The sequence below is a fragment of the Triticum dicoccoides genome, chromosome 5A (genome assembly GCF_002162155.2).
Source record: "Triticum dicoccoides isolate Atlit2015 ecotype Zavitan chromosome 5A, WEW_v2.0, whole genome shotgun sequence".
NCBI classification, from domain to species: Eukaryota; Viridiplantae; Streptophyta; class Magnoliopsida; order Poales; family Poaceae; genus Triticum; species Triticum dicoccoides.
The window spans coordinates 605,191,874-605,263,962 of NC_041388.1; positions in this window are offsets into that span (position 1 = coordinate 605,191,874).

Here is a 72,089-nt window from a genome sequence, read left to right on the forward strand (position 1 = left end):
GCATATGAGATGTTCGGAGAGCTGAAAATGGTTTTCCAAGCTCATGCCCGGGTCGAGAGAGATGAAGTATCCGAAAAGTTCTTCACTTGTAAGATGGAGGAAAATAGTTCTGTCAGTGAGCACATACTCAAAATGTCTGGGTTGCATAACCGCTTGACTCAGCTGGGATTTAATCTCCCGGATGACGCGGTCATATACAGAATCTTTCAGTCGCTTCCACCGAGCTACAGGAGCTTTGTGATGAACTTCAACATGCAGGGGATGGAAAAGACCATTCCTGAGGTATATTCAATGCTGAAATCAGCAGAGGTGGAAATCAAAAAGGAACATCAAGTGTTGATGGTGAATAAAACCACTAAGTTCAAGAAAGGCAAGGGTAAGAAGAACTTCAAGAAGGACGGCAAGGGAGTTGCCGCGCCCGGTAAGCAAGCTGCCGGGAAGAAGCCAAAGAATGGACCCAAGCCCGAGACTGAGTGTTTTTATTGCAAGGGAAGTGGTCATTGGAAGTGGGACTGCCCCAAATACTTAGCGGACAAGAAGGCCGGCAACACCAAAGGTATATGTGATATACATGTAATTGATGTGTACCTTACCGGTACTCGTAGTACCTCCTGGGTATTTGATACCGGTGCGGTTGCTCACATTTGTAACTCAAAGCAGGAGCTGCGGAATAAGCAGAGACCGGCGAAGGACGAGGTGACGATGCGCGTCGGGAATGATTCCAAAGTCGATGTGATCGCCGTCGGCACGCTACCTCTACATTTACCTACGGGATTAGTTTTAAACCTCAATAATTGTTATTTAGTGCCAACTTTGAGCATGAACATTGTATCAGGATCTCGTTTAATTCGAGATGGCTACTCATTTAAATCCGAGAATAATGGTTGTTCTATTTATATGAGAGATATGTTTTATGGTCATGCTCCAATGGTGAATGGTTTATTCTTAATGAATCTTGAGTGTAATGCTACACATATTCATAGTGTGAATACCAAAAGATGTAAGGTTGATAATGATAGTCCCACATACTTGTGGCACTGCCGCCTTGGTCACATAGGTGTCAAACGCATGAAGAAGCTCCATGCAGATGGGCTTTTGGAGTCTCTTGATTACGAATCATTTGACACATGCGAACCATGCCTCATGGGTAAAATGACCAAGACTCCGTTCTCAGGAACAATGGAACGAGAAACCGACTTATTGGAAATCATACATACTGATGTGTGCGGTCCAATGAGTGTTGAGGCTCACGGTGGCTATCGTTATGTTCTCACCCTCACTGATGACTTGAGTAGATATGGGTATGTCTACTTAATGAAACACAAGTCTGAGACCTTTAAAAAGTTCAAGGAATTTCAGAGTGAGGTTGAGTATCAACGTGACAGGAAAATCAAGTTCTTGCGATCAGATCGTGGGGGAGAATACTTGAGTCACGAATTTGGCACACACTTAAGAAAATGTGGAATAGTTTCACAACTCATGCCGCCTGGAACACCTCAGCGTAATGGTGTGTCCGAACGTCGTGATCGCACTCTATTGGATATGGTGCGATCTATGATGTCTCTTACCAATTTACCGCTGCCATTTTGGGGCTATGCTTTAGAGACTGCCGCATTCACTTTAAATAGGGCTCCGACGAAATCCGTTGAGATGACACCGTATGAATTATGGCTTGGGAAGAAACCTAAGCTGTCGTTTCTAAAAGTTTGGGGATGCGATGCTTATGTCAAGAAACTTCAACCTGAAAAGCTCGAACCCAAATCGGAAAAATGCGTCTTCATAGGATACCCTAAAGAAACTATTGGGTATACCTTCTACCTCAGATCCGAAGGCAAGATCTTTGTTGCCAAGAATGGGTCCTTTCTAGAGAAAGAGTTTCTCTCGAAAGAAATAAGTGGGAGGAAAGTAGAACTTGATGAAGTATTACCTCTTGAACCGGTAAGTAGCACAGCTCAAGAAAATGTTCCTGAGGTGCCTGCACCGACTAGAGAGGAAGTTAATGATGATGATCATGAAACTTCAGATCAAGTTGCTACTGAACTTCGTAGGTCCACAAGGACACGTTCCGCACCAGAGTGGTACGGCAACCCTGTCTTGGAAATCATGTTGTTAGACAACGGTGAACCTTCGAACTATGAAGAAGCGATGGCGGGCCCGGATTCCGACAAATGGCTGGAAGCCATGAAATCCGAGATAGGATCCATGTATGAAAACTAAGTATGGACTTTGACTTACTTGCCCGATGATCGGCGAGCCATAGAAAATAAATGGATCTTTAAGAAGAAGACAGACGTGGATGGTAACGTAACCATCTATAAAGCTCGGCTTGTCGCTAAGGGTTATCGACAAGTTCAAGGGGTTGACTATGATAAGACTTTCTCACCCGTAGAGAAGCTGAAGTCCGTCCGAATCATGTTAGCAATTGCCGCATTCTATGACTATGAGATATGGCAAATGGACGTCAAAACGGCATTCCTTAATGGTTTCCTTAAGGAAGAATTATATATGATGCAGCCAGAAGGTTTTGTCGATCCTAAAAATGCTGACAAGGTGTGCAAGCTCCAACGCTCGATTTCTGGGCTGGTGCAAGCATCTCGGAGTTGGAACATTCGTTTTGATGAGATGATCAAAGCGTTTGGGTTTACGCAGACTTATGGAGAAGCTTGCATTTACAAGAAAGTGAGTGGGAGCTCTGTAGCATTTCTCATATTGTATGTGGATGATATACTGTTGATGGTAAATGATATAGAATTCTTGGAAAGCATAAAGGCCTACTTGAACAAGTGTTTTTCAATGAAGGACCTTGGAGAAGCTGCTTATATATTAGGCATCAAGATCTATAGAGATAGATCGAGACGCCTCATTGGTCTTTCACAGAGTACATACCTTGACAAGATATTGAAGAAGTTCAAAATGGATCAGTCAAAGAAGGGGTTCTTGCCTGTATTGCAAGGTACAAGATTGAGCACGGCTCAATGCCCGACCACGGCAGAAGATAGAGAAAATATGAGTGTCGTCCCCTATGCCTCGGCCATAGGGTCTATCATGTATGCTATTCTGTGTACCAGACCTGATGTAAACCTTGCCATAAGTTTGGTAGGAAGGTACCAAAGTAATCCTGGCATGGAACACTGGACAACGGTCAAGAATATCCTGAAGTACCTGAAAAGGACTAAGGATATGTTTCTCATTTATGGAGGTGACGAAGAGCTCGTCGTAAAGGGTTACATCGATGCTAGCTTCGACACAGATCTGGATGACTCTAAGTCACAAACCGGATACGTGTATATTTTGAATGGTGGGGCAGTAAGCTGGTGCAGTTGCAAGCAGAGCATTGTGGCGGGATCTACATGTGAAGCGGAGTACATGGCAGCCTCGGAGGCAGCACAAGAAGTAGTCTGGGTGAAGGAGTTCATTACCGACCTAGGAGTCATACCCAATGCGTCAGGCCCGATGACTCTATTATGTGACAACACTGGAGCTATTGCCCTTGCCAAGGAGCCCAGGTTTCACAGGAAGACCAGGCATATCAAGCGTCGCTTCAACTCCATTCGTGAAAGTGTTCAAAATGGAGACATAGAGATTTGTAAAGTACATACAGACCTAAATGTGGCAGATCCGTTGACTAAACCTCTCCCTAGAGCAAAACATGATCAACACCAGAACTGCATGGGTGTTCGATTCAGCACAATGTAACTGGACTATTGACTCTAGTGCAAGTGGGAGACTATTGGAAATATGCCCTAGAGGCAATAATAAAATGGTTATTATTATATTTCATTGTTCATGATAATTGTCTATTGTTCATGCTATAATTCTGTTATCCGGAAATCGTAATACATGTGTGAATACATAGACCACAACACGTCCCTAGTGAGCCTCTAGTTGACTAGCTCGTTGATCAAAATATAGTCATGGTTTCCTGACTATGGACATTGGATGTCATTGATAACGGGATCACATCATTAGGAGAATGATGTGATGGACAAGACCCAATCCTAAGCATAGCTCAAAGATCGTGTAGTTCATCTGCTGTAGCTTTTCTGAATGTCAAGTATCATTTCCTTAGACCATGAGATTGTGCAACTCCCGGATACCGTAGGAGTGCCTTGGGTGTGCCAAACGTCACAACGTAACTGGGTGACTATAAAGGTACACTACAGGTATCTCCGAAAGTGTCTGTTGGGTTGGCACGAATCGAGACTGGGATTTGTCACTCCGTATGACGGGGAGGTATCTCTGGGCCCAATAGGTAATGCATCATCATAATGAGCTCAATGTGACCAAGTGATTGATCACGGGATCATGCATTACGGTACGAGTAAAGTGACTTGCCGGTAATGAGATTGAACGAGGTATTGGGATACCGACGATCGAGTCTCGGGCAAGTAACGTACCGATTGACAAAGGGAATTGTATATGGATTGATTGAATCCTCGACATCGTGGTTCATCCGATGAGATCATCATGGAGCATGTGGGAGACAACATGAGTATCCAGATCCCGGTGTTGGTTATTGATCGGAGAGGCATCTCGGTCATGTCTGCATGTCTCCCGAACCCGTAGGGTCTACACACTTAAGGTTCGGTGACGCTAGGGTTGTAGAGATATTAGTATGCAGTAACCCGAAAGTTGTTCGGAGTCCCGGATGAGATCCCGGACGTCACGAGGAGTTCCGGAATGGTCCGGAGGTAAAGATTTATATATAGGAAGTCCAGTTTCGTCCATCGGGAAGGGTTCGGGGGTCGCCGGTATTGTACCGGGACCACCGGAAGGGTCCCGGGGGTCCACAAGGTGGGGCCACCTATCCCGGAGGGCCCCATGGGCTGAATTGGGAGGAGAACCAGCCCCTAGTGGGCTGGTGCGCCCCCCTTGGGCCTCCCCTGCGCCTAGGGTTGGGAAACCCTAGGGGTGGGGGCGCCCCCCACTTGGCTTGGGGGGGGAGCCACCCCTTGGCTGCTGCCCCCTTGGAGATCCATCTCCTAGGGCCGGCGCCCCCAAGGCCCCTATATAAAGAGGGGGGAGGGAGGGCAGCCGCACCCCTTTGCTCATGGCGCCTCCCTCTCGCTCTGTAACACCTCTCCTCCCCGCTTGCGCTTGGCGAAGCCCTGCCGGGATCCTGCTGCATCCACCACCACGCCGTCGTGCTGCTGGATCTTCATCAACCTCTCCTCCCCCTTGCTGGATCAAGAAGGAGGAGACGTCTTCCCAACCTTACGTGTGTTGAACGCGGAGGTTTCATCCATTCGGCACTAGGTCATCGGTGATTTGGATCACGTCGAGTATGACTCCATCAACCCCGTTCTCTTGAACGCTTCTGCACGCGATGTACAAGGGTATGTAGATGCACTCCTCTCTCCCTCGTTGCTAGATGACTCCATAGATTGATCTTGGTGATTCGTAGAAAATTTTAAAATTCTGATACGTTCCCCAACACCAGCTTGGCCAAAACTTAAGTCATATCGATGCATATAATGGCGAAGAAAAGGTACATATGGGAAAGGACACATATGTGATGAGGTTAATGCTCAGAAAATAATAATAGCAAGCTTCTGTCCAAGAAGCCCCCAGGTGTAATGGACATACATATTTGAAGATGTATGCGTCAGGGGTGTACGGTCTAGCCGCACGAAAGCTTTAAAGCTAAAGAGAAAAAACGAAAAGAGAGGAAAAAATAATGGAAACAACAGGAAGGAGACGAACACAGGGTTCGGCGCTAGGCATAGAATCATCGGAGTCTGGCCGCGTTCTAGGGGTTCGTCTCTAAGCGATTGTCTGACGCATCACGCAAGCGGTACGCTCCTCCAGTGAGGACTTCGTCAATGATGAAGGGACCCTCCCACTTGGGCTTGAGCTTGTCCTTTTTCTTCTTCGGCAGGCGTAGAATGAGTTCGCCAACATTATAAGTCTTGGCTCGCACTTCTCTGCTTTGATACCCGCGAGCCTGCTGTTGATAAAATGCAGAACTGGCTTTTGCAATGTCGCGCTCCTCCTCCAGGGCATCTAATCTATCCTACTGATCAAGCTCGGCCTCTCTCTATTCATACATGCACACTCAAGGTGAGTCATGAATAATGTCGCAGGGTAACACTGCCTCTGTGCCTTACACCATGAAGAAAGGTGTATATCTGGTAGTACGATTGGGCGTGGTCCGCAACCCCCAGAGTACGGAGTCGAGCTCCTCAACCCAGGGCTTGTCTGATTCTTTCAAAGACCGCACTAGTCTAGGCTTGATGCCGCTCATAATAAGACTATTGGCTCATTCGACTTGACCGTTTGTTTGTGGATGATAGACAAAGGCGTAATCGAGTTTGATGCCCAGATTAGCGCACCAGGTTTTCACCTCATTGGCTGTGAAATTGGAGCCGTTATCGGTGATGATGCTGTGTGGAACGCCATAATGGTGTACAACACCGGATATAAATTCTATCACCGGCCCGGACTCGGCCGTTTAACTGGTTTGGCCTCTATCCACTTAGTGAATTTATCCACCATAACTAGCAAATATTTTTTTCTTATGGCTTCCTCCTTTAAGGGGTCCAACCATATCTAGTCTCCAGACCGCAAAAGGCCAGGTGATGGGGATTTTTTGTAGGGCGGTGGGGGTGAGGGACTCCTGGATTAGGGGGTGTCTGGGTAGCCGGACTATACCTTCAGCCGGACTCCAGGACTGTGAAGATACAAGATTGAAGACTTCGTCCCGTGTCCGGATGGGACTATCCTTGGCGTGGAAGGCAAGCTTGGCGATGCGGATATTTAGATCTCCTACCATTGTAACCGACTTTGTGTAACCCTAACCCTCTTCGGTGTCTATATAAACCGGAGGGTTTTAGTCCGTAGGACAACTTCATCATACAACAATCATACCATAGGCTAGCTTCTAGAGTTTAGCCTCCTTGATCTCGTGGTAGATCTACTCTTGTACTACCCATATCATCAATATTAATCAAGCAGGATGTAGGGTTTTACCTCCATCAAGAGGGCCCGAACCTGGGTAAAACATCGTGTTCCTTGCCTCCTGTCGGTGTCAGAACCGGCGGATCTCGGGTAGTGGGTCCCGAACTGTGCGTCTAGGACGGATGGTAACAGGAGGCAGGGAACACGATGTTTTACCCAGGTTCGGGCCCTCTTGATGGAGGTAAAACCCTACGTCCTGCTTGATTAATATTGATGATATGGGTAGTACAAGAGTAGATCTACCACGAGATCAAGGAGGCTAAACCCTAGAAGCTAGCCTACGGTATGATTGTTGTATAGGGAGTTGATTGCCTATGGACTACAACCCTCCGATTTATATAGACACCGGATAGGGTTAGGGTTACATAGAGTCGGTTACAATGGTAGGAGATCTTGAATATCCGCATTGCCAAGCTTGCCTTCCACGCCAAGGAAAGTCCCATCCGAACACGGGACGAAGTCTTCAATCTTGTATCTTCATAGTCCAGGAGTCCGGCTGAAGGTATAGTCCGGCTACCCGAACACCCCCTAATCCAGGACTCCCTCAGTAGCCCCTGAACCAGGCTTCAATGACGACTAGTCCGGCGCGCAAATTGTCTTCGGCATTGCAAGGCGGGTTCCTCCTCCAAATCCTTCATAGAAGATTGTAAACACCAAGAGTAGTGTCCGGCTCTGCAAAATAAGCTTCCACATATTGCCATAAAGAGAATAATATTAACACAAATCAAATCTACTGACGTATTCCGCAGTGCGTGATCACACTACAGCCAAGTCCTTCACTCGAATCGTTTTCACTTTTCCACCTCAGCGTGTTTTGCGAGGCGGTTTCCTTGGCACGTCTTGTCAAAGCAGAGATCGTGTACCCCCCTTTTACAGGATTCTCATCAATACGGACGTGGGTAACCCAACCACGCCACTTATCATGGCGCTTGGGAGCCAAGCAAGTTTTACTAGGCAGGTGGGGACGCACAACCGCATCCTCCCATATAAGGGGACAAGGATCCACCTTTTTACCTACGCCTTCTTCCTCCTTTGCCTATCCATCTCCTGCGCACCCGAGCTCCAGCGCCCAAGCCTGCACTTCCCACCTCAACCTTCTCCAGCAATGTCCAGAGTGGGAGGCAAGTGGATGGTCTCCTCCGTCACGGAGGATAAAGTCAAGAAGCTAAGGAAGGCCGGATACCTGTCCAAGGACATCGCGCACCGGCTTCCCAAAGAGGGGCAGCTTCTCCCCACCCCAAGGCCCCATGAGAGGGTAGTATTTCTCCCCCACTTCCTTCGCGGACTGGGTTTTCCACTCCACCCATTTGTCCAGGGGCTCATGTTCTACTACGGCTTGGATTTCCACGATCTGGCTCCGAACTTCATCCTCAACATCTCGGTGTTTATCGTCGTGTGCGAGGCTTTTCTCCGCGTCCGCCCTCATTTTGGCCTCTGGCTCAAGACCTTCAACGTCAAGCCCAAGGTTGTGCGCGGCAGCCAGGCGGAGTGCGGAGGCGCCATGGCGGGCAAGATGGCCAACGTCCTATGGTTCGAGGGTTCTTTCATGGAGACCCTAAAGGGATGGCAATCCGGGTGGTTTTATATCACCGAGCCGCGCGATCCGAAATGGACCGCAGCCCCCGAGTTCCGATCCGGACCCCCCACGCGGCTTATGTCCTGGAAAAAGACGGGCCTGTCGTGGGGTGACGAAAAAGAGGTGACCAGATTGCAAACATGCATCCAGTCCCTGGTGAACAAGCCAGTCCGGCTTGTTAATGTAATCCAGGTTATGCTCGTCCGCCGGATCCTCCCGTGCCAACAACGGGATTTTAATCTGTGGGAGTTCGACCCGGTGCAGCATCAAACTCTCAGCAGGCTCTTCGACACGACGTACGAAGACGCCTAGAAGATGCTATTCAAGGGCGCCGAGGCTCCCACATCTGCTTCCGAGGACCGCGGATACAGCTCGCAGCGTCACGCTAGCGAGGTATGCCATCTACACCTTTTACAGGATGTTAAGCTTTTTACATAGTTTGACTCTATGCGGGATCTAAACTCCGTTACCTTTGACAGGCTTGGCGAGCGATATCCGGACCAATTAAATTGTCCGGCTCCGCTGCCCGAAGACCCAGCCCCAGCTCTACTAGTGAAGCTGCTGGTTCCGGTGCCTTATGTGGTGCCGGAGAAGAAGGCCAAGAAGAAGAGGACCACGGGGACTCGAAAGAGTGCCCGCAACGTGGTGGTGTCGGACTCGTCATCTAACGAGTCCGAGACGCCCTCCTCCCGCGAAAACGAGGAGGAAGAAGAAAACTCTCCCCCCCAGCGGAGGGAGGAGAGAAGAGGAAGGCCGCCCCAACGGGGGAGGCCGAGGGGTCTAGGAAAAGGAAGACCCCTCCGTCAGACTATGCCCCCAACGCCAAAGAGGGTAAAGAGGAGTAGCCAAACAGGGCCAAGCGTCCAACGAAATTGTAAGTTCGGATATTAGAGTAACTCATGATGTGCCTTTGTTGCACAGCTTTCCCTAATGTCGAATGTAATTATGCAGTCCGCCCCGGGCCTAATTCGACGAATCGTCGAGCGGCTCCCTGGACTCATCGGATGTGAACTCAGTTCCGCCCGCTGTCTCCCCCCGCACTGCAGACGACGCCGAAGTGCATCACGACAAGCTCCGAGGCAGGAGGAGGTGGTCCCGGAGGAGCCGCAAGGCAACCTCCCGGACTCCAGGAGTGAAGGGGATAAGGCTCCCCAGGGCTCTCAGTCCGGCTTTGTGCCGGACACCATGCCGGAATCTTCCACAGTTCCGGACCGCGGTAGGCGAACTCCTTCCAAGAGGAGCAAGCCTTCTGAGCCGGCGGCCTCTGTCCAACCGGAGGTGCCGGACAATCTGCTGGAGGTGCTTGACGATGCCTCCATCGACGAGGGGCACCGTACTATTATGAGTACGGTGATCCAGAAGGTTCAGTCTGCCAAGAGCGGACTGACTGAAGCTTGCGCTAGCCTTCTAACAGGCTTCGAGGTAAGTAAAAATATGTAAAAATATTACCGCATAGACAGTAGCTCCTGATGCTCTGTTTGGCGTTCGGAAAGAAAAGCCGAATAGAGGATCTATTAAATTTCGCAGGAGTCTAAAAAAAGTGTCAATATGCGTGTGCAGGCTTCGCTGCTATCCACCGCCGCACTGACTGCGGAGGTGGGTGTCCTGAAGCAGGACCTCGAGCAGACCGAGCAAGAGCTCGGCCTTGCCAAGCGGCGGCTCGAGGAGGAAGAAGGTAAGAAATACCTTACAGAAAAAGTGCCTATAAAAAGGCTTGATTGCAAAAAGAGTAACAGGATTGTACTGCTTATTGTAGGGGCCACGACTGAGGTGGCGACCCTTAAGCAGGCGCTATTTGAGGCCGAAAAGAAAACGGCCGCGGAGCGCACCGAGCGAGACAGACTTGGGGCTCAGGTCGGCGAGGTGCAGCAAGAGCTTCAGGCTCTCATGAAAAAACATGAGAGTTTGGAGCTGGAGTCGAAGGTGCAAGCATCCGAGCTTGCAACGGCCCTAGAGGCTGCCAAGTCTGCCAAGGCCGAAGCCCAAAAGGCCCTCCAAGAGTTGGAGGAGATGAGGAAGATAGCAGCGGGTAAGGCATTCTTTATGGAAAGCAGAAATATAAAAGTGAACTACCTGTTACTTACCCGAATCCGGAGCTCTCCAGGGGCATTCGCAGATCTTCCCCGTGGCGTATCCGCCGCCGCCTCATTCTACTGAGCTGAAGTGGGTAGCTCGACGGAGAAGGTGTTCTGGTCTCAGTATTCTGAGGCCGGACACCCTGTGCCCTTGAGCGACCAGCTGAAACAGCTGGTCGAGCTCCACAAGGCGGCCGAGCAGGCCATGAAGGGCTTCATAGTTCAGCTGTGGCCCGGAGAGGCCCTGCATGGGAGCTATTGCGGGCTGGTGCAGCGGCTGGTGGAGGCCTGTCCGAGGCTTGAGGTCATCAAGCGCTCCATCTGCATCGAAGGTGCCCGTCGGGCCCTTTCCATGCAAAGGTGCACTGGGGTAAGCTGGTCGGTGAGAAGCTTGTGAAGGACGGGCCGCCGCCGGGGAAGGAGCATCGCAAGCCCGAGAACTACTACAAGGATGTTCTTGCAGGTGCCCGCCTTGTGGCGGACGAATGTACCAAGGATGTGATATTTGAATGAACTCGCTCGTGTTTATCCTGTGCACTGAAAACTTGTTCATATGCGCTAAGCAATGCTTATTGAATTTAAAATATTACTTTCTGTGCGGCCGTTTATCAAAAATTGAGAGATGGCCAGTCGTCGGCTTCTGCCCCCGTGCCACTAGTGCTGGGGTGTTCGGGATAAACCTGAGCGCTCTTTTTCCCATAGTTGGGTCCTTCGAGGGAGGCGCTCAACACAACGAACCAGGCAATCGGACTATAATGCTTGAACACTCTCACTTAGCCATAGAACTCTATAATTTTAAATTTCGGCGAAGCCCCTAGTTCAGAAGACCGAGTTCGGGGCGCTATCCACGCCTTGGCCGGACAAAGCCAGCTCCTCGCTCGAAGCGGCATAAGCCTTTAGGGACTCGAAAAACCTCTCGAACAGCGACCGGTCTCTCGCCACAGCATGACAGTCAGTTTTAGCTTTCTCCACTGAGGTGCTTAACCCAGCTGAACCGGGGCACAATCGCAGTGGTTCTCCTAGTGCTACCTTAGCCGATAGAGCGGAACGTAAGGCACCAAAACATAGGAGCCGGGCAAACCCAACTATTGACCCAAATCATGATTCGGAGCTGATGCATATAGTGCTATAAGTTCGGGGTGCCGCACTTGTGAAAGTGTACGGACTTCTCACACCATTATGAGGGGTACTGAAGCCCCTGGCGTGTTTGCCGTACCATGGTGTACGGGTGCAATCATGTCATTTAATAAACATAATTGTGAAAAGAAGATAATGCAAAAAACAGACAAGAAGCTAAGCATTGTTTATAGAGAGGCTATTTATCAAAGCCGAACGATACAAATAGTGCGGCAAGCAAAAGATATTGGACTATTTAGTATGTCCTGACTAGGGGCAGGCCGCGGAATTGTATTTAAAATAGGTATACCGCTCGTAACAGAGACCACCTAGGAGTTCCATAATGTGGCATGGCTTGTCTGCCTCCCTGGATCTTGCATCGTTTGTGCGGCAGTCGAATTGCCGAACATGTCGTTCGAAGTATGCAGTCCTGAAAGTAAGGAAAAATTAAAAAAAGAATCCGGCAGCCCCTAGTATGTTTTAAGCCGTATTTTGGGTGTGCCGTTATTGTGCCCCTTCCCCTGTGCCTATGGTATTTCAAGGGCGTAATTATGTACGCAAGGTACTGGTTTCACTATGTCGCGAAAGCTGGGGTTGGGGCCGCATTGTTACGCTTGCTCAGAGTGTGCCAGGTGGTCCTGCTGTGGGTTACTCCGGGCGCGCTTGGCAGTGTCTGGCTTTTTAATGGCCGGACTAGAGAATTGCCTGAGAAGGCTACTTTGTACCTCCGCTGCGAGAGCCGCCGTATGCTCCTCCGTACGAAGGGAGCATTCGGTGTTTCCGTTGACCGTAATTACTCCTCGAGGGCCTAGCATCTTGAGCTTGAGATATGCGTAGTGCGGCACCACATTGAACTTTGCGAATGCGGTTCGTCCGAGCAGGGCGTGATAGCCACTGCGAAACGGGACTATATCGAAGATTAACTCTTCGGTTCGGAAATTGTCCGGGGATCCGAAGACCACGTCAAGTGTTACTGAGCCTGTACAGTTGGCTTCTACACCTGGTATAACGCCTTTAAAGGTCGTTTTTGTGGGCTTAATCCTCGAGGGATCTATGCCCATTTTCCGCACTGTATCCTGATAAAGCAGGTTCAGGCTACTGCCGCCGTCCATGAGGACTCTTGTAAGATGAAATCCGTCGATGATTGGGTCGAGAACCAATGCAGCGAAGCCACCATGACGGATGCTAGTGGGATGGTCCGTTCGATCAAAGGTGATCGGGCAGGAGGACCATGGGTTGAACTTTGGGGCGACTGGCTCCATCGCGTATACGTCCCGTAGCGCACGCTTCCGCTCCCGCTTGGGAATGTGGGTTGCGTATATCATGTTCACCGTCTGCACTTGTGGGGGAAAGCCCTTCTGTCCATTGTTGTTCGGCGGCTTGGGCTCCTCATCGTCGCTGTGCAGCCCCTTGTCTCTATTTTTGGCCCTGAACTTGCCTGCCTGCTTGAACACCCAACAATCCCTGTTAGTGTGATTGGCTGGCCTTTCGGGGGTGCCATGTATCTGGCACAAGCGATCGAGTATTCGGTCCAAACTGGACGGGCCCTGAGTATTCTTTTTGAATGGCTTTTTCCACTGACCGGATTTATAGCCTTTGAATCCGGCATTGACTGCCGTGTCTTCATTGCTGTCACTACTAACGCGGCGTTTTTGCTTATTTCAATGTGTCCTACCACTTTTGTCCTTGGTATCCGAATTACCAGGGTTCTTTGATAAGTTGTTACTGCGAGCTAGCCAGCTGTCTTCTCCCGCGCAAAAGTGGGTCATGAGTGTCGTGAGGGCTGCCATGGATTTCGGCTTTTCCTGTCCCAGGTGCCGGGCAAGCCACTCGTCGCGGATGTTATGCTTGAAGGCTGCTAGGGCCTCTGCGTCCGGACAGTCGACTATCTGGTTTTTCTTTGTTAGGAACCGTGTCCAGAATTGTCTGGCCGATTCCTCTGGCTGCTGAATTATGTGGCTTAAGTCGTCGGCATCCGGTGGTCGCACGTAAGTGCCCTGGAAGTTGTCGAGGAATGCGGCTTCCAGGTCCTCCCAAGAACCGATTGAGTCTGCTGGCAAGCTGTTAAGCCAATGCCGGGCCGGTCCTTTAAGTTTGAGCGGGAGGTATTTGATGGCGTGTAGATCATCGCCGCATGCCATGTGGATGTGAAGGAGATAATCCTCGATCCATACCGCCGGATCTGTTGTGCCATCGTATGATTCGATGTTTATGGGTTTGAAACCCTCTGGGATTTTATGATCCATTACTTCATTCGTGAAGCATAGCGGGTGTGCGGCGCCTCTGTACTGGGCTATATCACGACGCAGCTCGGAAGAGCTATGTCTATTGTGTTCGGCCCGGCCGGATTTGTTGTATCCGGAGTGAAGATCATTGTCACATGCCGTAGGGCGCCTGCGCGATCCGTAGATCGATCTTGTTTGTCTTGCCTTATCCTCCAGTATGTCTCTCAGGTCGGGTGCATTTTCCCGTGCCTTAGTTGAGCGGCGTCGGGGCATGGCTTGGGTGGAGGGCTGAGAGGCCTCTCTGTCGCGACCGCGAGGTGGCCGGTCTGCCATGTCTTGCTTTGGTGATGTAGGTGCTTCCTCCTCTGATCGGGGTAGCGGCCTGCGCTTCGGGTAACTCTTGGAGGGGCGTTCGAGTTCATACTCTTCGGCCGCAAGGACTTTAGTCCATCTGTGAGCTAGCAAATCTTGGGCAGCTCTAAGCTGATGCTGCTTCTTCTTGAGGCTGCTTGCCGTGGCTAAAAGCCTGCGTTTAAAACACTCTTGTTCGGCGGGGTCTGATGGTATGACGAATTCGTCATCATCGAGGCTTGCCTCGTCTTCGGAGGGAGGCGTATAGTTATCATCCTCGACCTCTCGGTGTGCCGCTCTCTCATGAGGGCTGGCTTCTCCATCTTCCTGTGCCGAATCTTGCTGAGGTGGGTGTTCTTCGGCACTATCCGGGGTAGTATTATCCCCCATGCTGGAATCACCGTTTTTTCTTTGGCGGGATTTAGAGCGGCGCCGCTGACGCCGACGCTTTGGCTATTTCTTGGGGGTGTCATCCCCCACTGTTCCATCGCCATCTCCATCTTTTGGAGTATCCACCATATATATGTCATATGACGAGGTGGCCTTCCAGCGCCCTACAGGTGCTGGTTCCTGTTCGTCTCCTACATCGTCGTCCATGCCGCCGATGTCTTCGGAGCTGAAGTCAAGCATGTCGGTTAGATCGTCGACACTGGCTACAAAGTGGGTGGTGGGTGGGCTTTGAATTTCCTCATCGTCCGTATCCCACCCTCGCTGACCGTAGTCCGGCCAGGGCTCTCCTGATAAAGAGAGAGACTTAAGAGAATTCAGGATGTCGCCAAAAGGCGAATGCTGAAAGATGTCTGCGGCGGTGAACTCCATTATCGGCGCCCAATCGGATTCGATTGGCAGGGGTGCGGGGGGTTCGAAGTCCGGGAAGGAGTCCGGATCCTCGGAGTCACGGGTCGTGCAGAGTGCGGGGCTAGCGTTCGGCTCGATCGCTTTCAGGATCGCAGCCCCCGAGGTGACGTCCAACCGCTCATCCTTGATTGGCGCAATAGGCTCCGAGTTAGGGGTGGGAACCGATGCGTGTGCGGCCTACAGGACACTGTCCGGGGGTGGAGCTAGATCGGGCCCCTTGAGACAGTGCAGCACGCTTGGCCGTGGCTCGTGCCCGTCGAAGATCAAGTCTCCGCGGATGTCAGCCGTGTAGTTTAAGCTTCCAAACCTGACTTGATGGCCAGGGGCGTAGCTTTCGATCTGCTCTAGGTGGCCGAGCGAATTGGCCCGCAGAGCGAAGCTGCCGAAGATGAAGATCTATCCGGGGAGATAAGTCTCACCCTGGACCGCATCGTTGTTGATGATCAAAGGAGCCATCGGGCCTAAAGGCGACGACACAGAGGAACTCTCAATGAAAGCACCAATGTCGGTGTCAAAACCGGCGGATCTTGGGTAGTGGGTCCCTAACTGTGCGTCTAGGCCGGATGGTAACAGGAGGCAGGGAACATGATGTTTTACCCAGGTTCGGGACCTCTTGATGGAGGTAAAACCCTACGTCCTGCTTGATTAATATTGATGATATGGGTAGTACAAGAGTAGATCTACCATGAGATCAAGGAGGCTAAACCCTAGAAGCTAGCCTACGGTATGATTGTTGTATAGGGAGTTGATTGCCTACGGACTACAACCCTCCAGTTTATATAGACACCAGATAGGGTTAGGGTTACATAGAGTCGGTTACAATGGTAGGAGATCTTGAATATCCGCATTGCCAAGCTTGCCTTCCACGCCAAGGAAAGTCCCATCCGGACACGGGACGAAGTCTTCAATCTTGTATCTTCATAGTCCAGGAGTCCATCTGAAGGTATAGTCCGGCTACCCGAAGACCCCCTAATCCAGGACTCCCTCACCTCATGTTACCATCCGGCCTAGACGCACAGTTTGGGACCCCCTACCCGAGATCCGCCGGTTTTGACACTGACATTGGTGCTTTCATTGAGAGTTCCTCTGTGCCGTCGCAATCAGGAAGGATGCCTCTTCCCGTCTTTAAAGACGGCGCCGTTACTAAGGGAGCCTTGGCTATCGGCCAAACTCTCCGGCTAGGCGATTTTCTCATGACCGCCTGTTCGGCCGTTGCGCCGACGGTGACCTCTCGGGTCATCAAAAGCAATCTTCACGTCAGCTCAGAACTCGTTGAGCAGTTAGATCCAATGGAGCTCTCTTCCGTAAACGAGCTCTTGGATTGCATCGCCGCCTTGGGGGTCACTACGGATTATGACCAGGTTGGGCTTAATCCCGATCTAAGAGAAATTAATTCTCCCCAAGTCACCCATCACGTTGCCGTGGTAGAGGCATAGTGCGTCGACTCTTCATCTATCTTAAGGACTAGCTACGTCCGGATTCCCGATCCCTCCAAGCCGGATACCCGCGGAGGGGAGGATGTATCTCAAGACCTGAACTTAGAATCGGGCAACGGGCTAGATTCACTGGACAACATCCAAGAATCCAAACTTCAGAGTTCAGAAACTCCTTGGCCTCTGAGTCTTAGATTGGGTGAAGTTCCGGATTTAATTACTCCCACCCACCCGAACATAAGCGATCTATCCCAGATCAGGCAAAAGCCCGAAGAAACAATACATCATTACTGGGCAAGGTTCCTCCTGGTTATGAACAGGATAAAGGACCGCCGCGAGGAAGACGCAATCTCAATCTTTTGCAATAATTGCATGGACAAGGGAATCCTCAACGCCACAGGTCGTCGTGATATTACACGCTTCTCTGACTTGGCGTCCATAGTACAAAAGTACTGTGCGATGGAAAGCGCCCGGAAAACCGAAACTAAAATTTGGGACAATCCGGCCCTGAATTGAAACCTCGTCCAAAATAAAAGGGTGCATCATCATCAGACACCCAGGTTAAAAACCAAAAAACCAAAACCCTCTACAGGGCATGGAACCGTACTGGAGGGATGGCTTAATGGACCCTGTAAAATTCATAGTACAGAGGACGCCACACCAACTCATAGCCTTAGAGCATGTTGGATACTCTGGCAGGTGGCCAAAAGGGGCGAACATCTCCTAATTCCGGAGGCCGCAGAAAACCACCTCAAGGACTCAAGTACAGTCTTAACAGTCTTCGAGACTTTCGCATCAAATAATATGCGAAAAAGAACACTCCGCAGCCTCGCCAAAGTCTATCAAGTAGCAACAATAAACCCATGGAGTGACACGGCTATTACTTTTAATGCCAGTGATGAACCTAAAATCCGAACAGCTCGAGCACCAACCGCATTGGTACTCAGTCCTATAGTGGACGGCTTTCGCCTCACCAAGGTACTCATGGACGGAGGCAGTGGATTGAACCTCATTTATGAGGAAACCCTTCAAAAAATGGAAATAGACTGGAACCGCATTAAGCGAAGCAGCACAACCTTTAGAGGAATAATCCCCAGTTGGGAAGCGCGCTGTGCAGGAAAAATCACACTAGATGTGGTGTTCGGCACACCGGATAATCATAGGTCCGAAGAGGTCACATTCCAAGCGGCCCCGTTCAGTAGCGGATACCACGCTCTGCTGGGGCGGGAAGCGTTTACAATCTTCCAAGCAATACCCCATTACGGGTACATGAAGCGCAAGATGCCCGGGCCGAACGGAATCATCACTCACGCTAGTGATCCAGACATAGCACTCCGCGCCGAAAACAAGACAGCCGCATTGGCCCTTGAGGCACTGTCCGAAGCCCTAGCGGCTGAGGAACTGACTACGCTACGCTCCACGATAAACAGGGACAATGTGATACTTGATAAAAGATCCAAGTCCACCTCCTTTAAACCAGCGGATGAAATAGTCAAATTCCAGGTCCATCCAACGGACCCCAATAAAACAGCTTCCATCGGGGCATGATTAAACCCCGATGTAGACGCCGCACTGCGAGAATTCCTACGGGAGAACTGGGACATTTTTGCCTGGCACCCTTCAGACATGCCAGGAATCCCATGCAGGCTGGCCGAACACAGCTTAAATATCCTAAAAGGATTCAAACCTATCAAACAAGCCCTTTGGCGTTTCTTTGAGCCCAAGAGACAGGCAATGGGAGAAGAGCTAGCCAAACTATTGGAGGCCGGATTCATCAGAGATATAAAACATCCAGACTGGCTAGCAAACTTGGTGATGGTACCAAAGAAGGACAAATCCTAGCGCCTGTGCGTTGACTTCAAAGACCTTAACAAGGCTTGCCCAAAGGATCCCTTCCCCCTCCCCCGCATCAATCAAATTATCGACGCCACTGCAGGACACGATTCGTTGTGCTTCCTCGACGCATACTCCGGTTACCATCAAATCAAGATGGCCGAGTCAGACCAAGCCGCAACGGCATTCATCACCCCATACGGCCCATTCTGCTTCAACACAATGCCTTTCGGGCTCAAAAATGCCGGCGCAACATATCAGCGCATGATTCAGACATGTCTGGCAAACCAGATCGGCAAAACAGTAGAGGCATATGTGGATGATGTGGTCGTAAAAACAAGACATGTCGAATCTCTAGTAGACGACTTGAGGCTTACATTTGACAACCTTTGAGCATATGACAACCTCCTAGCCGGAAAGCTCTTGGGCTTCATTGTATCCGGTAGAGGAATCGAAGCAAATCCAGCCAAGATCCGAGCTTTGTCACAATTGGATATCCCAAAGGACCTCAAACAAATACAAAAATTAACCGGATGCGTGGCGGCTCTAAGCCGCTTTATCTCCCGGTTGGGAGAAAAGGCGCTACCCCTCTATTGCCTCCTTCGGCACACCGAACACTTTGAGTGGACGGATGCCGCCACGGCCGGACTCGAGGAAATAAAAGCCATATTGGCAACAAACCCTGTCCTGGCCGCGCCAAACATCGGCGAACCAATGCTATTGTACATTGCAGCAACCCATCAAGTTGTCAGCGCAGTACTCGTCGTCGAGCAGGAAACGGGCAGACACAAATTCCCCCTTCAAAAGCCGGTTTACTATGTGTCCACTGTCCTCACCCCATGCAAATCACGGTACCCACATTATCAAAAGATTGCATATGCGGTATTCATGGCATCTTGGAAGCTACGACACTACTTTCAAGAGTGTTCAATCACAGTAGCATGGAAGTACCACTCAACGATATTATAAACAACCGTGACGCAACGGGCCGGATTGCAATATGGGCCATCGAGCTCCTCCCGTTCGACATCACTTATAGGCCACGACGAGCTATCAAGTCGCAAGTTTTCGCCGACTTTGTCGCAGAATGGACGGAGGCCGAACTCCCTAAAGAGTACGACACATATTCAAACTGGATCATGCACTTCGACGGTTCCAAAATGTTGGCCGGACTAGGGGCCGGCGTCGTTTTGACGTCCCCCACAGGAGACATAGTTCAATATGTACTCCAGATTATGTACACGGACTCCAACAATGCAGCCGAATATGAGGCCCTTTTACATGGTCTCCGGATGGCAGTATCCATGGGCATTCAACGCCTAGAGGTGCGCGGGGATTCGAACCTCGCGATATCCCAAATAAATGGAGACTTCGATGCCAAGGATCCAAAAATGGCAGCTTACCGCAACGCCGTCCTCAAAATGTCAGCTCGGTTTGAGAAAACAATCAGGCGGCAAACGTCCTGACACGATCGGCGCAAAACGCGATGCGGTCCCCCCCCCCAACATCTTCCTGGAAAGGCTGTTCATGCCATCCGTAGTATGGGAAGGGGAACATGGCAATATTAGCCCGGACCCAACCGCACTGTCCGACACCGAACAATCTGACATAATCGGAGGCTCTGCCAATGAAATCACAACCTCAGCCCACGTACTAATGGCCGCTATCGCCCCGTGGACAGAACCATTCCTAGCCTACCTTACCAGGCAGGAACTCCCAGAGGACCAAAACGAGGCACGCTGTATAGTGCGGCGATCTAAAGCCTATAAAGTCCATGAGGGAGAACTTTATAAGAAAAGCACTACCGAAGTCCTTCAAAGGTGCATCTCCGAAGAGGAAGGGTGGAACCTGCTGGCTGAAATTCATGCCGGACTCGGTGGCCATCACGCCGCAGCTCGGTCCCTTGTAAGGAAGGCTTTCCGTACAGGCTTTTATTGGCCGACGACCCAAGCGGACGCTCAGGACTTGGTCCAATGATGCGCCGGTTGCCAGCTTTTCGCAAACCAAAGCCATATGCCACCCACCGACCTCCAAACTATCCCCATCACTTGGCCTTTCTCGGTCTGGGGGCTTGACATGGTGGGACCCCTTAAAGGTGGAACCCACAAGAAAAAAATACTTACTGGTCATGGTGGATAAGTTCACCAAATGGATAGAAGCCAAGCCTGTTAAGACGGCCGAATCCGGACCTGTGATAGACTTTATATCCGGGGTCGTACACCGTTATGGCGTCCCCCACAGCATCATCACCGATAACGGCACGAACTTTACGGCCGATGAGGTAAAACTCTGGTGCAAAAACATGGGATCAAGCTCGATTATGCTTCCGTCTATCACCCACAAACTAACAGTCAGGTCGAACGTGCAAATGGTCTCATCATGAGCGGCATCAAACCTAGATTAGTGCGGTCCCTCAAGGAATCTAACACGCACTGCGTAGAGGAGCTCGACTCCGTACTCCGGGGGCTGCGGACCATGCCGAATCGCGCCACCGGATACACACCATATTTTATGGTGTACGGCGCAGAGGCAGTCTTGCCCTGCGACATAATTCATGACTCACCTCGAGTGCACATGTACGAAGAAAGGGAAGCCGAGCTCAATCGGCAGGACAGTTTGGATGCCTTAGAGGTGGAGCGCGACGTGGCAAAAGCCCGTTCCGCATTCTATCAACAGCAGGCTCGAAGATATCAAAGCAGAGAAGTCCGGGCCAAAAACTACAACGTTGGCGAATTAGTTCTACGCCTGCCGGACAAGAAAAAGGACAAGATGAAGCCCAAGTGGGAAGGTCCCTTCATAATCGACCAAGTCCTGACTGGTGGAGCATACCGCCTGCGAGATGCGTCGGATAACCGACTCGAGCCGAACCCATGGAACGCAACCCGTCTCCAAAGATTCTACGTCTAGCGCCAGACTCTGTGTTTGTCTCCTTCCTCTGTCCATTTTTTACATTTTCTGTCTTACATTTCTCTCCTTCCCCTCTTTTCTTTTATAGCCCTTAAAGGCTCCTCAAGTGACGTGCTACTCGCGCTCACTAAACCTGGGGGCTTCTTTAACAGAAGCTTATTTATACGGGCTTCACGCCCACCACATGTGTCAAACTTCCGCATGTACCTTTTCTTCACCATTATATGCATCGATATGACTTAAGTTTTGGCCAAGCTGGGTTGCCTGGCTCCTGTGCTTACCCCTACATTCCCGATTGTTCGGCTTGGTGGTAAAGGGAGCACCTCTGCGATTGTTACTGCCGGATCAGCCGGATGTGTACCTCAGACTGTGTGAAGCCGAAAGCTAGCGTTCTTAAGGGAATATTCGGTCGGTGAACTAAAAGATGACCTTTTTTACTTATTTATATATATATGCCCCCAGATGATTTTCCTGCGTTTGCAGTCCAAACATGCACTTTAGGGCATGCCTCCAGAGAAAGGAACCCCTAACGGAACTATTCTCTCTGGAAGATGTTTCTTACTAACCATGTAATATAACATAACTAGTTGGGCACTTTTCTGATAAAGCACTAATGACCCCTACGCCTGGTCTCCATGCATACCCCGGTTCTTACATCACCGGTAGCGTATTCTGACACACTCTGGACCGTCAGGTCCTGAGGTTGAAGCGAAAAGGTCGGCAACGACAAACGATCTACAATCCGGCTAGAAGGCATTACACATGTCAATTAAAAATTACATAGTCACTCTGACTGATTGTATTCCTCTTCCATACCATCTAACAGGCTGTCTAACTTACGGTCCTGCTGGGAATACTTTGGGCCAATTCTACTTGGCCGTACACTAAGCTTACAGGGATCTCCTTCCCGTCAGTCCCCATAGGTCCGACCTCGGCCATGTGGTTTGGGTCAGACTTCGTGTACCGCGTCTTCACCAAGGACCAGGCCTCCCTAGCTCCTTGTCGGCAGGCCGATATCTTCCACAACCAGAAGCGCCGCCGAGCTCCCTTAAGCTTCTCCGAAAGCTCTCCAAGGCCCTCGGGCATGGAGTGGGAAGGCGATAAGGCTTGGGAAACGCCTCGCATCGCCTGCCGAACTCGCTCGTGCAGTTGCGAGAGCTCGGGAAGAAGGTCACCCGTAGAACCGGGCATCTCCTCTGCAGGACGACCCGCTAGCATACCTACAGACATTACTCTGTTAGTCGACTTCCTCGCCAAACTCTTTTCTTTCAAAGATTCGCTTAAGCACTTACTAAATATGCCGCGTGAAGCCGCTGATTCTCCTTAGTAGAGTCCGACAGCTGGCCACGAACATCTTTAAGTTCAACGTCCAGCCTGGTGTTGGCATCCTGAAGCTCATTCTTCTCCCGCCTCACCCTTGTCAACATACTCTCACAGGCCTTTAGCCGGGGCAAGAGTTGTTGCCTCTCCGAATCTAGTCCGGCGCCATCTGCAATATGATTTGTCAGATTTACACCCACGTCGCACTTCGCAAGATACTAATCTTTCGAAGTGTATCTTACCAGAGGGGGTCTCTTTGGTCTCCCCTGCCGCGGCTAGTGCGGCCTCTAGTTGGGCTTTGCACTCTTCCAGGTCCTGGGACAGTACGGTATTCTTCTCTGTAAGAACCTGCATAACAAATGATCCTTAAATCAGTTACCCTAACTATTTCAAGTCTCGGGGGCTACTTGTATATATATATTTACCAAAATTTTCTTACCTGTATGTCTTTTACATATTGCTCCGTGGCTCTGGCTAAACCATTTTGAGCGGCACGGAGATACGCATCTCCCGAATTGAAGGCATCTAATGCCTCTTGGGAGAAACAAGCGTCGCGAAGAACTGTCTGGCGACGCCTGTGGTTCATGGCACTCTCCACCTCGAAATTGGTGGCAGACAACCTGTCCGCATCCTCTGTCGGAGGAGCGTCCGGTGCGCGCCTTGTGTTCTCTTCCGCTTCTGGGCCAGGCGTTGGAGCCTGGCTAGTGGAGGCGCGATTGGCAACCTCTCCGGATGTAGTCCGGCAAGGTCTCTTCGTCCTGAAGACAACACGAACGTTAATATGCCCTGAAGAAATAACACCAGGGAAAAAGAGGGTGCGCTATACCTTTGCGCCGGCATCTCAGTCCGGACTACATTCCTTTTTACCCCACGGGGCCCTGTGGCCCCTCGTTGGCTAGCCGCCGCAGGTTCGGCCTCCCGCCTCGGAAACCTCCCCTGCAAAACACGGTCGTTGTCAGGAAAACTGAAATGCGTGAGAATGGATTCCTTCTCAAGGGGATGAGACTCCGCTCTCTGTTACCTGGGAGGCCAGGATTAACCCTGGGTAATCAGCCGTAATGGCCACCAAGGTATTGTCCTTGCTTAGCTGATGAAACACCCCGTCAATCAGCTCCACCGATATGTCCGGATCCTCTTCGGAGTCCGGATCGAGGGACCGTTCTGGATCCTCGGGTTGTGGGGGACGGCTGTTTATATCCTTTACTTCCTGACGCAGTTCCTGCGTTGAAATCGGAAGACTACATATTTAATCATGGGAATATAAAACGGATGCGCAAGCACAATTGTCCACTTACCCAACTCGGATGGTTGTTGTAGGATCTAGAAGTAGATGTGTCTAGAGGGGGGGATTAGACACTTAATGCTAAAGTTGCAATTTTTAAGCTTTTTCGGTTTAAGTGGAGTTTAGGCACAATTTCAACATACACAATACATTTCAAGCAAGCATGCAAAGAGTATATGAGCAGTGGAATATAAAGCATGCAACTTGCAAGAATGTAAGGGAAAGGGTTTGGAGAGTTCAAACGCAATTGGAGACACGGATGTTTTTCCCGTGGTTCGGATAGGTGGTGCTATCCTACATCCACGTTGATGGAGACTTCAACCCACGAAGGTTAACGGTTGCGCGAGTCCACAAAGGGCTCCACCCACAAAGGGTCACGGTTGCGCGAGTCCACACAGGGCTCCACCCACGAAGGGTCCACGAAGAAGCAACCACCCACAAAGGGTCCACGAAGAAGCAACCTTGTCTATCCCACCATGGCCATCGCCCACACAGGACTTGCCTCACTAGCGGTAGATCTTCACGAAGTAGGCGATCTCCTTGCCCTTACAAACTCCTTGGTTCAACTCCACAATCTTGTCGGAGGCTCCCAAGTGACACCTAGCCAATCTAGGAGACACCACTCTCCAAGAAGTAACAAATGGTGTGTAGGTAATGAACTCCTTGCTCTTGTGCTTCAAATGATAGTCTCCCAAACACTCAACTCTCTCTCATCGGATTTGGATTTGGTGGAAAGAAGATTTGAGTGGAAAGCAACTTGGGAAGGCTAGAGATCAAGATTCATATGGTAGGAATGGAATATCTTGGTCTCAACACATGAGTAGGTGGTTCTCTCTCAGAACATATGAGTTGGAATGGTGTATGTGTTCTGATTGCTCTCTCCACGAATGAAGAGGAGGTGGAGGGGTATATATAGCCTCCACACAAAATCCAACCGTTACACACAGTTTTCCAATCTCGGTGGGACCGAATCAACAAACTCGGTCGGACCGGAAAGGTAAACCTAGTGACCGTTAGAGATTTTCGGTGGGACTGACATGCAACTCGGTAGGACCGATATGGTTAGGGTTTGGGCATAACGTAATCTCGGTGAGACCGATTACACAAACTCGGTGGGACCGATTTGGGTAATAAGTGAAACTGAGATTTGGTCAAGCAAACTCGGTGGGACCGATTGCTTATCTCGGTGGGACCGAGACTATTGCAATGGGTAACAGAGAGTTTGCAAGCCCATCTCGGTGAGACCGAGATCCCATTGGTGAGGCCGAACTGATTAGGGTTTGGCAATGGCTTATGACAGATGAAACTCGGTGGCGCCGGATAGGAAGGATCGGTAGGACCGAGTTTGGCTTAGGGTTTAGGTCATATGTGGAAGTGGGAAAGTAGCTGAGGATTTTGGAGCATATCATTAAGCACATGAAGCAAGAGGCTCATTAAGCAACACCTCATCCCTCCTTGATAGTATTGGCTTTTCCTATGGACTCAATGTGATCTTGGATCACTAAAATATAAAATGAAGAGTCTTGAGGTTGAAGCTTTAGCCAATCCTTTGTCCTTAGCATCTTGAAGGAGTTCCCACAACCTTTAGTCCATGCCACTCCATTGTTGAACTTATCTGAAACATGCTAGATAGAAATGTTAGTCCAACAAGAGATATGTTGTCATCAATTATCAAAACCACCTAGGGAGCAATTGTGCTTTCAATCTCCCCCTTTTTGGTAATTGATGGCAACATACATCAAAGCTTTAGATAAAGATATAAAGAACAGCAAGAAAAGCTTTGGAAGGACATGTAACAAGCATAGGCTCCCCCTACATGTATGCACCCATGTAAATATGAAATATAGAGGCATGTGAGAGCATAACCATGACAGAGTAGGCAATGTGTTACATGTATCTTGGCCATATGCATCAGAGCAAAAGATTATCAAGGAAAGTACCTTCATGCTCATGAGTCCTTCTTGCAAACAGTATGTACATAAGCAAGAACTCCTCATACTCATGATTTTGATGCATATACTTACCTTGTGGTCTTGAGTTAGCTTAGGATGAAATGAACCTGCACAAACAAAGTTAGATAATACAGGTACATCCACTAGCCAGAGCAAACAAAAGAAACCACAAGAATACCAAGAATGGGATGACATGTAGAGAGTGGGTACAAGGTACCACATTGGATTCAACATGTCCCCAAGAATAAAGATATGCAATGAATTTGATTGATTTCGTTCCCTTAGGTGTCTTGCTCCCCCTGAATCTTACATGGGATATTGGGAGAAGATAGGGAACATAAAATCAGAGCTGAAAGATACAAATGAATAGAACTTAATGCAAATACATGTATCTGGGATCCTTGAGACTTTCTCTCCCTGGAAATCTCTCTCTCCCCCTTAACAACATCTGGGATCCTTGAGACTTTCTCTCCCCCTTGAGGTCTCTCTCTCCCCCTTAATACTTTCTCTCTTGTAGGTTTGGTCCTTGAGACTGTTTCTCTCCCTTGATGTGATCTCTCTCTCCTGCAAGCTTTGATGTGATCTCTCTCTCCCCCTTTGACATCAATTTCCAAGAGGGTTTTTCCTGGAATCCGTCGAATAGGTTTGGTCCTTGAGATTCAGCACAAAGCAGAGGATAAAATTGTGATGCTTGTAGAGGACAAGATTCATTGAGTGGAGCTGGACCAGAAGAAATGTAGAACAAGTGGCAAACTGTTTTTCTGATTGCAAAGTCGGTGGCACCGAGTGGCATATTTCGGTGGTGCCGAAAAGATTTGGTTGAATCGAAAGTTGCAAGTCAGTGGAACCGAGTTTACACAGAGAAAAACACTTGTCACCTCAGCTCACTAGACATGTAGGATCTCACAAAGATTTGCAATGAATTACCTGAAGGATTTGCAAGGAATTAAATGCAGAAAATGCAGAACAAAAACAAAGAGAAAAGAGAAGAAACTGAAAGATCTAGATGAAGTTTTTTTTGTTTTTGAAAAAGAGAAAGAAAATAAACATGCATGAGACAAATGCAATAACACAGAAAAGAACACAAGAGAACTTCATCTATAGTTGGGCGGTGACATAGTCACCTATGTTAGAGTATATTGACTTAGGAGTCAAGTGAGAACACTTGATCATAGGTCATACTCATCGTTTAAGCTCAAAATGGGGTTACCATTTTTCGTTTAAGCATCTTGATGTATTCACATCTTGTTGAGTTGCTTTGACTCATGTCTTGGAGTAAAGCTTCTCTAAGATGGAATAACATACCTTGGGTGGTGGTGTGGTTCTTTCTCATGAAGTTGAACTTGTGTGGGTGCTCAAGGTTGATGTAGCTCATCAAGAGTTGGGAGCACCACTTGGAGTTTGAGTCCATCTACCTACATGGGTTAGTTCTTGTAAGGAAAAGCACTTGTGTATCCAAAAATTACAATCATGAAGCTTAACATAGAATTCGTCAAAGGATATGTTTGAATGGTTTTGTGCTTCCTTGTCTTCAACCACTATTGTATAGAGTCTTGGTGATGTAGAGATTGCTCAAGATGTGAGTGAGTCGCAATCTCATGGAATTAGATTCAACCAAGCACCTACATGGGTTAGACAACATGCAAGGTACAAATATATCCAAGACATAAGATAGTTATCATAAGAGATATATCATGGATTAGTCATAAGCTCATGTCTTGCATGTATCCAATGGAGTTTCTACTCCAAGTTCGAAGCATCAACGATGTTCAATTCTCCTCTCAACCTGCAAAACACTTTCTCATCAAGTGGTTTAGTGAATATATCCGCTAATTGCTTATCGGTGCGTACATGCTTAAGATTAATGTCACCTTTAGCAACATGATCTCGAATTAAATGATGACGAACTTCAATATGCTTAGTTCGAGAATGTTGTATAGGATTATGACCAATTTTGATAGCACTTTCATTGTCACAAAGCAGTGGAACATGTTTCACATAAATCCCATAATCTTTAAGAGTTTGGGTCATCCAGAGTAATTTAGCACAACATGAACCAGCGCCAATGTATTCCGCTTCGGCGGTGGATAAGGATACCGAGTTTTGTTTCTTGGAAGACCAAGACACAAGAGATCTACCAGGAAATTGACAAGTACCCGAAGTGGACTTTCTATCAACCTTGTCTCCGGCATAATCCGAGTCGGAATAGCCAACAAGATAAAAAGAAGGCCTCTTAGGATACCAAATGCCAAAATTTGGTGTATGGATTAAATATCCCACTATCCTTTTCACGGCCTTAAGATGACAATCTTTAGGAGCAGCTTGATATCATGCACACATGCACACACTTAGCATAATATCGGGACGTGAAGCACATAGGTATAACAATGAACCAATCATAGAGCGATAAACCTTTTGATCAACCGGTTCACCATCTTTGGTCAAATCATTATGTCCACTAGTAGGCATGGGTGTAGACATACCTTTGCATTCTTGCATATTGAACTTCTTGAATAAGTCCTTGGTGTACTTTGTTTGAGAGACAAATGTACCTTTCTTAGTTTGCTTGATTTGCAAACCGAGAAAGAATTTGAGTTCACTCATCATAGACATCTCAAACTTCTCTGACATTAGCTTTCCAAACTTTTCACTAAAGAGAGGGTTAGTTGAACCAAATATGATATCATCGACATAAATTTGGCATACAAATAGTTCTCCATTAACCCTTTTAGTAAAAAGAGTAGAATCAATTTTACCAATTTCAAAACCACTTGTAGTAAGGAACTTGGTCAAGCATTTATACCATGCTCTAGGAGCTTGTTTAAGACCATAAAGAGCCTTTGAAGTTTGTAAACATGATTTGGTTTCTTAGGATTGATAAAGCCGGGAGGTTGTTTGACATAGACTTCCTCCTCTATTTCACCATTTAGAAAAGCACTTTTAATGTCCATTTGGTACAAGGTGATATTATGGTGATTAGCATAGGCAAGTAAGATGCGAATGGACTCAAGTCTAGCAACGGGAGCATATGTCTCACCATAGTCCATACCTTCGACTTGTGTGTACCCTTGGGCGACGAGACGTGCTTTGTTGCGAACCACTTGTCCATCTTCATCTTGCTTGTTGCGAAACACCCATTTGGTACCAATGATGTTGTGGTTGTTGTCGGGCTTCTCAACCAATGTCCAAACTTGGTTTCTCTCAAAATTGTGTAGTTCTTCATGCATATTGTTTATCCAATGCGGATCTTCCAATGCTTCTTCAACCTTCATAGGTTCAATGCTAGAGATGAATGAATAGTTTTCACAAAAGTTAGCTAAACGAGTTTTTGAGCGAGTGATTCTCCTGGTTTGTATATCATTTAGGATTTTCTCGACGGGATGATCTTTGGCAATTCTTGCTCAAACTCGTGAAAGCTTTTGCTTGGGTCTTCGTTGAACATCTTCTTCATCTTGTTCTTCTTCTTGGCCTTCTTTATTATTGACGTCATCGTTTTCTGGTCGTGGTGGAGAAGGAGGTTGTTGATGTTCCTCTTGATGTACTTCCTCGTCTTCTTCATCTTGATGTGTCCCACTTGTGGATGCTTCCATATCAATTCTTGGTTCACCTTGTCGTGAAGTAGAAGCTTCCACTTGGACGGACGAGGTACTCTCCTTCACCTCCGTTGGACGAACTTTGCCAATGGACAAGTCTTGGATTGCTTCTCAAGGGTCTTTGTCTCCTACATCAATTGGCAATTGCTCTACTTGCGAGCCATTAGATTCATCAAACTTCACATCTACCGTCTCTTCAACCTTTCGGGTGAAATTGTTGTAGACACGGTAAGTGTGAGAGTTTGAGCCATAACCAAGTAGAAAACCTTCATGAGATTTAGGAGCAAACTTTGAATGATGATGCTTATCAAGAATGTAGCACTTTGAGCCGAATACTCGAAAATATCCAACTTGGGGTTTGTTACCGGTGAGAAGCTCGTATGCCATCTTGCCGAGTAGCTTGTGAAGATATAAGCGATTTGTTGCGTGACAAGCTGTCTCAACCGCTTCTGCCCAAAAGTGCTTCGGCGTCTTGTATTCATCAAGCATCGTTCTTGCCATTTCGATGAGCGTCCGGTTCTTCCTCTCAACAACTCCATTTTGTTGAGGTGTGTACGTAGTCGAGAACTCGTGTGAAATCCCTTCTTCGTCAAGAAAGGTGTCCACATTTGCGTTCTTGAACTCCGTTCCGTTGTCACTCCGAACCTTCTTGATCTTCACGTCAAACTGATTTTGGGCCTTCCTAGCGAAGTTTCTAAAGATCTTCTGGACCTGCGACTTGTCACTAAGAAAGAACACCCACGTAAATCTTGAAAAATCATCAACTATAACTAGACCAAAAGAATTTCCACCGAGACTCTTGTAGGCGTTGGGACCAAAAAGATCCATGTGAAGTAGCTCGAGTGGCCTCCTTGTGGTCATGATGTTCTTCACGGGATGTCTTCCTCCAACCTGTTTACCTGCTTGACAAGCACTGCAAAGCCTATCCTTATCAAATATGACATCGTTAACTCCAAGGATATGATTTCCTTTAATAAGCTTGTCAAGGTTTCTCATGCCGACGTGACCTAGGTTGTGCCTTTTAAGAGAAATCGACAATGTAAAGATCACCTCTACGCGGACTGGTAAAAACCATTTTATGATTGTCTCGACGAAATACTTGGCAATCTACCTCAGTAAATAGGACATTCAAACCGAAATCAGCAAGTCTAGATACTGAAAGTAAGTTGTAGCCGAGAGATTCAACGAGCATGACATTTTGAATGGAACTATCATGTGAGATGGCCACCTTACCAAGGCCAACCACGTTACCCTTTGAATTATCACCAAAGGTGACATATTTTCGAGGGCCGTCATTTTCAGCAAGCTCACGAAACATATCTTCATCTCCGGTCATATGATCAGTACATCCATTATCAAGAACCCATTCTTTTCCTCCTGATTCATATCCCCGAAGATTTGCCATAAGACCAAAATGTCTCATTGCATCATCAAGATCGAAGTCACTATCATCATCATCATCATAGTATCCATGTTCATCATGATCTTGTGACTCAGCATTTCCTAGAGAGGGTAATTCATTAGATAAATGATCATCAAAGTGGTCACTTTTATGAATTCTCATAGCTTTGAATATGATATCATTAATGACTCCAACATCTCCTTTAGCATGCTTAAGATTGGTAAGTTCAAATAGACAATTACCAAAACTAGGATCACTAGAGTTCATCTTACTCAAGGCAATAGATTTATGGAGAATTTCATCCAATGTTTTCAAGGAATGATCGGGAAATCGTTCCTCAAGAAATTTCCATATAGTATAGGCACAGTTTAGAGTAGGCAAACTAGCAATCAAATTTTTGGGCAATCCTCTAATGATGAGCTCAATAGTTCTAAGATTGCGAATCATGTCAATATCTTCATCTAGGGTAGGATGCAAAGGATCAATATGAGGTGCACAAGGGCTAGCAATATACTTGTTCAAATGATATTGATTGAAGATTACAAGCATCTCATTTTTCCACTCGTGAAAATACTCTCCATCAAGAATAGGCACTCTATGTCTAAGACTCCCTAATGTAGACACATCCATCCTCCTCCAATGGTGATTAAACCAAGGCAATGGAGACCAAAGCTCTGATACCACTTGTAGGATCTAGAAGTAGATGTGTCTAGAGGGGGGGGGATTAGACACTTAATGCTAAAGTTGCAATTTTTAAGCTTTTTCGGTTTAAGTGGAGTTTAGGCACAATTTCAACATACATAATACATTTCAAGCAAGCATGCAAAGAGTATATGAGCAGCGAAATGTAAAGCATGCAACTTGCAAGAATGTAAGGGAAAGGGTTTGGAGAGTTCAAACGCAATTGGAGACACGGATGTTTTTCCCGTGGTTCGGATAGGTGGTGCTATCCTACATCCACGTTGATGGAGACTTCAACCCATGAAGGGTAATGGTTGCGCGAGTCCACAAAGGGCTCCACCCACAAAGGGTCACGGTTGCGCGATTCCACACAGGGCTCCACCCACGAAGGGTCCACGAAGAAGCAACCACCCACAAAGGGTCCACGAAGAAGCAACCTTGTCTATCCCACCATGGCCATCGCCCACACAGGACTTGCCTCACTAGCGGTAGATTTTCACGAAGTAGGTGATCTCCTTACCCTTACAAACTCCTTGGTTCAACTCCACAATCTTGTCGGAGGCTCCCAAGTGACACCTAGCCAATCTAGGAGACACCACTCTCCAAGAAGTAACAAATGGTGTGTAGGTAATGAACACCTTGCTCTTGTGCTTCAAATGATAGTTTCCCAAACACTCAACTCTCTCTCATAGGATTTGGATTTGGTGGAAAGAAGATTTGAGTGGGAAGCAACTTGGGAAGGCTAGAGATCAAGATTCATATGGTAGGAATGGAATATCTTGGTCTCAACACATGAGTAGGTGGTTCTCTCTCAGAACATATGAGTTGGAATGGTGTATGTGTTCTGATTGCTCTCTCCACGAATGAAGAGGAGGTGGAGGGGTATATATAGCCTCCACACAAAATCCAACCGTTACACACAGTTTTCCAATCTCGGTGGGACCGAATCAACAAACTCGGTCGGACCGGAAAGGTAAACCTAGTGACCGTTAGAGATTCTCGGTGGGACTGACATGCAACTCAGTAGGACCGATATGGTTAGGGTTTGGGCATAACGTAATCTCGGTGAGACCGATTACACAAACTCGGTGGGACCGATTTGGGTAATAATTGAAACTGAGATTTGGTCAAGCAAACTTGGTGGGACCGATTGCATATCTCGGTGGGACCGAGACTATTGCAATGGGTAACAGAGAGTTTGCAAGCCCATCTCGGTGAGACCGAGATCCCATCGGTGAGACCGAACTGATTAGGGTTTGGCAGTGGCTTATGACAGATGAAACTCGGTGGCGCCGGATAGGAAGGATCGGTAGGACCGAGTTTGGCTTAGGGTTTAGGTCATATGTGGAAGTGGGAAAGTAGCTGAGGATTTTGGAGCATATCATTAAGCACATGAAGCAAGAGGCTCATTAAGCAACACCTCATCCCTCCTTGATAGTATTGGCTTTTCCTATGGACTCAATGTGATCTTGGATCACTAAAATATAAAATGAAGAGTCTTGAGCTTGAAGCTTTAGCCAATCCTTTGTCCTTAGCATCTTGAAGGAGTTCCCACAACCTTTAGTCCATGCCACTCCATTGTTGAACTTATCTGAAACATGCTAGATAGAAATGTTAGTCCAACAAGAGATATGTTGTCATCAATTATCAAAACCACCTAGGGAGCACTTGTGCTTTCAGTTGTACATAGAAAATCCGCCCTGCGGGTTGACGCGGAGGAATTCCTCCTCTTCTCTCTTGTACAAAGAGGATAATATCTTTAATAGAGCGGCAGCTGAGGCTGGCCCCTTACGACCGTAACGGGTGGCGTCATCCTCCCCGTTAACATCCCACATGGGGTGGCCTCTATATTGAAGCGGCTGTACCCCCCTGCATAATGCATGCAGCCATGACTTCAATCATGGTTAGTCCGGAATGAGCCAATAGTCTTATCCGACCCATCAGGTGAAGGATGTCCCTGTCGCCTTCTCTCTGAGAGCTCCGCGGACGCCAGCTTAGGCATTTCTTTAAGGGGGCACTGTTGAATTCGGGGAGACCCGCCCGGATAGGATCCGGCAGCGGGACATCATCTATATAAAACCATTCCGAAGGCCAGTCCTCGGCCGCCTTCTTTGGGGTTTCGGATAAATATCCGGTCCGGGCGATACGCCACACTTCGGCTCCGCCCAGTTGATATATAGACCCCTCTTGAGAGCGGGGCACTAGGCAGAATAACCTCTTCCACAGCGCGGAATGAGCCTCAACACCCAAGAATAGCTCGCAAAGGGCGATGAAGCCCGCGATATGCAATATAGAGGTGGGCGTGAGATTGTGCAGCTGGAGGCCGTAGAACACCAGAAGCCCACGGAGAAATGGATGAATTGGAAATCCAAGTCCTCTTATTAGATAAGGGACGAGGCACACCCACTCTCCTTTGGAGGGATTGGGGGTGCTCTCCGCTTGCTCTCCGCCATTATAGGTGGCGAGTCCGGCTCGGACCGGGACCATATAGGCCTGAGGGAGAAATCCCTTGGCCTGAAGCAACACTAGCTCGCTGTGCGGGATGGAGCACCTCTCCCAGTCTCCAGGTTTAGGACTGGAAGGGCGAGAGGAGGAGCTGCGACGGCTGGCCATGTTGGAATGGACCTTTGCTGGAGGCGCTCTGATGATTACTCGCGGAGAGGAGAAGGTGTGGTTTGGATCTGAATCCCCATCCCATTAAATAGGCGGCTTGTTTATGCGGCTAGGGGTGTGAATGTAAAAATACCCTGACTTTTCGCATTCGTTTAACACGTGGAAGACGGCCATTATTGGGCGTGGAAGCCAAGGTGCGCTACATTACGAAAATCGAACATTATTCAGCAGGTACACGGAATTTGGAGAAGAACCCGCCTTGCAATGCCGAAGACAATCTGCGCGCCGGACTCGTCGTCATTGAAGCCTGGTTCGGGGGCTACTGAGGGAGTCCTGGATTAGGGGGTGTCCGGGTAGCCGGACTATACCTTCAGCCGGACTCCAGGAGTATGAAGATACAAGATTGAAGACTTCGTCCCGTGTCCGGATGGGACTTTCCTTGGCGTGGAAGGCAAGCTTGGCGATGCGGATATTTAGATCTCCTACCATTGTAACCGACTTTGTGTAACCCTAACCCTCTCCGGTGTCTATATAAACCAGACGGTTTTAGTCCGTAGGACAACTTCATCATACAACAATCATACCATAGGCTAGCTTCTAGGGTTTAGCCTCCTTGATCTCGTGGTAGATCTACTCTTGTACTACCCATATCATCAATATTAATCAAGCAGGACGTAGGGTTTTACCTCCATCAAGAGGGCCCGAACCTGGGTAAAACATCGTGTTCCTTGCCTCTTGTTACCATCCGGCCTAGACGCACAGTTCGGGACCCCCTACCCGAGATCCGCCGGTTTTGACACTGATAGGGGGCATATGGCTTTGGTTGGTGAAGAGTTGGCATCCGACGCAATGTTGGACAATGTCCTGTGCATTTTCTCGGGCCGTCGGCCAATAAAACCCTGTACGGAAGGCCTTGCTAACAAGGGTCGGAGCTGCGGCGTGGTGCCTGCCGAGACCAACGTGAATCTCAGCCAGGAGCTTCCGCCCCTCCTCCTCGGAGATACATCTTTGAAGGACTCCGGTAGTGCTTTTCTTATAGAGCTCTCCGTCGTGAACCTTGTAGGCCTTCAAATGCCGGACAATGCGGCGGGCCTCATTCTGATCCTCAGGAAGTTCCTTCCTATTAAGGTAGGCCAAGAGGGGTCCGGTCATGGGGCAATGACTGCCATAATGAGATGGGCCGACGATGTTATTTCGGTGGCTGAGCCTCCGATGATATCGGTGGGTTCGGAATCTGGGGTTGTGTTTGGATCCAGACTAGTGTTGCCGCTCTCCCACTGCCACACCATGGATGGCTTAAAAATCCTTTCCAGAAAGATATTGGGTTGGACGGGGTCGCGCTTGGTGTCGATACGAGCAAGAACGTCCGCCGCTTGATTACTTTCTCGGGCCACGTGTTGGAACTCGAGCCCCTCGAACCGAGCCGGCATTTTTAGGACGGCATTACGATAAGCTGCCATCTTCGAATCTTTGGCATCAAAGTCTCCACTTATTTGAGATATTGCAAGGTTTGAGTCCCCGCGCACTTCCAGGCACTGTATGCCCATGGAGACAGCCATCCGAAGACCATGCAATAAGGCCTCATATTTGGCTGCGTTGTTGGAGTGTGTGTATAGTATTTGGAGTACGTACTGAACGATGTATCTAGTGGGGGACGTCAAAACGACGCCCGCTCCTAGCCCTGCCAGCATTTTGGAGCCATCGAAATACAGAACCCAATTGGAATATGTGTCGTACTCTTTATGGAGTTCGGCCTCTGTCCATTTGGCGACGAAGTCAGCCAGTACTTGGGATTTAATAGCTCGACATGGTTTTTATGTAATATCAAATGGAAGGAGCTCAATGGACCATATGGCAATCCGACCTGTGGCTTCGCGGTTGTTTATTATGTCGTTGAGTGGTACTTCGGAAGCCACCGTGATCGAACACTCCTGGAAGTAGTGTCGTAGCTTTCGGGATGGCATGAAGACCGCGTATGCTATCTTTTGATAATGGGGGTACTGGTATTTGTATGGTGTAAGGATAGTGGATACGTAGTAACTGGCTTCTGAAGCGGGAATTTGTGTCTGTCCTGTTCTTGTTCAACGACGAGTACGACGCTCACCACTTGATGTGAGTATAGCAACATGGGTTCGCCGACGTTTGGCGCGGCCAGGATTGGGTTGCTTGCTAGAAGGTTTTTTATTTATTCCAGTCCGGCTGTTGCCGCGTCCGTCCACTCGAAGTGATCGGTTCGCCATAGAAGGTGATAGAGTGGCAGTGCCTTTTCTCCCAATCCGGAGATAAAGTGGCTTAGAGCTGCCACACAACCCACGAGTTTTTGGACTGTTTAAGGTCTGTTGGCGTAGCCAATTGTGACAGAGCTCGTATTTTGGCTGGATTTGCTTCAATTCCTCTATTGGAAACGACGAAGCCCAACAGCTTTCCCGCGGGGACACCAAAAACACACTTTTCCAGATGCGCGGAGGTTGTCAAATGTGAGACGTAGGTGTTGGTGTCAAAACCGGCGGATCTCGGGTAGGGGGTCCTGAACTGTGCGTCTAGGCCGGATGGTAACAGGAGGCAAGGGACACAAAGTTTTACCCAGGTCCGGGACCCCCTACCCGAGGTCCACCGGTTTTGACACCGACATTGGCGCTTTCATTGAGAGTTCCACTGTGTCGTCGCCGTCAGGATTGATGGCTCCTACGATCATCAATAGCGATGCAGTCCAGGGTGAGACCTTCCTTCCCGGACAGATCTTCATCTTCGGCGGCTTCGCACTGCGGGCCAATTCACTTGGCCATCTGGAGCAGATCGAAAGCTATGCCCCTGGCCGTCAGGTCAGACTTGGAAGTTTAAACTACACGGCTGACATCCGCGGGGACTTGATCTTCGACGGATTCGAGCCACTGCCTAGCGCGCCTCACTGTCACAACGAGCATGATCTAGCTCTGCCGCCGAACAGTGCCCTGGAGGCCACACTCGCATCAGCTTCGACCCTTAATTCGGAGCCAATTGCGCCGATCGAGGATGGGCGGTTGGACGCCGCCTCGGGGGCTGCGATCCCAACGATGATCGAGCCGAACACCAGCCCCGCACTCCGCGGGACTCGTGACTCCAAGGAGCCGGACTCCTCTCCGGATTCCGAACCCTCCGCGCCCCTGCCGATCGAATCCGATTGGGCATCGATGATGGAGTTTACTGCCGCGGACATCTTTCAACACTCGCCTTTCGGCGATATTCTGAAGACACTAAAGTCTCTCTCTCTTTATCAGGAGAGCCCTGGCCAGACTACGGTCAGCAAGGTTGGGATACGGATGATGAAGAAATTCAAAGCCCACCCACCACCCACTTTGTAGCCACTGTCGACGATTTAACCGACATGCTCGACTTCGACTCCGAAGACATCGATGGTATGGACGCCGATGCAGAAGACGATGAAGAACCAGCGCCTATTGGGCCCTGGAAGGCCACCCCGTCATATGACGTATACATGGTGGACGCACCAAAAGATGACGACGAGGAGCGGAAGGACGCACCGAAGGCTTGTTCCCTCGAGATGCAGTCAAAGCGGCGATGCAAGCGCCGCCCCAAATCCCGCCTCGACAGAAATAACGATCACACAGACCCAGCGCTGGAGCAGGGCGAACCACTGCTGGACAACGACAATCTGGATCATCAAACCGAACAAACAAATTCTATCAAGGATAATGGTCCAGACGACATACGCCGGACAGGCACCCGGAGCAGCAGAATGCCCGTAAAAGGCTTGTTGCCACCGCGAGGAGTCTTAAAAAGCAGAAGCAAAGGCTCAAGGCTGCGGAAGACACACTCCAAATCAGATGGAGTAAAATACTCAACACAGCAGCGAGGTACGGCGACAATCGCCCCTCCAAGAGCTACCCAAAGTGAAAGCTGCTACCTGAATTCGATGAGGAGGCCTCACACCCCCCAGAACCAAATATCAAAGAAGCCACCTGTCCGAATAGACGCCCCCTCCACCAACACAGAGCGGCATACAACGCCACTCACAATACAACACGCGACCCTTGCGAGGGCTCGCACCCAAAGGATGGCACAACAAGACCCATCTATGGACCACGCAAGCGCGCCCCAGCATACAATGTAACACAACAAACATCCGAACAACGCGGTACACCCAGCTACAGGGATGCTGCACACCCCCTATGTTTCACCGATGAGGTGCTGGACCATGAATTTCCAGAGGGATTCAAACCCGTAAACATAGAGACATACGACGGAACAACAGACCCTGGGGTCTGGATTGAGGACTACATCCTTCATATCCATATGGCTCGAGGAGATGATCTCCATACCATCAAGTACTTACCCCTCAAGCTCAAAGGGCCAGCTCGTCACTGGCTTAAAGGCCTCCCCGAAAGCTCCATTGGAAGTTGGGAAGAGCTCGAAGACGCCTTTCGGGCAAATTTTCAAGGGACTTATGTCCGACCTCCGGATGTGGACGATTTGAGTCATATAGCTCAACAGCCCGGAGAGTCAGCCCGAAAGCTTTGGAACAAGTTTCTTACTAAAAAGAACCAGATTGTCGACTGTCTGGACGCTGAAGCCTGGGCAGCTTTTAAGCATAGTGTCCGTGACGAATGGCTCGCCAGACACCTCGGCCAAAATAAGCCAAGAATGATGGCCGCATTAACAAGCCTCATGACCCGCTTTTGCGTGGGTGAGGACAGCTGGCTAGCCAGATGCAGCACCAGTGACCCCAGTACATCTGAAGTTAGAGATGGAAACGGGAAATCACGGCGCAACAGCAATAACAAACGCCAGAATAAAGAAGACAACACGAAGGGCATGGCAGTAAATGCCAGATTCAAAAGCTCTCGGCCAGGTCAAAAGCCGCCCTCTAAAGGCACCAGGGATGAACTGTCCAGCCTCAACAAAATTCTGGACCAAGTATGTCAGATCCATAGTACCCCTGGTAAACCTGCTAATCATACCCACAGAGAATGTTGGGTCTTCAAGCAGTCCGGCAAGCTCAACGCCGTACACAAGGGGGAGGATACACCAGGTGAAGACGAGGACGAGCCTCCCAAGCAAGACACTGGGGAACAAAAGAAATTTCCACCAGAAGTCAAAACAGTAAACGTGTTACACGTGATCAAGGGAAAAAACAACACGGCACTCCCAGGAAAATATACCCAAGTGCCTGTCACCGCGAAGTCCTGCCACTGGTCGTCTCAACCGATCACTTTTGACCATCGCGATTACTCAGCAAGTATCCGACGCGCAGGATGGGCTGCCCTGGTATTAGACCCAGTAATTGGCGGATATCACTTCACACGAGTCTTGATGGACGGTGGCAACAATCTAAACCTAATATATCAGGATACAATTCGCGGGATGGGGTTAGACCCAACAAAATTTCGCCATAGCAATACTACCTTTAAAGGAGTAACGCCAGGCCCAGGGACTCGTTGTACGGGCTCCCTCCTACTACAAGTTATATTCGGCTCCCCGATAACTTCCGTCGCGAGCATTTAACCTTCCACATCGCTCCGTTCCAAAGTGGCTATCAAGCACTGCTCGGACGCGAAGCTTTCGCTCGCTTTAATGCAATACCACACTACGTCTCCCTCACACTCAAGATGCCCGGTCCACGTGGCATCATTTCAGTGAATGGAAATATCAAGCGATCTCTGCGCGCCGAAGAGAGTGCGGCTGCCTTGGCAGCCGCACACTAAAGGCGCCCGGACCAGCAAAAGCATCCAATAGGTCGTCAAGACCTCAGACACAACTAATCAAGTCCAGCGCCGCTAGTTATACCGAATAAATGGTCACACCCCTATTTGTCAATACAAGGGGCTCAAGCGCGCAGACAAGTGGCAATTTTTTCTCATCTTGAATTCTACATGGTTTCTTTAAAAACTATCATTTTTGCACGACAACTTTTTCACCTAAATTCCTCTCTTTTACAGACGATCATCATGCTACACCCGTCTAGGATACGGCACAACGGAGACACAGGCGCAGACGTGCAGCAGGGACCCGCCCCAAGGATTCTTTTTACATTAAGACCCTGTGTAAACCTTTTTTACTATCTCTTGTTGATACATATCCACCGTTGAGAAGGATGCTGATGTCTTGGCATGTGGCCACGCAAGAACAATGCACGTACCTGGACACAAGGGGCTTCTTACAAAGGCCATTATTTAGGCCCGGTTTATACCACAAAGACCGAATACCTTAGGGAGTGTTAGGCATCGCGAGTTTGGCCCTATATGCATCAGCTCCGAATCATTGTCTTTGGTCAAATGTTGGGTTTGCCCGGCTCCTGTGTTTTGGTGCCTTACGTTCCGCTTTACGGGCTAAGGTAGCACCAGGAGAACTACTGCGATTGTGCCCTGGTTCATCCGGACGAGCACCTCAGTAGAGAAAGCCGAAAACTGACTGTCATGATATAGCGTGAGACTGGTCAACCACTCGATGACTTGTTGGAATGTTAGAATTCCTCCGCCTTAACGAAGGGCCGTTTTCTGGCCAGGCATGTATGCACCCCGGGATCGGGAGAGTGCGGAGCCACCAAGGGCTATCTAGTAGCCCCACTGTCAAACTCTTATGGCTAAGTGAAAGTGTTAAAGCATTATAGTCCGGTTGCCTCGATCGCTCCGCTAGCACCTCCTTAATAGGACCAAGACGTTGGGTTAAGTGTGAACGCGTGTTTTTTGCGAGCACCTCCGCATTATATGCGTGGGGGTCGAAGCCGACGGCTGCAATCTTTCAGGTTATACACATGTATACATAAACGGCTGCCCAGGAGGAATCATATTACTTTCAAGCAAAAGTATAAAAATAGCCTTATAAAAATTTATAAAAGCATTTCGCTTACAATGAGATTACATATCACTCAAACATAATATTTTTTGAGCACTGGGTCTCTATCAAACGAGCACCCTCAAGTACTTCTTCAAAGTAGTGCTCAGCAGCCCTTCGGCTTATGGCCGAATCCCGTGCTGCAACAGTGGTAGCATCCATCTCCGCCCAGTATGTTTTAACACGAGCAAAGGCCATCCGTGAGCCCTCTATGCATGCCGACCTCTTCATCGCATTAATGCGCGGCACCACGTCAAGGAACTGCTACACCAAGCTGAAATAGTTGTTCAGCTTTGGCCTTTCCGGCCATAGCTGATCCACAATAGACCTCATGGCGAGTCCGGACAACCTATTCAGTTCGGCCCATTCAGCTAATTGGTCAGTCAATGAAAGCAGACGCTCGGGAGAATGGAATTGTCTCCAAAACAGCGGGTCTACTTCACGGTCCGTCTGACCCTGGAAGTACTTGGCCGCATCGGCAGCGCTCGCCGCCAAATCCATATACACATTCTCCGAACTCCACAGCCGATCCAGAGTGGCATACAGTGGATCTCCAAACTTCCTCCGCAACATAAAAGATTTCCCAGCTACAATATCCCCGGCTTCCTGCAGCTCCTCCTTCTTCGCCCTCATAGCAGAGCGGATGTCTTTCCTCGTCGCAGCAGCCTTCTCAAGGTCCGATGCCTTTGCTAGGTTTTCCTTTTCAAGAACCCGGCAACGGTTGGCGGCGGCTTTTAATTCTATGGCCATCTTGGCCATCTTATCCCGGCTCTCGCCATGCGCGGCCTTCTCGGCTTTCAACTCTTCGGCCGCCTTCAAAGCAGCCGCATTACCAAACCTCGCATGTTCCTTGGCTCGGGCAAGTTCCGCCCGCAAGGCTTCAACAGTGGCAGCTCCATCTGCAGTCACAACGTATTAAAGATACTGGCATCATGCTACTCTTACTATGTGTCATTTACCAGATAATGACACTTACCCTGCGCCTCGTCAAGCCTTTTGTTTACAAGCTCGATGTCGGCGTCTGCCGCATCCAACTGCCGTTTTAAATTGGCAAACTCGTTAGTCCGGCTAGCCACCGGAGCTTCCATCACCTGCACATAGAGGCAGTATGGTTATTACCTGGGAATATGATCCTCTGTTCGTCGTCGTTTCCGACGACAACCAGAGTCTCAGGGGCTACTATCTACACAGGGCACACCAAGCATGTGCAGGACTATCATACATTATTTTACGTACCTCAAAGCCTGTCAGTAGACTCATAAAAGCTTCATGCAATCAGCTTTCAGCGGACGAGATTCTCTCCATCATCGTATTCATCAGCACACGATGTTCATCCGAGATGGCCGCTCACCCCACCAACTCCCTTAGAACATCCGATCGCACACCAGACGGTGCCGGACTCTTTTCTGCTCTCTTCGGGAGCCGGACACTGGGAGCTTTGGGGGTCAACGGGATTATCTTCTGGCCTCACCGGACTCAGAGAGGCCCTCCGCGACGACACTTCGGGGTCGCCCGCTTTCGGAGCGGCGGAGTCCGGAGGAGGCGTTTCGCTCTCCATCATCTCTGGAAGAAGATCCCCCAAAGACAAGCTCATTTGAGAGGGGCTAAGGCCCGAACTACAAAAATATACGCGGTGGTTATTTTCTCAGAAGAAAAAGATGGTATACATGTACTATTAAAGTATTTCGGGTCACTTACAACTCGCTGGAGAATTGACCCCCCCGCGGACTTTGTGCGGCAAAGGCACCCCCCAAGGTAGGACCCTCTATGGGAGACTTCTTCTCCCGTTTGGAAGCTTCGGCTTCCGAATCCCCGGGCGCAGTCCTTTTCCTCCTTCGGTCGTCTTCCTTCATGGAGACGCTCGCTCCCTCGGTTAGAATGGGCAGCGTTGGGGGCCCGCATCCACCCGTATTATCCTCCCCAGTATCTTCCTTCAAGGGCTCCGGGCAAGGTGCGACCTGGAGCATCTTTTCCAATATCGGATTGTCCAAACCCTCAGGGAGGGGGGCCGAACACCGAATCAACTTCACCTTTGTCAGCCAGTCCTGGTCAAAAAGCAAACTCTCAGAAATAACTTTGTAACAAATGAGAGATAGTATGTTTGGCCAGAAGATTCCTTACCTGTTCGGCGGCGCGGTTACTTCTCAGGCCCACGTCCTCGGTGATTTCCGGACACTCTACCTGATGTCCGAAGAATGACTTGTACATCTCCTCGTGCATCAGGCCGAGGAAATTTTGAATGACACGCGGTCCCTCGGGATTGAACTCCCACAAGCGAAGGGGGCGGCGTTTGCAAGACTGGACTTGATGAACCAGCATAACTTGTATTACCGCAACCAAACTAAAATCTCCATTGAAGAGATCTCGAATGCAGCTTTGCAGTATAGGCACGTCCTTGGATGGACCCCAGCTCAGACCTCTGCTGATCCATGACATCAGTTGTGGGGGAGGGCCCGAGCGGAAAACAGGGGCGGCCGCCCACTTGGCACTTCTAGGAGCCGTGATGTAGAACCACTCCTGTTGCCACAATTCAGACACCTCTGGAATGGAACCTTTGGGCGATGGAGCTCCCGTCATCTTGCATATTGAGGCACCTCCACATGCTGCATGTTGCCCCTCGATCATCTTCGGATTTACTTCAAAGGTCTTGAGCCATAGGCCAAAGTGAGGGGTAACCCGGAGGAAGGCCTCACACATGACAATAAATGTCGTGATATGAAGAAAGGAGTCCGGAGCTAGATCATGGAAATCTAGCCCGTAATGAAACATCAAACCCCTGATGAACGGATCCAGAGCAAGGCCTAGACGTCGGAGCAAGTGGGAGACGAACACGACGTTCTCGTTGGGTTCGGGGGAGGGGACGGCCTGCCCTCGGGCAGGCAGCCGATGCGAAACCTCGGCGGTCAGATATCTGGCCTCCCTCAACTTTTTGATGTCTTCATCCGTGACAGAGGAAGGCATCCATCGACCTTGAAGGCTAGATCCGAACATGATTGAAGGTTCGGAGCACCTGACCTGAACTTTGGGTGTTTGAGCCTGAGGTGGGGGAAGGATTCGATTGAGCATGGGAGGGAAAAAATAAAAGCCTTGTACCTTTATAAAGAGGGTGAATATCAAGCGTCCTCTCCATGGCCGTTTGGACTTGCCTATAGTCTAGGAGTCCTAGAAGCGGTTGGGTTACCCACGCCCGTATTGATGAGAATCCCGGAATAAGGGGACACGATCTCTGCTTTAACAAGACGTGCCAAGGAAACCGCCTCGCATGACGCGCTGAGGTGGGACAATAAAACGATTCGAATAAAGGCTTGGCCGTGGTGTGTCACACTACGGAATACACCAGCAGATTAGATTTGTGTAAATATTATTCTCTCTATGGCAATATGTGGAAACTTATTTTGTAGAGCCGGACACTATCTTTGTGTTCAAAATCTTCTATGAAGTACTTGGAGGAGGAACCCGCCTTGCAATGCCGAACACAATCTGTGCGCCGGACTCGTCGTCATTGAAGCCTGGTTCAGGGGCTACTGAGGGAGTCCTGGATAAGGTGGTGTCCGGATGGCCGGACTATACCTTCAGCCGGACTCCTGGACTATGAAGATACAAGATTGAAGACTTCCTCCCGTGTCCGGAAAGGACTTTCCTTGGCGTGGAAGGCAAGCTTGGCGATACGGATATGTAGATCTCCTACCATTGTAACCGACTTTGTGTAACCCTAACCCTCTCCGGTGTCTATATAAACCGGAGGGTTTTAATCCGTAGGACAACATACAGAACAACAATCATACCATAGGCTAGCTTCTAGGGTTTAGCCTCTCCGATCTCGTGGTAGATCTACTCTTGTACTACCCATATCATCAATATTAATCAATCAGGACGTACGGTTTTACCTCCATCAAGAGGGCCCGAACCTGCATAAAACTTCGTGTCCCTTGCCTCCTGTTACCATCCGGCCTAGACGCACAGTTCGGGACCCCCCACCCGAGATCCGCTGGTTTTGACACCGACAGTAGGTCGTCTATTAGTGTTTCGACATGCTTTGTCTTGATTACGACGTCATCCACATAGGCTTTGATACGTCTCCAACGAATCTATAATTTTTGATTGTTCCATGTTATAATATATCCTGTTTTGGACATTATTGGGCTTTATTATACACTTTTATATTACTTGGGACTAACCTATTAACCGGAGGCCCAGCCCAGAATTGTTGTTTTTTTGCCTATTTCAGAGTTTCGCAGAAAAAGAATATCAAACGGAGTCCAAACAGAATGAAACATTCGGGAACGTGATTTTTGGAACGAACATGATCCAGAGAACTTAGACCCTACATCAAGAAAGCAACCAGGAGGGCACGAGGTAGCGGGCGCGCCTACCCCCACCCCCAGGCGCGCCCTCCACCCTCGTGGGGCCCACGTTGCTCCACCGACGTACTTCTTCCTCCTATATATACCTACGTAACCCCAATCTACCAGATACGGAGCCAAAACCCTAATTCCATCACCGTAACTTTCTGTACCCTCGAGGTCCCATCCAGGGGCCTTTTCCGGAGCTCCACCGGAGGGGGCATCGATCACGGAGGGCTTCTACATCAACAACATAGCCTCTCCATTGAAGTGTGAGTAGTTTAATTTAGACCATCGGGTCCATAGTTATTAGCTAGATGGCTTGTTCTCTCTTTTTGGATCTCAATACAAAGTTCTCCCCCTCTCTTGTGGAGATCTATTCAATGTAATCTTCTTTTGCGGTGTGTTTGTTGAGACCGATGAATTGTGGGTTTATGATCAAGTTTATCTATGAACAATATTTGAATCTTCTCTGAATTCTTTTATGTGTGATTGGTTATCTTTGCAAGTCTCTTCGAATTATCAACTTGGATTGGCCTGCTAGATTGATCTTTCTTGCAATGGGAGAAGTGCTTAGCTTTGGGTTCAATCTTGCGGTGTCCTTTCCCAGTGACAGTAGGGGCAGCAAGGCACGTATTGTATTGCTGCAATCGAGGATAACAAGATGGGGTTGATATCATATTGCATGAGTTTATCCCTCTACACCATGTCATCTTGCTTAAAGCATTACTCTGTTCTATTGAACTCAATACTCTAGATGCATGCTGGATAGCGGTCGATGTGTGGAGTAATAGTAGTAGATGCAGGCAGGAGTCGGTCTACTTGTCTCGGACGTGATGCCTATATACATGATAATACCTAGATATTCTCATAACTATGCTCAATTCTGTCAATTGCTCAACAGTAATTTGTTTACCCACCATGATACGTATGCTCTCATGAGAAGCCACTAGTGAAACCTATGGCCCCCGGGTCTATTTTCCATCATATTAATCTTTCGTCAACAAGCTATTTCCTTTTCCGTTTATTTTGATTTCTTTACTTTGCATCTTTATCATAAAAATACCAAAAATATTATCTTATCATATCTATCAGATCTCACTTTCATAAGTGACCATGAAGGGATTGCCGACCCCTTTATTGCATTGGTTGTGAGGATTTTATTTGTTTGTGTACGTGCGAGGGACTCGTGCGTGGCCTCCTACTGGATTGATACCTTGGTTCTCAAAAACTGAGGGAAATACTTACGCTACTTTGCTGCATCACCCTTTCCTCTTCAAGGCAAAACCAACGCAGTGCTCAAGAGGTAGCAAGAAGGATTTCTAGCGCCATTGCCGGGGAGTCTACGCAAAAGTCAACATACCAAGTACCCATCACAAGCCCTTATCTCCCGCAATTGGCAAATGGCAAATAATGTAATGCGGGAGATAATGGTATGTGATGGGTACTTGGTATGTTGACTTTTGCGTAATGCGGGAGATAATGGTATGTGATGAGTACTTGGTATGTTGACTTTTGCATAGACCTCCCCGGCAACGGTGCCAGAAATCCTTCTTGCTACCTCTTGAGCACTGCGTTGGTTTTCCCCGAAGAGGAAGGGATGATGCAGCAAAGTAGCGTAAGTATTTCCCTTAGTTTTTGAGAACCAAGGTATCAATCTAGTAGGAGGCTACGCGCGAGTCCCTCGTACCTGCACAAAACAAATAAATTCTCGCAACCAACGCGAGTAGGGGTTGTCAATCCTTACACGGCCACTTACGAGAGTGAGATCTGATAGATACGACAAGATAATATTTTTGGTATTTTTGTGATAAAGATGCAAAGTAAAATAAAGGTAAAGTAAAAAGCAAAGGAAATAACTAAGTAGTAGGAGATTAATATGATAAAGATAGACCCGGGGACCATAAGTTTCACTAGTGGCTTCTCTCGAGAGCATAAGTATTCTACGGTGGGTGAACAAATTACTATTGAGCAATTGACAGAATTGAGCATAGTTATGAGAATATCTAGGTATGATCATGTATATAGGCCTCATGTTCGAGACAAGTAGACCGACTCCTGCCTGCATCTACTACTATTACTCCACTCATCGACCGCTATCCAGCATGCATCTAGAGTATTAACTTAAAAACAGAGTAACTCCTTAAGCAAGATGACATGATGTAGAGGGATAGACTAATGCAATATGATGAAAACCCCATCTTGTTATCCTCGATGGCAACAATACAATACGTGCCTTGCTTCCCCTACTGTCACTGGGAAAGGACACCGCAAGATTGAACCCAAAGCTAAGCACTTCTCCCATTGCAACAAAAATTAATCTAGTAGGCCAAACCAAACTAATAATTCGAAGAGACTTGCAAAGATAACCAATCATACATAAAAGAATTCAGAGAAGTTTCAAATATTGTTCATAGATAGACTTGATCATAAACCCACAATTCATCGGTCTCAACAAACACACCAGAAAAAGAAGATTACATCGAATAGTTCTCCACAAGAGAGGGGGAGAACATTGTATTGAGATCCAAAAAGAGAGAAGACGCCATCTAGCTAATAACTATGGACCCGTAGGTCTGAGGTAAACTACTCACACTTCATCGAAGAGGCTATGGTGTTGATGTAGAAGCCCTCCATGATCGATGCCCCCTCCGGTGGAGCTCCGGAACAGGCCCCAAGATGGGATCTCGTTGGTACAGAAAGTTGCGGCGGTGGAATTAGGTTTTTGGGGGTACGTAGGTATATATAGGAGGAAGGAGTACGTCGGTGGAGCAACAGGGGGCCCACGAGGGTGGAGGGTGCGCCTGGGGGCGCCCCCCCACCTCGTGGCCTCCCCTTTTGTGTCTTGACGTAGGTTCCAAGTCTCCCGGGTCTTGTTTGTTGAGAAAATCACGTTCCCGAAGGTTTCATTCCGTTTGGACTCCGTTTGATATTCCTTTTCTTCGAAACCCTAAAACAAGCAAAAAAACAACAATTCTGGGCTAGGCCTCCGGTTAATAGGTTAGTCCCCAAAATAATACAAAAGTGGATAATAAATCCCAATAATGTCCAAAACAGTAGATAATTCAGCATGGAGCAATCAAAAATTATAGATGCGTCGGAGACGTATCAACATGCTCCATCATTGTCACATTGCTTTGCATGATCATGTAGTTGACATTTTAGTTGTGGCAAAACCATTGATCATAATTCTTTCGTACAAGTCACTCATGCATCATTGCTATCCCGGTATACCACCGGAGGCATTCATATAGAGTCATACTTTGTTCTAGTATTGAGTTGTAAATAAATAGAAGTGTGATGATCATCATTCATGGAGTATTGTCCAAAAAAGGCCAAATAAAAAAGGCACAAATAATAATAATAATAAGGGACAATACTACTATCCTTTTTCCACACTTGTGCTTCAAATTAGCACCATGATCTTCATGATAGGGAGTCTCCTATGTTATCATTTCATATACTAGTGGGAATTTTTCATTATAGAACTTGGCTTGTATATTCCAATGATGGGCTTCCTCAAAATGCCCTAGGTCTTCGTGAGCAAGCGAGTTGGATGCACACCCAGTTAGTTCTTTTTGTTGAGCTTTCATATACTTATAGCTCTAGTGCATCCGTTGCATGACAATCCCTACTCACTCACATTGATATCTATTAATGGGAATCTCCATAGCCCGTTGATACGCCTAGTTGATGTGAGACTATCTTCTACCTTTTTGTCTTCTCCACAACCACCATTCTATTCCAGATATAGTGCTATGTCCATGGCTCACACTCATGTATTGAGTGAAGATTGAAAAAGTTTGAGAACACCAAAAGTATGAAACAATTGTTTGGCTTGTCATCGGGGTTGTGCATAATTTAAATACTTTGTGTGGTGAAAGATGGAGCATAGCCAGACTATATGATTTTGTAGGGATAACTTTCTTTGGCCATGTTATTTTGAAGAGACATAATTGCTTAGTTAGTATGCTTGAAGTATTATTATTTCTATGTCAATATTGAACTTTTGTCTTGAATCTTTCAGATCTGAATATTCATACCACAATTAAGAGAATTACATTGAAATTATGCCAAGTAGCATTCCACATCAAAAATTCTGTTTTTATCATTTACCTACTCGAGGACGAGCAGGAATTATGCTTGGGTATGCTTGATACGTCTCCAACGTATCTATAATTTTTTATTGTTCCATGCTATATTATATCCTGTTTTGGATATTGTTGGGCTTTATTATACACTTTTATATTAATTTTGGGACTAACCTATTAACCGGAGGCCCAACCCAGAATTGCTGTTTTTTGCCTATTTCAGAGTTCCACAGAAAAAGAATATCAAACGGGGTCCAAACGGAATGAAACCTTCGGGAACGTGATTTTCGGAACGAACATGATCCAAAGGACTTGGACCCTACATCAAGAAAGCAACCAGGAGGGCATGAGGTAGGAGGGGCGCCTACCCCCCAGGCGCGCCCATGTTGCTCCACCGACATACTTCTTCCTCCTATATATACCTACGTACCCCCAAACTACCAGATACGGAGCCAAAACCCTAATTCCACCGCCGTAACTTTCTGTACCCATGAGATCCCATCCAGGGGCCTTTTCCGGAGCTCCGCCGGAGGGGGCATTGATCATGGAGGGCTTCTACATCAACACCATAGCCTCTCCGATGAAGTGTGAGTAGTTTACCTGAGACCTTCGGGTCCATAGTTATTAGCTAGATGGCTTCTTCTCTCTTTTTGGATCTCAACAGAAAGTTCTCCCCCTCTCTTGTGGAGATCTATTCGATGTAATCTTCTTTTGCGGTGTGTTTGTTAAGACCGATGAATTGTGGGTTTATGGTCAAGTTTATCTATGAACAATATTTGAATCTTCTCTGAATTCTTTTATGTATGATTGGTTATATTTGTAAGTCTCTTCAAATTATCAGTTTGGTTTGGCCTACTAGATTGATCTTTCTTGCAATGGGAGAAGTGCTTAGCTTTGGGTTCAATCTTGCGGTGTCCTTTCCCAGTGACAGTAGGGGCAGCAAGGCACGTATTGTATTGCTGCCATCGAGGATAACAAGATGGGGTTTATATCATATTGCATGAGTTTATCCCTCTAGATCATGTCATCTTGCTTAAAGCGTTACTCTGTTCTTTTGAACTTAATACTCTAGATGCATGCTGGATAGCGGTCGATGTGTGGAGTAATAGTAGTAGATGCAGGCAGGAGTCGGTCTACTTGTCTCGGACGTGATGCCTATATACATGATCATACCTAGATATTCTCATAACTATGCTCAATTCTGTCAATTGCTCAACAGTAATTTGTTTACCCATTGTTGGGGATATTATTATTGGGCATAAACCGGCCAGGGAAGGCCGGGTTAACTTCATCCGTAGTGGATTATGCTTGAAGCCCATGTAAACAGAAGAGGAATGGCCCAGGGCCCAGAAACCGGTTTAAAGCCTGTAGCCGAGAACCGGAATTAGTATGTAACTTGCGTTGTAAGATAGAAGAGTGGAGACCGAACCAGACACGTTTATGAGCCGGTTGCAGGACTCTTGTAGACCGACGGGTGCCACCCATGTATATAAGGGGACGACCCGGCAGCGGTTCAAGGGACAACAACTCGAGAGCCAGACAAAGCGGATTCGCTCCCTGGCCTTCGAAACCCAAGCAATACCATTCTCAACTAGACGTAGGCTTTTACCTTCATTGAAGGGGCCGAACTAGTATAAACTCCACGTGTCCCCTTGTCCGGTTTAACCCCTTTAAGCTAACCCGTTGTGATGGCTCCACGACTAAGTCCTTTCACAAGGACATCTGTCGTGACAAACCCACGACAGTTGGCGCCCACCGTGGGGCTATCGCATGATGGTTTCGAGTTCTTGAAGGGTAGCTTTGATGGACTCAAGGGATATGCTATGGGCCGGATGACGAAGAGTCGTCGCGGCAAGCTCTACATCGACAATGCAGGATTGGGTCCCGAGGCCGATTCAATTAAATATGGGTACCGGGTCCTCTTTGGTGGGACTCACGTCTTCATCGGCAAGATTGGCGAACCGGCCCCTGAGCCGGACACCTGCACCGACATCATCGAAACGGCTCAGCGTGCAAGTTCTTCGCCGGTTCAGCCCATGACGAAGCGTGTTTTTGTAGGTGTCATCCATGGAGCAGAATACGAGGACGGACCGGCATCCGATGGAGAAACCGTTGTCTATTCCGATGACGAGTCTTCTGGAGAGACTGAATCGCTCTATCAGTTGCAGGATGGCCGGATTGATGGAGGATCCATGGGCAACAGTATTCTGGACCCCCATGATCTGCCAAACCGGGCCGCTATCTTCATGGCCGGCACAAAGTCGGTGCCTCACTCATCAACTGCTGCAGCAATACTCTCCGGTTCAGCAACGGCTACGCCGGCGGGGGCAGGAAGCTCTGCGCCGCCTCCGGCTCAAGTCCTGTCTGACCTGTTCGACGCTCTGGCAACATTGATGGCCGCAGAGGTGGATGCAGCAGCCTGGGATCAACACAACACGGAGATTGTGAAGTTAAAGGATCAAATAGCTCAGGATAAAGCAGACCTAGCGGTAGAGAACGCTAGGATGGCTACAGAATGGGCCGAGTTGGAAGCACAGGCCTACCGGATTAGGCTGAATCAGAACGCTTCCGAAGAAGTCATGAGAAGAAGGTACCGATCGCATCTCCCGTCGGGTTATGAGCCACGAAACCTATTCAACACACCAAGATTGGGAGCTAGTAACCAGCCAATACTGAACCGGACGGCGGCACCAGGAACAGGAGCGTCGGTTCAACCGCGCACAATGGACCCGCCTCGTCACAACAATGTTGTGCCGTAGTATGTACCAACACCTCTCGGGCATTATTCCAACCCGTTGGACAATATCGTGGTTGCCGCTTCATGCTTGGCAGCCCTCCCAACCGACGGGGAATCACCAGCTGCGATTAAGGCACGTCGGGCTAGAGACCTCCTTCAAACGGCGCTAAACCAGCAGAAGGCATACTCACACAGTCGTGAGAGGATTCATTCCACTCCCCGTCTGAGCCGGAGCTATAGCAGACACGTGGAGGATGAACCGGCTGTGTCAAGCAGCGCATGTCGCCGTAATTCGCTGCAAGGACACAACCCGACAGGGGGAGGTGCTAATGCACAAGATGTTGTAGATCATGGCCGCGCGCGTCGGGAGGCCGAATTAGCAGCTCGACATGGGGCGCGTCAACATACTCCGGTTCACCCTACCGCGTCAGTAGAACCAGGGGTGGTATTCAGTTCCTTAGGGGTGCCGTGTCTCGCCCCCGCTTTACGTAATGTGAGACTACCTAAGGATTTCAAAGGGCCTCGTAAGGTGCCCAATTACACCGCCGATTTGCAACCAGAGGCGTGGGTTGAAAGTTACGAGATGGCAATGGAGATGTTGGATGTGGATGAAGCAGTATGTGCTAAATACTTCACCATGATGTTGGAGGGAACAACTCGTACTTTGTTAAAGAGCTTACCAGTTAATTCTGTCGGATCATGGGCTGAATTGAAGCACCGGTTTATCCAGAACTTCAAGGATACTTGTAAGCAGCCCATGTCAATCATAGATCTGGCCGCTTGTGTCCAAGAGGAGGGGGAGTCCACAACCCATTGGTAAAGCGGGTCTTAGCAATTTTGCATTCATCGGATCGCATCAATGCAGATACCGCAGTGCTAACATTAGAGGGCAATTGCCCTTTTTTGCCGCTCAAACAGAAGTTAGGAAGGCTCAAACGTCACTGCAATGATATGTCAACACTCATGGCCGCTTTGGTTAAGTACTCCGATTCAGATAATACCAAGGACCCGGACTCAAAGGAGGACAAACCGGGGAAAGGGAAGAAGAACGGCAACGCCAAGGGTCAGTAGCATAATCTGACAGGCCACAGGAACAGTGGTAAGCGCAAGGCCGACAGTAGCTTGGACTTTGTCGCTAACACCAATGCTCAGGAGAATGGCCAGCGCTGCAAGGGCAAGCAGCCCTAGAGGGGCGGAGGTTCAGGCCCCAATTTGGAGCGCCTGTTAAATCAGCCCTGTCCAAAGCATGGATCAAAGGAGAAGTCGGGGTCGCATCTTTGGAAGGACTACTATATCATGCGGGATTTCAAGAACTCCAACATGTTCCAGTATGATAATGGCCCGCCCGGCGGTTCAGGAGGTGGTTTCCACGGGCCGGGTTACAGAGGTGGTGGTTCTGGTTTAGGATTTCAAGGCAATCAAACGGGACACATCAATCAAGGGTACCAAGACAACCAGGGAGGTTACAACCATCAGGGGAACCAGCAACAGCAGCAGTCGGGTTACCAGAGCAATCCCAAGCAGCTAAATAGCGGGCAATATCATGTCTTCACTACTAGTTTATGCAAGCGTGATCAGAAGCTTCACAAGAGGGCAATAAACTCTGTTGAACCGGCAGTGCCTCAGTATTTGCGCTGGTCTGAGCAACCCATTTTGTGGAGTAGAGAGGATCACCCACCCCGCATTGACAATCCGGGTCACTTAGCCCTGGTGGTGGCCCCTCAAGTTGGGGGATACAAGTTCACTAAAGTGCTCATGGACGGGGGAAGTAGTATCAACATTCTATATTATGATACATTCCGCCGTATGGGGTTGACAGATAAGAATCTTAAACCATCAAATACCGTTTTTCATGGCGTGGTACCTGGTAAATCCGCATATCCAGCGGGCATAGCCTTAGAGGTGGCTTTTGGAGATGATTATGATTTAAGGTCAGAAACATTGACTTTTGAGGTGGTGAAGACAGCTTTCATAACTCCCTTTGGAGCCTTCTGCTATGTCTCCATGCCCTTTGGACTCAAGAGTGCCCAGGCAACTTATCAGCGTTGTGTTCAGAATTGCCTTCATAAGCAGATTGGGCGCGATGTTCATGCATATGTGGATGATATTGTGATAAAGTCCAGAAAGGAGGAAACATTGATAGATGATTTGAGAGAAACCTTTGACAACCTCCAGGTTTACAAGATGATGCTCAATCCAGAGAAGTGTGTCCTTGGTGTCCCGGCAGGCAAGCTTTTGGGTTTTCTAGTGTCAAACAGAGGCATTGAGGCTAATCTGGAAAAGATTTCAGCAATTACATCTTTGGCTAAACCGGCGTGTATCAATGACGTTCAGCGTCTAGCCGGCCGGATTACAGCTTTGAGCCGGTTTATCAGTCGCCTTGGAGAGAAGGCCATCCCTTTATATCAGATGCTTAAGAAAACAAATAATTTTGTCTAGAGCGAGGCAGCTGATAAAGCATTTGAAGATCTAAATAGGCAGTTAGCTGAACCGCCCGTGCTTGCAGCACCGATCGATAAGGAACCGTTATTGCTATATGTGGCTGCTAATGCCCGAGCTGTTAGCGTGGCTATCATGGTGGAGCACAAGGAAGTTGGCAAGGAATATCCGGTTCAACGGCCGGTTTATTATATCAGTGAGGTGCTCATTGAGTCAAAGCAGAGGTATCCACATTGGCAGAAGCTGGTGTATGGAGTGTTTATGGCAAGCCAGAAGCTTAAACACTACTTTCAGGGCCATCCCATCACAGTGGCCAGTTCAGCCCCTCTCGGAGATATCATTCAAAACAGAGAAGCAACTGGCCGGATTGCCAAGTGGGCTATCGAGCTTGGACCTCATGGGCTCAAATATATACCCCGCACAGCGATCAAATCCCAGGCACTAGTGGACTTCATCAATGATTGGACGGAGTTACAGGCACCAGAAGAGAAACCAGATAATACGTATTGGACTATTCATTTTGATGGATCCAGGCAGTTGGAGGGCTCGGGGGCTGGAGTCATATTAACTTCCCCACGAGGTGACAAATTTTGTTATGTCCTCCATTTAATGTTCCCTTGTACTAACAATGCAGCTGAATATGAGGCTCTGTGTCGGTGTCAAAACCGGCGGATCTCGGGTAGGGGGTCCCGAACTGTGCATCTAGGCCAGATGGTAACAGGAGACAAGGGACACAATGTTTTACCCAGGTTCGGGCCCTCTTGATGGAGGTAAAACCCTACGTCCTGCTTAATTAATATTGATGATATGGGTAGTACAAGAGTAGATCTACCACGAGATCGAGGAGGCTAAACCCTAAAAGCTAGCCTATGGTATGATTGTTATATGATGAAGTTGTGCTATGGACTAAAACCCTCCGGTTTATATAGACACCGGAGAGGGTTAGGGTTACACAAAGTCGGTTACAATGGTAGGAGATCTTGAATATCCACATCGCCAAGCTTGCCTTCCACGCCAAGGAAAGTCCCATCCAGACATGGGACAGAGTCTTCAATCTTGTATCTTCATAGTCCTGGAGTTCGGCTGAAGGTATAGTCCGGCTACCCGAACACCCCCTAATCCAGGACTCCCTCAGTAGCCCCTGAACCAGGCTTCAATGACGATGAGTCTGGCGCGCAGATTGTCTTCAGCATTGCAAGGCGGGTTCCTCCTCCAAATTCTTCATAAAAGTTTGTAAACACCAAGAGTAGTGTCCGGCTCTGCAAAATAAGCTTCCACGTATTGCCATAGAGAGAATAATATTAACACAAATCTAATCTACTGACGTATTCCGCAGCGTGATATCACACTACGGCCAAGCCTTTATTCAAATCATTTTCACTTCTCCACCTTAGCGTGTTTTGCGAGGCGGTTTCCTTGGCCCGTCTTGTCAAAGCAGAGATCGTGTCCCCTTTGTTGACGGGATTCTCGTTAAATCGGACGTGGGTAACCCAACCGCGCCACTTATCACGGCGCTTGGGAGGCAAGCGAGTTTTACTAGGCTGGTGGGGACGCATAGTCGCATCCGCCCATATAAGGGGATAAGGATCCACCTTTTTACCTACGCCTTCTTCCTCCTTTGCCTACCCATCTTCTGCGCACCCAAGCTCCAGCGCCCAAGCCCGCACTTCCTACCTCCACCCTCTCCAACAATGTCCGGAGAGGGAGGCAAGTGGATGGTCTCCTCCGTCACAGAGGGCCATGTCAAAAGGTTAAGGAAGGCCGGATACTTGTCCAAAGACATCGCGCACCGGCTTCCTGAGGAGGAGCAGCTTCTCCCCACCCCAAGGCCCCATGAGAGGGTAGTATTTCTTCCCCACTTCCTCCGCGGACTGGGTTTTCCTCTCCACCCATTTGTCCGCGGGCTCATGTTCTACTATGGCCTAGATTTCCACGATCTGGCCCCGAACTTCATCCTCAATATCTCTGCGTTTATCTTCGTGTGCGAGGCTTTCCTCTGCATTCGCCCCCATTTCGGCCTCTGGCTCAAGACCTTCAATGTCAAGCCAAAGGTGGTGCGCGGCAACCAGGCGGAGTGCGGAGGTGCCATGGCGGGCAAAATTGCCAACGTCCTATGGCTCGAGGGCTCCTTTGTGGAGACCTTGAAGGGGTGGCAGTCAGGGTGGTTTTACATCACCGATCCACGCGATCCGAAGTGGATCGCAGCCCCTGAATTCCGATCCGGACCCCCTACACGGCTCACGTCCTGGAAGGAGACGAGCTTGTCATGGGGCGACGAAGAAGAGTTGACCGGACTGCAAAAATGCATCCAGTCCCTGGTGAACAAGCAGCTCAAGCTTGTCAACGTAATCCAAGTCATGCTCGTCCGCCGGATCCTTCCGTGTCAAGAATGGGACTTCAATTTGTGGGAGTTCAACCCGGCGCAACAGCAAACTCTAAGTAGGCTCTTCGACACGACGTACGAAGATGTCTGGAGGGGGCTAACCAAAGGCGCCGAGGCTCCCACATCCACCTCCGAAGACCGTGGATTCAGCTCGCAGCGTCCTGCTGGCGAGGTAAGATATTTCCATCTTTTACAGGATGTTAAGTTTTTTCATAGTTTGACTCTATGCGGGATCTAAACTCCCTCACCTTTGACAGGATTGGCGGGAGAAGTCTGGACAGATTAACTGTCTGGCTCCCTTGCCCGAAGACCCAGCCCCTGCTCTCCTAGGGAAGCTGCTGGTTCCAGCACCTTATGTGGTGCCGGAGAAGAAGGCCAAGAAGAAGAAGGCCACGGGGACTCAAAAGAGTTCCCGGCATATGGTGGTGTCAGACTCCTCGTCCGACGAGTCCGAGACGCACTCCTCCCGTGAAGGCAAGGAGGAGGAAGAAGAAACCTCTCCCCCTCTAGCGGGGGGAGGAAAGAAGAGGGAGGCCGCCCCAGTAGGGGAGGCCGAGGGGTCCAAGAAGAGGAAAACCCCTCCGCCGGACTACGTCCCCGACGCCGACGAGGACGAAGAGGAGTGGCCGGACAGGGCCAAGCGTCCGGCGAGATGGTAAGTGTTCTGATACCAGAGTAACTCGTGATATTCCTTTTGTTGCACAGCTTTCCCTAATGTCAGATATAATCATGCAGTCCGCCCAAGGACGGTCTCGACGAGTCGTCGAGCGGCTCCCTGGATTCATCGGACGTGAATTCAGTTCCGGCCGCTGCTTCCCCCTGTGCTGCGGATGACGCCGAAGTGGCGTCGCGACAAGCTCCGGGGTGAGAGGAGGTGGTCCAGGAGGAGCCGCGAGGCGACCTCCCGGACTCCAGGAGTGAAGGGGACAAGACCCCCCTGGGCTCCAAGTCTGGCTTTAAGCCGGACACTGCGCCGGAATCATCAACGGTTCTGGACCGCGATAGGCGAACTCCTGCCAAGAGGAGCAAGCCCACTGAGCCGGCGTCCTCCATCCAACCGGAGGCGCCGGACAATCTGCTGGAGGAGCTTAAGGGCGCCTCCATCGACGAGGAGCACCATGCCATCATGAGTACGGTGGTCCAGAAGGTTCGGTCCGCCAAAAGTGGACTGACTGAAGCTTGTGCTAGCCTTCTAACAGGCTTCGAGGTAAGTAAAAATATGTAAAAATATTACCGTATAGACAGTAGCCCCTGATGCTCTGTTTGGCGTTCGGAAAGAAAAGCCGAATAGAGGATCTATTAAATATCGCAGGAGTCTAACTAAAAAGGAGTCAATATACATATGCAGGCTTCGCTGCTGGCCACCGCCGCACTGACTGCGGAGGTGGGTGCCCTGAAGCAGGGCCTCGAGCGGACCGAGCAAGATCTCGGCCTTGCCAAACGGCAGCTCGAGGAGAAAGAAGGTAAGAGATACCTTATAGAAAAAATGCCTATAGGGAGGCGCAATTGCAAAAAATGACAGGAGTATACTGCTTATTGTAGGGGCCACAACTGAGGTGGCGACCCTCAAGCAGGCGCTGTCCGAGGCCGAGAAGAAAGCGGCCACGGAGCGCACCGAGCGGGAGAAATTTGAGGCGCAGGTCGGCGAGGTGCGGCAAGAGCTTCAGGTTCTCATGCAAAAACATGAGAGTTTGGAGCTCGACTCGAAGACGCGAGCGTCCGAGCTTGCTGCGGCCCTTAATACTGCCAAATCTGCCAAGGCCGAAGCCCAGAAGGCCCTCCAGGAATTGGATGCGGTGAAAAAGATAGCGGCGGGTAAGGCATTCTATATGCAAAGCAGACGTATAAAAGTAAACTACTTGTTACTTACCCGAATCCGGAGCTCTCCAGGGGCATTCGCAGATCTTCCCCGCAGCGTATCCGATGCAGCCGCATTCTACCGAGCCGAGGAAGGCAGCTCGACGGAGAAAGTGTTCTGGTCTCAGTACGCTGAGGCCGGACACCCTGTGCCCATGAGCGACCAGCTGAAGTAGCTGGTCGAGCTCCACAAGGTGGCCGAACAGGCCCTGAAGGGCTTCATAGTTTGGTTGTGGCCTAGAGAGGCCCTGCTTGGGAGCTACTTCGGACTGGTGCGGTGGCTGGTGGAGGCTTGTCCAAGGCTCGAGGTCATCAAGCACTCCGTCTGCCTCGAAGGTGCCCGTAGGGCCCTTGCCCGTGCAAAGGTGCATTGGGGTAAGCTGGACGGTGAGAAGCTTGTGAAGGATGGGCCGCCGCCGGGGAAGGAGCATCGCAAGCCCGAGAACTATTACAAGGATGTTCTTGCTGGTGCCCGCCTTGTGGCGGATGAATGTACCAAGGATGTAATTTTTGAATGAACTCGCTCGTGTTATCCTGTGCGCTGAAAACTTGTTCATATGCGCTAAGCAATGCTTGAATTTAAAATATTACTTTCTGTGCGGCCGTTTATCAAAAAATTGAGAGATGGCCAGTCGTCGGCTTCTGCCCCCATGCCACTAGTGCTGGGGTGTTCGAGATAAACCTGAGCGCTCTTTTTCCCATGATTGGGTCCGTCGAGGGATGCGGTCAGCACAACGAACAAGGCAATCGGACTATAATGCTTGAACACTCTCACTTAGCCATAGAACTCTATAATTTTAAATTTCGGTGAAGCCCCTAGTATTCAGAAGACCGAGTTCGGGGCACTATCCACGCCTTGGCCGGACAAAGCTGGTTCCTCGCTCGAAGCGGCATAAGCCTTTAAGGACTCGAAAACCTCTCGAACAGCGACCGGTCTCTTGCCTCATCATGACAGTCCGTTTTAGCTTTCTTCACTGAGGTGCTCGGCCCAGCTCAACTGGGGCACAATCGCAGTGGTTCTCCTAGTGCTACCTTAGCCGATATAGCGGAACGTAAGGCACCAAAACATAGGAGCCGGGCAAACCCAACTATTGACCCAAATCATGATTCGGAGCCGATGCATATAGTGCTATAAGTTCGGGGTGCCGCACTTGTGAAAGTGGACGGACTTCTCACACCATATTGATGGGTACTGAAGCCCCTGGCGTATTTTGCCATACCATAGTGTACGGATGCAGCATGTTATTAATAAACATATATATATATATATATATATATATATAAAGAGGGTAATGCAAAAAATAGACAAAAAGCTATGCATTGTTTATAGAAAGGCTGCTATGAAAGCGGAACGATACAAATAGTGCGATAGGAAAAATAAATTGGACTATTTGACATGTCCTGGCCAGGGGCAGGCCGCGGAATTGTATTAAAAAACAGGTATACTGCTCGCAATAGAGACCACCTGGGAGTTCCATAATGCGGTGTGGCTTGTCTGCTTCTCTGGATCTTGCATCGTTTGTGCGGCAGTTGAATTGCCGAACGGGTCGTCTGAAGTATGGAGTCCTGAGAGTAAGAGAAAAAAAGAAGGAATCCGGCAGCCCCTGGTGCGGTTTAAGCCGTATTTCGGGCGTGCCGTGATAGAGCCCCTTCCCCTATGCCCATGGTATTTCAAGAGCGTAGTTATGTACGCGAAGCGCTGGTTTTACTATATCGCGAGGGCTAGGGTTGGGGCCGCATTGCTACGCTAGCTCGGAACGTGCCAGGCTTATTGTAGGGTACTCCGGGCGCGCTTGACAGTGTCCGGCTTTTTGAAGGCCGAACTGGAGGACTGCCTAGAGAGGCTGCTTTGTACTTCTGCTGCGAGCGCTGCCGTGTGCTCCTCCGTTCGGAGGGAGCGTTCAGTGTTCCCATTGACCGTGATTACTCCCCTAGGGCCTGGCTCTTGAGCTTGAGGTATGCATAGTGCGGTACCGCGTTGAATTTTGCGAATGCGGTTCGCCCGAGCAGTGCGTGATAGCCACTACGGAACGGGACTATGTCGAAGATTAACTCCTCGCTTCGGAAGTTATCCGGAGATCCGAAGACCACTTCCAGTGTAACTGAGCCTGTACAGTTGGCTTCTACACCTGGTATGACACCTTTAAAGGTCGTTTTGGTGGGCTTGATCCTCGAGGGATCTATGCCCATCTTTCTCACTGTATCCTGGTAGAGCAGGTTCAGGCTGTTGCCGCCGTCCATGAGGACTCTTGTGAGATGAAATCCGTCAACGATTGGGTCTAGAACCAATGCGGCGAAGCCGCCGTGACGGATGCTAGTGGGGTGGTCCCTTTGATCAAAGGTGATCGGGCAAGAGGACCATGGGTTGAACTTTGGGGCGACCGGCTCCATCACATATACGTCCCGTAACGCACGCTTCCGCTCCTCTTGGGATGTGTATCATGTTCACCGTCCGCACTTGCGGGGGAAATCCCTTCTGTCCACTGTTGTTCGGGGGCCTGGGCTCCTCCTCGTCGTCGCTATGCAGCCCCTTGTCTTTGTTTTTGGCTCTTAACTTGCCTGCCTGCTTGAACACCCAACAATCCCTGTTGGTGTGATTGGCTGGCTTTTCGGGGGTGCCATGTATCGGGCACAAGCGGTCGAGTATTCGGTCCAAACTAGACGGGCCCTGAGTTTTTCTTTTGAATGGTTGTTTCCGTTGACCGGATTTGTAGCCTCGGAATCCAGCATTAACTGCCGTATCCTCGTTGCTGTCGCTGTTAACGCGGCGCTTTTGCTTGTTCCGACGCGACCTATCACTTTTGTCCTTGGTATTCAAATTACCAGTGTTCTTGGTTAAGTTGTTACTGCGAGCTAGCCAGCTGTCTTCTCCCGCGCAAAAGCGGGCCATGAGTGTCATGAGGGCTGCCATAGATTTTGGCTTTTCCTGTCCCAGGTGCCGGGCCAGCCACTCGTCACGGATATTATGCTTGAAGGCCTCTAAGGCCTCTGCGTCCGGACAGTCGACTATCTGGTTTTTCTTTGTTAGGAACCGTGTCTAGAATTGCCTGGCCGATTCTTCTGGCTGCTGAATTATGTGGCTTAGGTCATCAGCATCCGGTGGTCGCACATAAGTGCCCTGGAAGTTGTCAAGGAATGCGGCTTCCAGGTCCTCCCAAGAACCGATTGAGTTTGCTGGCAAGCTGTTAAGCCAATGTCGGGTCGATCCCTTAAGTTTGAGTGGGAGGTATTTGATGGCGTGTAGATCATTGCCGTGGGCCATGTGTAGATGAAGGAGATAATCCTCGAGCCATACTGCAGGATCTGTTGTGCCATCGTATGATTCGATGTTTACGGGTTTGAAGCCCTTAGGGATTTTATGATCCATTACTTCATCTGTGAAGCATAGTGGGTGTGCGGCGCCTCTCTATTGGGCTATATCACGACGCAGCTCGAAGGAGCTCTGTCTGTTGAGTTCGGCCCGGCCGGATTCATTGCGTCCGGAGTGACGATCACCGTCACGTGCCGTGGGGCACCTGCGCAATCCGTAGATCGATCTTGTTTGCCTTGTCTTGTCCTCCAGGATGTCGTGCAGGTCGGGCGCATTTTCCCGTGCCTTAGTATGCTTGACGCGGTGCCGGGGCATGGCTTGAGTGGAGGGCCAAGAGGCCTCTCTGTCGCGGCCACGAGGTGGCTGGTCGGCCATGTCATGCGCTGGTGATGTAGGAGCTTCCTCCTCTAGTCGGGGTAGCAGCCTGCGCTTTGGGTAACTCTTGGAGGGGCGTTCGAGTTCATAATCTTCGGCCGCAAGGACTTCAGTCCATCTGTCAGCTAGCAAATCCTGATCAGCTCTAAGCTGTTGCTGCTTTTTCTTGAGGCTGCTTGCCGTGGCCATGAGCCTGCGTTTAAAACGCTCTTGTTCGGCAAGATCCTCTGGCACAACGAACTCGTCGTCGTCGAGGCTTGCCTCGTCTTCGGAGGGAGGCATATAATTATCGTCCTCAACCGCTTGGTCCGCCGCCCTCTCGTGAGGGCTGGCTTCTCTGTCCTCCTGTGCCGAATTTTGCTGGAGGGGGTGTTCTTCGACGCTATCCGGAGTAGTATTATCTCCCGTGCCGGAATCACCATTTTTGCTTTGGCGGGATTTAGAGCGGTGCTTGGGCTGTTTCTTAGAGGTATCGTCCACCGCTGTTCCATCGCCATCTCCATCCTTTGGGGTGTCCACCATATATATGTCATATGACGAGGTGGCCTTCCAACGCCCTAAGTCCATGTCGTCGATGTCTTCGGAGTCGAAGTCAAGCATGTCGGTTAAGTCGTCGACAGTGGCTACGAAGTGGGTGGTGGGTGGGTTTTGAATTTCTTCATCGTCCGTATCCCAACCTTGCTGACCGTAGTCCGGCCAGAGCTCTCCTGATAAAGAGAAAGACTTTAGAGAATTCAGGATGTCGCCGAAGGGCGAGTGCTGAAAGATGTCCGCGGCGGTGCACTCCATTATCGGCGCCCAATCGGATTCGATCGGCGGGGGCGCGGGGGGCTCGGAGTTCGGAGAGGAATCCGGCTCCTCGGAGTCACGGGCCATGCGGAGTGCGGGGCTGGAGTTCGTTTCGGTCGCCTCTGAGATCGCAGCCCCTGAGGCAGCGTCCAACCGCTGATCCTCGATTGGCGCAGTGGGCTCCGAATCAATGGTCGGAACCGATGTGTGTACGGCCTCCAAGGCGCTGTTCGGCGGCAGAGCTATATCATGCCCATCGAGACAGTGTGGCACGCTTGGCTGTGGCTCGAATCCGTCGAAGATCAAGTCCCCGCGGATGTCAGCCGTGTAGTTTAGGCTTCCAAACCTGACCTGATGGCCAGGGGCGTAACTTTCGATCTGCTCAAGGTGACAAGCCAGTTAGCCCACAGTGCGAAGCCGCCGAAGACGAAGATCTGTCCGGGGAGAAAAGTCTCACCCTGGACTGCATCATGGTTGATGATCGAAGAAGCCATCGGGCCTGAAAGCGACGACACAGAGGAACTCTCAATGAAAGCACCAATGTCGGTGTCAAAACCGGCAGATCTCGGGTAGGGGGTCCCGAACTGTGCGTCTAGGCCAGATGGTAACAGGAGACAAGGGACACAATGTTTTACCCAGGTTCGGGCCCTCTTGATGGAGGTAAAACCCTACGTCCTGCTTATTAATATTGATGATATGGGTAGTACAAGAGTAGATCTACCACGAGATCGAGGAGGCTAAACCCTAAAAGCTAGCCTATGGTATGATTGTTATATGATGAAGTTGTGCTACGGACTAAAACCCTCCGGTTTATATAGACACCGGAGAGGGTTAGGGTTACACAAAGTCGGTTACAATGGTAGGAGATCTTGAATATCCGCATCGCCAAGCTTGCCTTCCATGCCAAGGAAAGTCTCATCCGAACACGGGACGGAGTCTTCAATCTTGTATCTTCATAGTCCTGGAGTTTGACTGAAGGTATAGTTCGGCTACCCGAACACCCCCTAATCCAGGACTCCCTCACATTGCTCCACGGTCTTCAGATGGCTAAGGAGATGAACTTAAGCCGGGTTAAGTGCTTCGGCGATTCAGATCTGGTGGCTCAACAGGTGTCTGGCACTTGGGATTCTAAAGACCCACTCATGGCTGCATATCGGCGAGAGGTGGATACAGTGGCTGGTCACTTCAAAGGTTATCAGGTGGACCATATAGACCGGCGAAAGAATGAAGCGGCAGATGCTTTAAGTCGTCTTGGTTCTTAGCGTAAACCGGTTCCACCAAATGTCTTTCTTGACGTATTGCATAATCCGTCAGTCAAGGTACCAACAGAAGAAGAGTTGGCTATTCCTGATCCGGAGGCTCAATTAGTGGCAGCTTTGCACGCCATACCGGATTGGACAATCCCATATCTGGCTTACATGAACTGGGGCGAGTTACCAGACGATGAAACGTTGGCTCGACGGATAATCCGGCGTTCCAAGTCCATGACCATACTCAACGGGGAGTTGCATCGTTACAGCGTTTCAGGAGCAATTCAGCATTGTGTTTCTCCTCAAGAGGGTTGTGAGATTTTGCGGGAAATCCATGAAGGGGATTGCGGTCACCACACCGGTTCAAAGTCTTTGGTTGCTAAAGCTTTTTGCCACGGTTTTTACTGGTTAACAGCACATGCTGACGCGGAGGATTTAGTCAAGAGATGCGACGGTTGTCAAAAATTCGCATGCCGTGCTCACATTCCGGCTCAGGAGTTGAAGATGATTCCAATAACTTGGCCGTTTGCGTCTTGGGGGCTTGATATGGTTGGACCCTTCAAGCGGTCCAAGGACAAAAAGACCCATTTATTAGTGGCAGTTGATAAATTCACCAAATGGGTGGAAGCAGAGCCAGTCAGCAAGTGTGATGCGGCCACGGCGATTCAATTCATTAAAAAGGTGATATTCTGGTTTGGTTTTCCACACAGCATTATAACTGATAATGGTACTAATCTGTCAAAGGGAGAGATGGAGGAATTTTGCCAATGTGAGCACATCCGGCTTGATATAACATCCGTGGCTCACCCCCAGTCTAATGGTCAAGCGGAAAGGGCAAATCAAGAAATTTTGAGAGGTATTAAACCCCTGCTTATGGTTCCTTTGAAGCGGACACCTGGTTCTTGGGTGGAGGAATTACCTTCTGTGTTATGGAGCATCAATACCACACCTAACAGATCGACAGGTTACACACCTTTCTTCATGGTTTATGGAGCGGAGGTGGTTCTCCCTAGTGACATCCGTCACGATTCGCCCTGGGTGGCAGCTTATGTTGAAGCGGATAATGCGACAGCACGTCAAGATTCTCTGGACCTATTAGATGAAGAACGTGACCTCGCAGCAGCACGTTCGGCGATTTATCAACAAGATCTCCGATGATATCATAGCCGCCGGGTTAAGACCAGAACCTTTCAAGAGGGCGATTTGGTGCTCCGGCTCATTCAGGATCAAACTAATATGCACAAGTTATCCCCACCTTGGGAAGGACCTTTTGTGGTCAGCAAGAATCTGCACAACGGTTCATACTACCTCATTGATGTTCGACAGCACCAAGACTCACGTAAATCGGAGGAGGAGACCAAGCGGCCGTGGAACATAGCTCTTCTTCGGCCTTACTATACTTGAGCCATAAGCTCTTAATATGTACATATTTATAACAACGTATATATTATATAATTAACCGGAGCCTCCATTCAAGCGGGGTATCTGTTCTTTTTACATCATATGTGTGCTTACAAGAGTTTATTGACCAAGCGAAGTGTTTTGTTAATCCGGTCTCTGCAGCCACATGGATATAAAGAAAATCACTAGGGGGCTTGTTTATATCTGAACCATAGTTACACCTTTTGATCGGTTTGAAACCACGAAGGGATATCACTAGGGGGCTTGGTTGTTATCACACCATAGCTACACCTCTTGATAGGCGTTTAAGCCACAAAGGAAAATATGTGGGGCCAAAGAGAGTGTTGCACAAAGCACAAACTCAAACATGGGCACCCACTAAGCACAGCTCACAAAGTTACTTGGGGGCTCTTTTTGCAAAGCAACAAAGAGTTTCAAAGGACCCTTGTAATTGGCTATCAAGCCACGGCTTGGAAGCCTGGTGTATTCACCTAAAAACCCGGGTTAACCTGCCTTCATCAAGTAAGCCACTCCTGTCCAGGTAATCCTGGTATGACCCGCCGAACGTTTGACAAGTCAATCTTTTACAGACCCTGAACTTGTCAAAGTTAAAACGACGATTGGTTAATTGGAGGCCCATCTTAAAAGGCTTTGTTAAATGGTTTAACTCAGAGGCCTGGCAGCCCATGAAAAGCCTCGATTTGGAGCCTGGCAGCTCGTAAAAAGCCTTGCATATTTCCTTTTTGACTCTTATTTGTTGAAGATAAACCGGCGTCCTTGACCCGGCTTGCCTTTCAACTACAAGTTGTCGGTACATGATCAGTTATAAACCGGTGTTCGTTGACCCGGTCTGGTTTGACTAAATCGCGAGTGCTATAAAGAAAACCCGATGATTATTATATCCCGGTATGGTTTACTATCATAATCCGGCATTATAAGGATGGGGTTATCAATGTTTCGGATTGGAATTGACACCTTTGCCGTATACGCGATTGGTCAACCAATGAGGTATGTTGCACATATTGCTTTTTATACAAACACTTAGATTATTCATCTACTTATTGTATACTTGTTGGGCATCATGACCCTTCTAGCGGTAAACCGCTAGATACTTTTAAGTTATTGTACCCAGGAACACAATTCATCATGGGATATGCATAAATATATCCCAAAAGATGGAACAAGTTGTCACGAGGTATTACAAAACATGCTCCATGGCATGGCAGATAACGGAGTTTTGGCTATCCTATTACAAGAAGTTTTCAAAGCGGCTCCAATTGCATAATTGTTTTTAGTATCGATACACAATAGCCAGTAAACCGGTGACCGGTTTAAGACGCTTCGTCTGGACGGCTTGATGGTTGAGGGTCAGTTGGTGTGGGCACTTCTTCATCCCTCCCCAGACGTTGGAAATCAACCATCGACCAATCGATTCCAGTTAAAGCTTGAAATATTGCCTCTTCATGGATAAGACTGGATGGGTTAATATCAGGAGCGTAAGTATGCTTACGAATCGGAGGCACAAGTTCTTCAACTTCATAGATTTCGGCAGGCCATCTTTTCCCTTCAGCGTCATAAGCCAATTGAAAATGGGACAAGTCTGTGTCTTCGGCCAGCTTGCTGGCTATTGGTCGCATCTCTTTGGTCAGCCTCCGGAGGTCATCATTGTCGAAGTTTGAACTGTCCTCCTTCACGCCTGGGTATCCTTTAATGATATCCTCCGCTTCAAGGTCTGGAATCCAGGCTTTGGCTCGAATAAGTGCGGTTAAACCTCCTGCTCTTATAGCTGCCTTCTTCAATTCGACAATCCGGGGTGGTAACATGGCCAGCTTCTCAAGTGTTTCTTTTATCAGGGTTGGTGCCGGTTTGTTGTAAGCCGCCGTGCAAATAGCCCGCTGAGATCCAGAGTATAACTGTTCAATCAAAGTATACGCCGCTTTGAGCTTCATCCGCATATTTGTACCAAGATGAGCAATCCGAGTGCCTGCCAAGGGTTTATGTCAACATTCTGGTTAGTGATAAGATTCATTGAATTACGCAAAACACATAAGGAGATACTTACCAAAGATAGAAGAAGTCATAGCATTGATTTGCCGTTTCAAGCCACCTAGTTCATCTACAATTGGTTTCAGGGCTGCCTCGGCATCTTCAGCTCTTTTGGTCAAACCGGATTTTTCAGTTTCCCAGTCAGCATGATCTTTGTAGAAAGATTCTTTCAACTTTTCCATTGCGGCCAGGGCTTGGGTCAGCTCCTCTTTGGCTTTTGCAGCTTCTACCTGATGTGACTTCACATTCTCTTGCAAGTCAGCGTTTCGGGCATCTCTATTCCTCAGTTCAGTCTGCAACAATGAAGATATATCAAACAACAGCATATATATATATATATATATATATATATATATATATATATGTTCTAAGTACAAAGCGTATAACGAGTTATGCACTTCATACTTGGGGGCTAATGCCTACTTGCTTTAAATTACTACATTTTATACAAGTCTCCAGAACAATGCAAGCATTATCCTTGACACTTGGGGGCTAAATGTACGTCTGTTCAAAAACGGATGCATGGATTAAAACCCGGATTAACTTGCCAAGTTAAACCGGCCTTTGGGGGCTACACTACGGGAAGCTATCTAATTGTTAAAGGATGAGTCTTGGTTCTTGTTGGAGACCTGACATTTTGAGGATCAATGACGAGAAACTTAAAGTGCTACAAAGACCCAGTTTATGATTAACATCATAAAACGGCCCTAGGGGGCTACTTGGGCTAGTATTTCAACTTTGAATCAACGAACAAAGGAAGATGAAAATACCTCATATCGCTCCTTCATCAAATTCACCAAACCGGCTTCATAGTCCCGGTTTGAGTGAAGGCGGTTCAAGAAGCCAGAGTGAAGTTCTTCAGCGTTGAGATGAGCATAACTTGATAAATCACTACTCCATTTGCCTTTTTCCCTAGCAGCCTCCTCTTCTTTGGCAGTATGTTGAGCCAAGATTACAGGATGTCCAGGAGAGCTGTGGCCCATTCCAGTAATAATAACATCGTCTCCTTGGCCTTCAATGTTTTTGGCTGGTGATAATGGAGTCTCAGCATCTCTCACCGGACTAGCCCGGTTTGGCTCTGCCGGTTCAGTGTCAGGCGCGGCAGGCTCAGCATTTGTTGGTTCATCAGTGTTTTGGCTTTGAAGGGGCGGCTCGTCAGAGGCGGCTTCAGGATGTGGGCCCTTCGGATCACAAGTCTGGTCCGGTTCACCTCTTGGTTCTTCTTCAAAAGTGGCTGGGTCTTCAGGCGGATTGTTGACCCGAGCTTTCTTGCTGGGTCTGGCTTTGGCTCTGCAGACAAAATTAAAAAGAGGGTTAACATTTTATTCCAGATTTACAACACATTGAAATGAAAGGTTACAAAGCTTACCCAGCCACGGTTTTCAGAGGGGGGAGTTGAGTTGTTGTCGATTCGCGAGAGGATGAGGGAGGTGTCACCTGATAATTTGAATCGGACGGATTAAGAGGTTGTCTGAAATAACCTGCCTTGGGGTAAGAATTGTCAGGAGTAGGAGAGACCTCAGACCGGCGCTTCCGAACCGGGGTGTCAGGTAAACCGGTTGAAGTAACCTGTTGGCCCCTGTGCCGGGTTGTCCGGTGAGCTTCATGCTGCTGAGTCTTCAAAATAAATGTTGGATCCAAATGAGCAAGATGATGAGAAAAGCTTACTTTCCGGACTGCTTGACGGGTTTTTTGTGTTGGCTTAGAGTCTGAACCGGAGGAAAGGGTAATTACCTCTACATCATCAGCTTGACTGCCTTCTGCGTCCTCCTGAGGAAGATCACTTTTAATGAGATGCATGAAAAGGGAGCCAAGTGAGTCAAGTTCTACCTCAACTTCCGGATCATCAGCATCATCATCAAGTTCCATGTTGATCCGGTCAGCCGTTTTCCATTTCGATGTCTGTTTGACGGCTTTGGTTTTGGGGCGAGATGGTTTGACCGCTTTATCCCCGGTTGGCTTTACTGCTTTTTCTACAGATTTCCGTTTCAAGAAGGGATCGTCACCCTATACATACATACACAGAAGGAGGATTACAAGTTGAACAAATTAAAGATATCAAAGATGAAAAGGAAGTATAGTGCTTACAGCAGGCGGTTTGTTCTTGGTATAGAAGGGATTCAAGCCGGTTTGACTACAGACTAGTTCCGATTCATTCAAAATTTTCTTTACACCTTTAGTGACTTCTTCATCGGTCACCTGAATGTTGCAATGGCGTTGAGGGTCTTCAACCTCACCGGTGTACTCACACATTAAATCGGGACGCCGGCTTAGCGGCAAGATGCTCCAAGATATCCAACAGCGCACGAAATCAACACCTGTTAAACCGTTGGTCGTAAAAGCCCGAAGTTTGGCGAGTTGAGGGGCATATTTCGCCCTTTCTACGGAACTTAAGTGTTGCGGCATTGGATGGGTGTTGGAAAGCCGGTGATCATGAAAGCCTGGGAGGGGATTCTCATCTTCAGGAGAAGTGTCTCTGCAGTAAAACCAAGTCTGGTTCCATTCCTTAGGGTGGCTGTGCAGTTTGGCATGAGGAAATTCAACTTCTTTCCGTTTCTAAATTGAGACACCACCAAGTTCAGTGTTGGGGCCATTTTACAAATTCTGTGCACCGGTTTAAGTGAAAGAAGTCTCGGAACCGCTCCACAGTTGGTTCTTCCTGTAAGTACACTTCACAGAAGACCTAGAAGTTGCATAGGTTGAATACTGAGTTGGGCCCGATGTCTTGAGGATGGAGTTGGAAATTGGCAAGCACATCTCGGTAAAACTTTGACCCTGGCGGTTTGAAGCCATGGCCTATGTGGTCAACAAAGACCACCACCTCACCCTGCCTCGGGGTCGGAGGATTTTCTGCTCCTGGAACTCGCCATTTAATTTCAGTCTTCTTAGGCAAACTACCAATGCTAACCATATCGTTCAATTGTTCCTCGGTGACTCGGGAACGAGCCCAGTTGCAAGCGGTAAATTGCTTGGCCATTGTAGAGCAAAAAGCTGTGGAAGAAACGCCAGTTTACAAATCACTCAGGATGACACACAAGATGTAATGATATCAACATATACTGGTACATAAGATTGCGTAAACCGAAGACTGATATAATAATGAAGGACAAGGTTATATCAAGGATATAAGCATATTGCTAAACTGGAGTTGGCAATTCCATACCAGAATTTATTAAATAAAGGCTATAAGAGGAAGTACATTGGCGGTTCAACAAGGGGACTAATGGTGTATACCGGATTGTCATTCTTGCAAAGTTAAACCACCTATATTGGTGTGAGGAGTATAGATCTAAAAATACCTAAGTAAGGGGAAACAGATTTCACAGAGTTATATGAAAATTTCGAATCTAAGGTATGACAGAAACTGGAATATATTCAGGTTCAAGCTTCAGGTATTTAAACAGTTCAGCAGATTCAGATAAGTTGTTCTTGATATAAAGAGGGAGTCTAATAAGGAGAATACGATTATGGCTACGGTCGCGCAAGGATAACAGGTCCAACCTAGCCTGGGATGCTACAGAGAAGAAAAGAGAAGAACAGCACTGAGTTTTTCGATGAACTCCGACGAGCAGTGAAACCCTAAAAAACAAGATCTAGGGTGGAAGGAAAGAGGGTTACCAGTATCACAGGAACGGCAGAGAGATGCCGCAGTATTCTGGTGCGTTCAGGGTGATGCAGTGGCCAGAGTCGGAGCAGAGGCGACGGTCGACGGTGGCGGCGCAGCTCTGGAGGTTCAGCAGCGCAAGGAAGACGACGCGAAGAGGCACAAGGGGGAAAAGTGAAATGAACCCTCGGTCTTATTTATAAAGGCAAGGGATAGGTGTCAGGCGCGAAAATCAAGGAGCCAAAACTTAGAAGTGAGGCGGAGTTGTCGCCTCGATTGTCGGAGGCCCATTAATGAAGATGTGTCATACGCAGTTTTACAGATGATGTCACGACAGTTTACCACGATCCGAGAAGATGACGTCACGACGGTTTACCAAAGTATGAGAAGATGTGGAAGATGAAGTTTTTACTAAGGATTGACATGAAACCTGTTCAAATCAATCTGGGGCCTAATGTT